Source organism: Castanea sativa, chromosome 11 (assembly GCF_040712315.1).
Source record: "Castanea sativa cultivar Marrone di Chiusa Pesio chromosome 11, ASM4071231v1".
NCBI lineage: Eukaryota > Viridiplantae > Streptophyta > Magnoliopsida > Fagales > Fagaceae > Castanea > Castanea sativa.
In genome coordinates, this window is record NC_134023.1 from 20,047,514 (window position 1) to 20,108,461 (window position 60,948).

A 60,948-nucleotide genomic window follows, 5' to 3' on the forward strand; every position below is an offset into this window, starting at 1 on the left:
TTTGAATTCTTCCACTGCAAAGAGCCCAAACGTTCCTTGCTAGGGGACATTCCCACAATAAGTGTCCAACTGATTTGGGTTTCTGATAGCACATACCACACATAGGGTCTACCTGCACTCTTCTCCTGTTTAAGTTCTCTCTGGTTGGCAATATATTTGAGCATGCCCTCTAGAGGAACATACGGACCTTTGGTGTCACGTTCAACCTCCACAACTTCCTCCAAAATGTTTCGTCTCTTCTAGCTGCTGAGTGCTCCACCCGAACCGTGTCCCTCATCCTTAAAGCTACCTTGAAAGCAGACTTCACCGAGAAAACTCCTGATTTTGTCTCCTTCCATATCAGGGTGTCTCGGCTCCCATCCTATGGCAGTGCAGTAGCCAGAATCTCCATCCTTGTCCTGTGTGCAAAGAGGTCGAAAATTTTGTTCCTATCTTGTGTGTCCATCTATCAGGTCCTTTACCATCATCCCCTGCTGTTGTTCACCGAGAAAAATCGGTTCATGAGAAAGCCAGTTATGTGTACTGACGCCAATAGTTCGACCATCTCCCACCTTCCATTTGGACCCTTCCCGTATGATGTTTCTTGCTGCAAGTAAGCTCCTCCATACGTAGGATGGATTATTTCCCAACCCAACATCGATAAAAGAGTAGTTAGGGAAATACCTTGATTTGTACAGGATAAGTTTATGAAATTTTACAACATAGTCCTCACAAGAAAACTAAAGCCAAAAAAAAAAAAAAAGATTTAGAAAAAACAAAAACAAAAACAAAAACAAAATAGAACCATGGTTGACAATAAAGCAAAGATGTAGCCAGCATAAAGCAATTCCAAATCCATTCCTTAGCATCCAAATAAAACAATTTTTCCTTAATTGAACAATGACCAAACGAGAGTGTTTATTTACTCAATTGGTATCCAAAGAAAGTTGTAAACACTCACAAATGCCTCTACCTTGGGATTGTTCACATAGATTTATGGCATTGTTGAAAACTCATTCTGAATCTAATTATATATGAACAACAGCTAGCAGCATCCTATGAAGTAGGGTATCCCATCTAAATAATTAGTATATAGCATATGCTTACGCACTAGAATGATGAATTATAGTGGTGCTATTCATATTAGCTTAGGTTATAAAACATATAGAATAATAGTTCGATTAGGACATTGGGAGGTACTAAATAGTTTTTTTTTACAATTTTCATAATATTAGCTAGTTTCTCATTACATTGGTATTATGTATATACTTTTGAAAATCACTATTGGATACTATGAGTCTGTTTGGATAGAACTTATTTTGCTGAAACTGAAAACTGAAAACTGAAAACACTGTAGCAAAATAATTTTTAAATGTGTGAATAGTATTGTGGGACCCATTTTTAATGAAAAAGTTGATGAAAAGTGAAATTTGTGGGACCCATGAACAGTAATTTTGTGTACTGTTCATAGCTAAAAGTCAATATGTGCGGCTGCTTTAAAAAAAAAAAAAAAAAGTCTCCAAAACGTGGACGTGGGCTGGACGTGAATCCAAACGCCCTCTATATATTCAATATCAATTCACAATCATTGTTCGTGAAATTCAACTAAATACAACACAAAAAGTCTCTACCAATGTACATCATAGACATTTGCATGAACAGAATGAACAATACTCTAATCATGCAAATATGTCTTTTTTCATTTTGTACTAGTACTAATAAAAGAGTGATCCTGATCCCTAACTGCCCTAACTATGTACAAAAGGATAAGCAGCACCTTATACAACACTTTTTATAATATTGTTGCAAATCACAATTTTGCATGTTCAAAAAATATAAAAAACATACATATTAATTATTATGTTTATTCTTTATTATTTTATTACCATTTTAATTTTTTCAAAATACACTGAGTTTTGCAAGTTTATATTTTTATGTTTATACTTAATCACCATTCTATTAATTCTCACCAAGTTCAGGTAGAATGGGTTTAACAATGAAAATAAACATTAAAAATGAAGTCTTTTTTAGCCACTTCGATTTTTGATAGATAATTTTCTTACTTTTGTAATCTCTAGGACCTATCTTGTAGTGTGTCTAGAAAGGGAAAGTGCATGGTTTAAGGTCATTAAAAAAACTGCAAAACATGTGGCAAATGTTGAGAGAGAGATAATAATAATATTAACAATAACAATAATATTATCAATAACAAGAGCAATAAAAGTACAATTTTTTTTTTTTTAAAAATTGTCCATCCGCTACAGTTTGGTTCTATATATCCATTGTTGCAAGATCACAAAATTACCTCCTCCGCCAGATTGGGAGAGACCTAATACCACCACCACATTTATGTTGATCGGTGCATGAAAGAGAGATGGAGAGAAAGGAGAAAGGTAGAAAAACTGAGAGTTAGGGTTAGCGAGAGAGAGAGAAGAGGGAGTTATATATTAGGGTTAGTAAGGAATAGTATCTCGTTGGATGTCGTGAGTTAGGATTGAATGTTAAATTTTGTGAGTGGCATGAGTTCTTTCAAATCTTTAGTTAAAATAGTTACACTGACATGAATATTCTCATCTGCAATTATTGGAGCTTTAATTTCAATCGAGGACGAGTTTAATCTGCTCGACCATGAAGCGGTCTTGGAACTCATGGAAAGCTTAATTATTGCAATTACAATACTAGAAGCACTGTCGGGTGACCTAATTTCTGCTGCATACAGACTCTTTGCGAAAAGTAGCCGAGGAGGCCATAGGAATGAGAGGTATGATATGGGCAAATATATATAGGAACGAGAGGTATGATATATAATTTTTTTTAAAACACCAAACTTAGGACAAAATACTTATAAAAGAGACACAAAAAAGTAGTCTATTAACATGATATATGTACAGAGATGTTACAATTTTATCTTTTCTTTTTTAACTTTTTTTTTTCTCTTCTTGGGTTACTGTGGGTATGATCATTCTATTAAAGATTTAAAATACTGCAAGTTTGAATGCTAATCTCTTTTTATATCAAGAGTTGCATTAAACCTAAGGGCTTTAGTTAAAATGTTAGCTAGTGAAGCATTGTTTAATCACTTGTTATTTTGATAGTAAATTTTCTTATAATAATAATAATAATAATTATTATTATTATTATTATTATTATTATTATTGTAAGTAAGAAAAACAGATAACTACAACAATAAATATAAACAATGTTTTATGTTTATTATAATTGATCTGTTGAAAACCTTCGCCTAACTAAATATGGTGAAAATAAACATAATATTTTTTATTTATAAACATATTAAATATTGTAAGACTCATTGGATTTTAAATAAAATAATGCATTTTTTGTAATTGTAATTTGCGACAGTATTGTATAGGATACGTGCTGCTTTCAAAAGTTAGGAATAATTTCTATCACTCAGTACATGCTGCTTTTTTGTAAGTACTGGCATAGGTGCAACACTCAGTAATCATTTCTATCACTTTTGGTGCTGTGAATATTTTATGTGTAGAGAAATATTATTTGATATAATCTACTTGAATATGATCTCTATCCTCATTGCAATAGTCATTTGTACAATAGTTTTCATGTCTCGTTCTGCTACACCATGAATAGGCAATCAAGATGCTAGGGAACTCGATTCTCAACCAAAAAAAAAAAAAATAGAGAGAAAGAGATTGCCCCCCATAATTTTTTTTTTTATAAAAATATTAGTATATTAATAGGTACTAATTTTAGCAAAATTTTCCAATAAAATTACACTTTGCCCCCCTTAACAATGTCACCAATTCTTTTAAGAGTAATATTATTGCCACAAACTTTTTTACGACATTTTTACTAACTATTGAGATAGCAAATTCTTATTGGTTCGTACACTTGCATCACTTTTTACTTACTAGTAACCACTCACCATACTAGCAATTTGTAAAAATTTTGTAGTTTTAGTATTTTCCACCTTTTAAAGGTCATAGAAAATTAATAGATTAAATTTAAAACAAAATATAAAAGCCCAAAAAATCTAGCTCAACAACAAAAATTACCAATAATAAAATTAAAAAAATTAAGTCCTATCAACTTATTTTATTCAAAACAAACAACATAGCCCCTTAAAAAGTTTAAACAAACATCTTTAGTGGTAAAGCAGTAGAGTCAAAGACCGAAGCCGCCGCACACAGAGAGCAGCAGAGCCGCCGCTCTAACTCTAAGTCCTAGCTTCATCCCTAGAGAGAGAAGATGTTAGGAATCTCATTTTTGTTGTAATAATATGTTAATAATTTATTTTTACATTAATGAACGTTTATTTATGTTGATATTTATTTGTGTGTGTGGGTATAAATTTATTGTTAGGAACCCCAAATTATGCTAGAGACATATAGATATTATTCTTGTAATCTTCTAACAATTGTTCTATCCTTTTAGTCCGTTAGTTAATTAGGAATTAAGCACATTTAACACATGACTAATTCTTAGAGCACATGATAACATAGTTATCCAACACTACAAAAAATATTGCTATTAGAAGTCGTCAGATTTATTATTCATTTGACAGTCGTCAGGAGAATAATAAATCTTACAACAATCCTGTTCAATATGTCTTAACTCTTAAAACACATCAACATACCAACTAGAAGTCTCACTTCCATAATTAAGACAAATCATCTTAGTTGATACGTTATAGTCTTTATAGATGAAATGCTCAATTTCAATCACCGACTACGGACTATAATTCTGAGTTTACAAAGAACTTGTGATTTATATCTTCTGTGACTTTTTACATAAATCACATACTATGCATCTCATGGACTATATAATAATATCCAATATTCATGTTACCATTATTTTAGATTATAACAAAACAATTTTATTAATTATAACATTAAGTGATACATAATGTCATACATAGCATTGTACAATAGGATTTAAGAGCACACATCCTAACAATCTCCCACTTGCCCTAAAGACTATTGTGCACTAATCTAACTCTCATTCCCTCCAAATGTGACTTAAAAGTCCTTTGGAGCAAGGTTTTGCTAAAGGGACCCGCTAGATTACTTGCACTATCAATCTTTGCTACTACTATATCTCCTCGACCAACAATGTCTCGAATAATGTGGTACTTTCTCTCAATGTGATTTCCTTTCTTATGATTCCTTGGATCTTTGGATTGTGCAATCACTCAACTATTGTCGCAAAACAATATGATGGGAACTTGCTTCATTCTCATAACACCAAGATTAGAAAGGAATTTCTTAAGCCAAACAGCTTCCTTTGCTACCGCACAAGTAGCAACATATTCAGCTTCCATGGTGGAGTCCGCAATACAAGATTGCTTAACACTCCTCCAACTTATGGCTCCACCTCCTAAGCTGAACACACAACCTGAAGTGGACTTTCTAAAATCAAGATTTGATTGAAAATCTAAATCTGTATAGCCAATGGGAATCAAATCCTCACTATGGTAAATAAGCATATAATTTCTCGTTCTCCGTAGATACTTGAGAATATGCTTTATAGCTTGCCAATGTTTTGGTACTGGATTTGATTGATATCGGTTGACCATGTCAACTGAATAACAAATATCTGGCCTAGTACATAGCATGGCATACATGAGACTTCCCACTATGAAAGCATAAGAACTTTGTCTCATCATATTTTCTTCCTTAAAAGTCTTAGGCCTTTGGTCATTAGATAGAGGAATTCCGTGTCCAAAAGGAAGTAATCCTTTTTTGGCGTTTTGCATGCTAAACCGTTCTAGAACCTTATCTATATATCCAGCTTGTGATAAACCTAACATCTTATTCTTGCGATCTCACCAAAGCTTGATCCCTAGAATAAAGTTAGCTTCACCAAAGTCCTTCGTATCAAATTGGCTTGACAACCAAACCTTTATTGATGACATTACCTTTACATCATTTCCAATGAGTAGAATATCATCAACATAAAGCACTAGGAACATTACTACTTCGGCTCAATGTCTTTTGTACACACATGGTTCACCAAGGTTTTCTTCAAAACCAAATGACTTGATTGCTTGATCAAATTTGAAGTTCCATGACCTAGATGCTTGCTTAAGTCCATAAATAGACCTTGTTAACTTGCAGACCATATGTTGTTGGTTCTTTGCTATGAAACCTTCCAATTGCATCATATAGATTTCTTTTTCAAGATTGCCATTAAGAAATGTAGTCTTGACATCCATTTGCCAAATATCATAATCATAATGAGCAACAATGGATAAGAGAATTTTGATAGATTTAAGTATGGCTACTGGTGAAAAAGTATCATCATAATCAATACCTTCTTTTTGTGTATACCCTTTTGCCACTAGTCTTACTTTAAAGGTTTCGACTTTTCCATCTATCCCTCTCTTCCTCTTGTAAACCCATTTGCAACCAATAGGTTTAATACCGTTAGGCGCTTTTACAATATCCCAAACTTGATTGGAATACATAGAATCTAATTCAGATTTCATAGCTTGGACCCAATGATGTGCATCTATATCATTCATTGCCTCCTCATAAGTGTAGGGATTTGATTTAGCCTCTTCTGAAATATCTCCATAAGTTTCTCCCAAACCTATAAATCTTATAAGAAGTCAAACAATTCTCCCGCTATGACGAGGCATCTGTGTACTAGTCATCTCATGAGTAATATCTTGTGGTGTATCTAATACAACCACATCATCCCTAGTTTCATCCATTGGTTGTTCAACTACATATTCATTCATTTCAGTCAAAACAACTCTACTTCTAGAAGTATAATCATTCATATAGTCATTTTTCAAGAATTTGACATTTGTGCTAACAAACATTTTATTATACTTATGATCATAGAATAAACTATTGGAAAATCTGGTTTTGTATCTCATACAAAACACACAGCGGAAGTAACAAACATGGATCTATTTCATTTATGATTGACAACATGCACTATGTAAATTTCAGAATTTAAGAACAAGATAGCATACCTTGGTGTGGTGAAATCCAAAACAAAAGATTAGAAGTACTTGGGAACACTTTTAATCTTCACTCCAATTCCACTTTACGCCCAACAAGTGTGGTCTCTCAATTAGTTTTCAAGGGAGAATAATTGAGTGGCTTCACTCACACACATACACACCATGTCACAATGATGTGTCTTTCTCTAATAAAAAATTTTGTATGTTTCTCCCTTTCTATTTAGCTAATTATCTAATTGGACTGGCTTATTGGGCCTTTCCAATTGAGTTTTAGTGTGTGGCTTAGAGTGTGACCAAAAGGGACCAATAAGACACTAGCTCTAATAAGCCTTGGGCTTTTCTATCAACTCTTGACAAGTCCAAAGTTACCATTAATTATATTTAATACCACTATATAAATATAATTGCACTCTAGGCCTTATTAATAAATTATATCCCAAGACTTTATTATACATGCAACCCCTTCATAAAATATTCGTAGTAATTCAAAGTCATGAATGTAGACTGCCGCTTTGAAGATTACTATATCTTAATCCTTGAGTACCCGGTTTAGTCCTTTAAGTTACTCATCATATATTTATGAAATCCAATTTCATAAATATATACTTTAGTATCTCCTTACTAAAGTGGTTAGGCTTAACACTCTGAATAACCAAACCCATCAAACTTATCTCAAGGGAATATTTTATATCTCTATTAAAAGATTATGAATTCCATCTTGAGAATATATGTTTCATCAATACTAAATGTAGCTGCCAAACATATTGAGGTTTTGATCATGACTTTAGATCTCACTCCTGATATATCAAAGCAACCTACACCTTATGACCAGGTCCATTATTCTTTCAGGATAAAGAGTTCATGCAAATAGAAGTTGTGAGATTTATTATTCATTTGGCAATTATTAGGAGAATAATAAATCTCACAGCGGTCCAGTTCAATATGTCTTAACTTTTAAAACAAATCAACATACCAGGGGATTCTAGCCTTTTACCCCTATTTTTAAAAATACTTGGCAATATGCCCTTGTTTCCAAACAATTTAGGTTCATGCCCATGTTTTGAAACTCGATTAGTTTAAAATCGAGTTATGCATGATCAAACTTAAAATAAAAAAATAAAAAAAAAATAAAAAATTTCATGGAACTCGAGTTCATGGAGCTTGAGTTTTATATAAAACGCTGCTATAGGTCTTATAAAATGCAGTTATAGGTATAGAACTCGAGCTCCATGAACTCGAGTTCCATGCATTTTTTTTTTTAAATTTTGATCACCCCATACTTGAATTTCTACCAATTGAGTTTTTTTTTATTGAAACTCGATTTTAATAAAATCGAGTTTTGAAACAGGGGCACGGACCTAAATAGTTTCAAAACAAGAGCATATTGCCAAATATTTTTAAAAATAGGGATAAAAGGCTAGAATCCCCCAACATACCAACTAGAAGTTTCCACTTCCATGATCAAGACAAATCATCTTAGTTGATATGTTATAGTCTTCGCAAATGAAATGCTCAATTTCATCACCGACTACGAACTTTAATTCTGAGTTTACAAAAAACTTGTGATTTATATCTTCTTTGACTTTTTACATAATCACATACAATGCATCTCATGGACTATATGATAATGTCCAAATATTCATTTTACTATTATTCTAGATAATAATAAAACAACTTTATTAATCATAACATTAAGTCATACATAGCATCATACAATAGGATTTAAGGGCACACATCCTAACAATCTCCTACTTGCCCTAACGACTATTGTGCACTAATCTAGCTCTCATTCCCTCCAAATGTGACTGAAAAGTCCTTTGGGGCAAGGTTTTGGTAAAGGGATCCGCTAGATTACTTGCACTATCAATCTTTGCTACTACTATATCTCCTCAACCAACAATGTCTCGAATAATGTGGTACTTTCTATCAATGTGATTTCCTTTCTTATGATTCCTTGGATCTTTGGATTGTGCAACCACTCCACTATTGTCTCAAAACAATGTGACGAAAACTTGCTCCATTCTCATAACACCAAGATCAAAAAGGAATTTCTTAAGCCAAATAGCTTCCTTTACCGCCTCACAAGTAGCAACATATTTAGCTTCTATGGTGGAGTCCGCAATACAAGATTGCTTAACACTCCTCCAACTTATGGCTCCACCTCCTAAGCTGAACACACAACCTGAAATGGACTTTCTGAAATCAAGATTTGATTGAAAATATGAATCTGTATAGCCAGTGGGAATCAAATCCTCACTATGGTAAATAAGCATATAATTTCTCGTTGTCCGGAGATACTTGAGAATATGTTTTATAGCTTGCCAATGTTTTGGTCCTAGATTTGATTGATATCGGTTGACCATGCCAATTGAATAACAGATATCTGGCCTAGTACATAGCATGGTATACATGAGACTTCCCACTATGGAAGCATAAGAAATTTGTCTCATCATATTTTCTTCCTCAAAAGTCTTAGGCCTTTGGTCATTAGACAGAGGAATTCCGTGTCCAAAAGGAAGTAATCCTTTCTTGGCATTTTGCATGCTAAACCGTTCTAGAACCTTATCTATATATCCGGCTTGTGATATACCGAACATCTTATTCTTGCGATATCGCCAAAGCTTGATCCCTAGAATAAAGTTAGCTGCACCAAAGTTCTTCATATCAAATTGGCTTGACAACTAAACCTTTATTGATGACATTACCTTTACATCATTTCCAATGAGTAGAATATCATCAACATAAAGCACTAGGAACATTACTACTTTGTCTCGATGTCTTTTGTACACACATGGTTCATCAAGGTTTGGTTTAAAACCAAATGACTTGATTGCTTGATCAAATTTGAAGTTCCATGACCTAGATACTTGCTTAAGTCCATAAATAGACCTTTTTAACTTGCAGACCATATGCTGTTGGTTCTTTGCTATGAAACCTTCCAATTGCATCATATAGATTTCTTCTTCAAGATTGACATTAAGAAATGCAGTCTTGACATCAATTTACCAAATATCATAATCATAATGAGCAGCAATGGATAAGAGAATTATGATAAATTTAAGCATGGCTACTGGGAAAAAAGTTACATCATAATCAATACCTTCTTTTTTGTGTATACCCTTTCGCCACTAGTCTTGCTTTAAAAGTTTCAACCTTTCCATCTATCCCTCTCTTCCTCTTGTAAACCTATTTGCAACCAACAAGTTTAATGCCGTTAGGTGCCTTTACAAGATCCCATACTTGATTGGAATACATAGAATCCAATTCAGATTTCATAGCTTGGACCCAATGATGTGCATCTATATCATTCATTGCCTCTTTATAAGTGTAGGGATCCGATTCAGTCTTTTCTGGGATAGCTTCATAAGTGTCTCTAAAACCTATAAATCTGATTGGAGGCCGAACAATTCTCCCACTATGACGAGGCGCCTGTGTACTAGTCATCTCATGAGTAATGTCTTGTGGTGTATCTAATACATCCACATCATCCCTAGTTTAATGCATTGGTTGCTCTATTACAAGTTCATTCATTTCAGCAAAAACAACTCTACTTCTAGGAGTATAATCATACATATAGTCAATTTCCAAGAATCCGGCATTTGTGCTAACAAACACTTTATTATCCTTATGATTATAGAATAAACCTCCAACAGTTCCTTTTGGATACCCTACAAAGAATACCACTTCTGTTTTAGACTGTAACTTGTCAGACTTTTCTTTCAACACAGCACGAGTCTTTGGCCATGAAGATGAAAAGGCACATGTCCTAGTATTTCTACTAAAGGACATAGAAGAATTAGAATTTTCCTGAAATTGGGTTAAAAAGCTCAAAACTTTTAATAACTCTCCAAACAAAGGTGTAATTCCTTGAGAGAAAACCTGTGACTATTTGGACACTTGTTTTAGAAGATACAACTTAAGGCAATTAGGATGAATGTGTCCAGAAACACCACAATGATAACAAACAGGAGGTCTAACAAAGGATTTAGAATTAGCCACATCAGTTTTGGATTTCATACCTTTATTACCTTCCTCCAATTGGAGCACAAAGACAGTCCTTGATCTAGAAGCCATGGAAGAGAAGGGGCTAGAGGAAACAGCATATCCTAAGCCAGTCTTATCAAAATTAGGCCTTTAAGCACTTAATACTTCATCAAGCTTTGCACTAGACATCCTTTTTATTTGAGTTCTAGCTTGACTAAGCTCAACCTCGAGATTCTTGACCTTCTCTTCTAATGATGTTCTCCATAATAAGAGTCTTAACTAACCTCGTAGTCTCATCTAGTTTGACTAACAGATTAGCATTTTCAATTTTTACCTCATTAAGCTCTTTTCTACAATGATGAGAAGTCTTCTCAGATTTTATAAATTCAATGCATAGCTTATCATAGGCTTCTTGAAGGGTCATCTTCTTTGTCCTTATCCGTTTTCCTAAATTGAAGAAGTTTGATAATCTCATCAGGTATGAAGGTTAAGTCCTCATCCTCATCCTCATCTTCATCTTCATCTTCAGAGTCATCACTCTCTTCCTCTATACCCTTAAGAGCTAAGTTTCTACTCTTTCCGCCTTTTCCCATTAAACCTAATCTCATCTCATAGGTTTGAAGGTTCCCTACAAGCTTAGTTAAAGGAATTTGATCAATGTCCTTCACTTCTTCAATGGCAGTGATCTTGGCATGGAATCTTTCAGGTAAGGACCTAAGGATTTTTCTAACAATTTTGGATTCTGCTATAGATTCTCTAAGGTTGAAGGCATAATTCACAATATCCTTGAGTTTAGCATAAAACTCATCAAATGTCTCATCCTTCTTCATCCTTATTTCTTCAAAACTACTAGTGAATCGTTGAAGCTTCGAAGTTTTTACCGTCTTGGTACCTTCATAGGTGCTTACTTAGGAACTTTCGTGGATGATATTTTCTTCAATTCCCCATTTGTCACCCCACAAAACAAAGCATTTAAGTCCATACTATTGAAATTTTCCGCTTTGATTTTTGCTTCTTTCCAATCCACCAGCACTTCCTTTGGCTTAATCTAGCCAACTTCAATAGCTTGTCATACTTGTTCACCTAGAGCCTTTAAAAAAACTTTCATATGAACTTTCTAGTACGCATAATTAGTGCCATCAAATAAAGGAGGAATTAAAAGAGATTTCCCACTATCCATGACAATGGGGGTCAAGGATCACTCTCAGGAAATTAATCCAATCAGAATATACCCGCTCTGATACCACTTGATGGGAAATTTAGACCCCGGTTGATAGAATTAACAAGTTTTAAACTCAAGTTGTTAATTAGATTGATTGTGAATAAACCTTGTTAAAATAAACTAACATCAATATCATGTCAATATCTTGCACAACGGAAAAGTAAATAAGACACGATATGATGACTCAGGAAAACTAATGAAAAAACCTAGTTTCACAGTAAAAAACCTAGGGGGAAACCTTCCCGAAAAGCAATTCACTATAGTAAAGAGAAGTTTCAGATCTAGTACAAAACCTTTGTCCCTAGACTCTACAATCCTCATAGATGAACTTATAGCAGAAACCTTCTACCGCTTCAGAACCTCTGAACTCTTTAATATATGAATACCACCATTTTGATGCATGAATCCCGGTACATGACTAACCAATGATGCACGGCTCCCAGTACGTGACTAACTCACCAACTTGAGAAAAATTGTTGGCTGCAAAGTTCTTCACTTCATCAACAATGATGATCAAGAAGCACTTGGTTACAAAACTCTAAGGCGCAAAGACACAGTAGCTTCTTTCAGAGAGAATAAGGCATCAATGACCTTTTGCATGTGTTCTCCTTGTATTCTCATATGTAACGGCCTTTAAAATAAGCGTTATATATGTCTAGGATTGTGAGAAAAGAAACCCTGCACATATATGTTAGCAATGGCCAAATATCAGATCTGGAAATCTGAATTTTGTAATTCTTGATAGATACAGCTTTCGAGCTATCTGTCGAGACCTCGATAGATATTATCTATCGAGCTATTTGTTGAGATTCATTGATCCTCGATAGATATTATCTTTTAGCAGCTATCGAGAATCTGTCTAACTTTAATAAACAGTTTTTCTTTGCTTGTTTCTTGGTCCAATCTTCATGGCTTTAATATTTGTCTTGAACAACATGTTTCTTGAAGTATTAAATCCAACCTAGATCTACCCAATTACAAGTAAAGTGTGTTTTGTCAAAGGATTAGTCAGTTACATAAAATATTTCCTTAACAAAATAGTAGCTCGAACCCAGGCATCATAGTTTTGGTCTCAAGATTAAATCTTGGTTCAAGAAATCCCCAATAGCGTTGACTATCTCCAGCTTTAACAAACTTTCTTTTCAATCTAAGAGTATAGGGCTTTAGGGGTTCTGGAGGACAAAGAAGTCCCTTTGCTTTGGCCATGGAATGGGCCATTCTTCTCACTTACATCTCTACCAAACCATCATTAGTGGGCTTATAGCCTAGCCCAAAAGGTGGTGTGGCAATAGGAATCATTGGGACTTGAACAATTAACTTCTTCACGATCTTCCCCAAGTTCATCCCTGGAAGATAATTCATTCTCCTCATCATTGCCACCACATTATTGTTGCTATAGGGAGTAAAGTCCATAAGGGATCTTCTCCACTTCCTCTTCCCTTCTTTCAAAGCCAGGCCTCTCAATCTTAAAGCCATCCAAGGTCAATGCCTCCTTCTCAGAGTCGATACAAAAGATAGGCTTGGGTGCTATTAAAGTTTCACCATATGTGAAAATAGTAAGTTCCCTACTTATGGACCTAATCATAGTATTCAGATCTTGAGCAGTTGTAGTTATAAGGACTTGGATTTGATCAAGAAGGTCAACCAAATTCTGGTGGTGCTTGTTTGAGGCCATGAGTAAACCCCATAAAGATATGTTGGCTTGTGTTTTCTATAGTTGCTTGAGAACCTCATCTTCTTCAACAGGTGTTTGTTGGGTAGATTTATTTAGGACTTCTATTGGGTTGTCTGTCTCAAAATGTGGGGGTTTGAAGTGTCTCCCCCCTTATGATGTTGACAATTTTTGTTGGGTCATTAAGATCAGTATCTTGGGGTTTGAAGTGTCTCCCCCCACTTGTGGATGTCGGGTTATTTGATTGTGGTTTGAAGTGTCTCCCCCTATATGTAGGTGCTTGATTATTTGATTGGGGTTTGAAGTGTCTCCCCCCGTTTTTGGATGTCGAGTTATTTGATTAGGGTTTGAAGTGTCTCCCCCCACTTGTGGATGTCGAGTTATTTGATTGTGGTTCGAAGTGTCTCCCCCCGTATGTAGGTGGTTGATTATTTGATTGGGGTTTGAAGTGTCTCCCCCCGTTTTTGGATGTTGGGTAATTTATTTAGGGTTTGAAGTGTCTCCTCCCATTAGTGGATGTTTGGTAATTTTTGGTTTCTAGGACATTATATCCTGTAGTGCACATCATACCCATCAACTCTTCGCATGTTATCATAAAGCACTCGGGCAAGTTATAGATTAGTTAAAATGGGTTCTAAAGGCGTACAAACGTAGTAGCTTCTCATAGAGAATATGAGTTCTAAGTCTTTGTTTTCATACTTGATGACCTCTTAAAATAAGCCTTATTTATGACTAGAGTTGTGAAGAGAGAAACCCTAGTAATTCAAGTTATCATGGGCCACAATTCAAATCTGAGAATTTTGAATTTGTAAATCTTGATAGATTGAGCTTCTGTCGAGCTTCTTCATTAAACCTCAATAGATACTAGTGTCAAGGCTCACTAAATCAGTTTTTCTTCACTTGTTTCTTGGACCAATTTTCATGCCTTTAATGATAGCACTTGATGTCTCTAAGTAACATACTTCTTGATACATTAAACCCAACTTAGATCTACTCAATTACAAGTAAAGAGTGTTTTGTCAAAGGATAAGCCAATACATGGAAAATATGACCCTAACAAGAATTGTTTTGAGAATTATTTTTCTCTACAAAGTATGCACATTTTGTAAAAAGAGTTTTTATTGACTTTTGAAAACTTTAACTTTTGAGAATAGAAAGTTTTGGGAAAAAAAACTTTTTTTTTTCTCTAAGAAAAGGTTTTTGACAAAAGAGAAAAAGTTTTCGAAAACTTTTTTTGAGGAAGATTTCTTTTGAATGAGCAAGATTCGGAAATAGGAAGAAAGAGTTTTTATTATTCATTTTTTTTAAAAAAATTATGAGAAGAGTTTATTTATGATGATGACGAAAAATCACCAGTTAGTCACACGGTCCTCACGCGCTTGAAACAATACCTACACAACACAAAAAGAGATGACCTAACAGAGAACACCGGTGTGATGACAGCCAAATACCCTCCAAAAGTCAAGTTAGAACTTTACACAACTCTAGAGTGCTAGAGCTGGGATGAATTATGCGTACCTTGTTTTTTGAGGGTCCTTGGGTTTTTATAGTGGTGTAGAATCAACTTCTGTTTCTTGTGCACGAAGATGTTTCCTTATAGGGAAGATATTCATTAATGGACGTATATTACATAATCCTCCTTAGTTAGGATTCTAGTCATATTGGGACTCTATGGGTTAAAGTTAATTGTGAAATGAAAGTTATTTCCATTTAGGAGTCCTTGGAGATCAATAAAACCAGATGAATGCCACGTGGCCCCTAGATCTATCCACCATTTGTCCGTGTACCTTGGATCCGTCCACTATCACCAAACCAATCTAGCATTGTCATGTTTATTTAAATGGATCTGTCATCCACATTTTCACCCTCTTCAGTTGTCCCCTTACTCCATGGGTCCGTGACTTCTAAGTGGACGGACCCGTGGAGTGACGATTCTATCTGTTTCTTAGGAACAAGACCTATCTTTCTTAGGAACCAAACCTATCTTGACAGGCTGGCCTTGGGTCATTAATAACGTATGACACTTGGCGTTCACTCAGTGGCTCATCACTTAAAACTGAAGTGTCCCTTCGTCTTTCGTTCCGTTTCCTCTATATAAGCCTGCCTCTCCACCCTCTATTCTCTATTTTTCATAAAAATCTTACGATCAAAGCGCTATCGTCACCCTTGTCAAACAATCATTCCGTTGGGCTAGTTTATCCGTCATCTACGCCCTTCTGTTGTTCATTTCAGCTAGTAAGTACTCTTCTCCTTTCATTAAAGAACATTTTTTCTTTTTAAATTTTGTACTACCGTCATCTATTTTATATCCATCAGTGTCTTAGGGTCCGTCACGTGTAGGTGATAGATGTCTAGTGCGTCAAGTAACCAATCGTTTGTCTGTGACGGGGCGAGCTACAATGAAGGATTCCCGTCAGGTCAGAAAGATCCTGGCACTTTAAGTGAAGACCAGAGGGTGACTCTAGTGACAGCCTGGATGGCACTGACCCCCCAATCCAATCCGTCATCGGTCCTGACGAATTTAAGGAGTTCATAATGCTACCCTTGTGGATGGTTAATGATTTTAGGTCCGTGGTCAAAGAATTGCACTTCAAAACACTTAGGGCCAAGTACCAAATACCTGACAACATTCCTCTTCATCTACCCCATAAGTCAGAGAAATGTTACTATAAGGGTGTTAAAGGCGTTGGGGTCTATGAGCAAATGCTAAAGGCAGGGCTCAGATTTTCCCTAAGTTCACTCAATCATCACCTCCTCCAATACCTAGGTTTGGCTGTCACCCAGATCTCCCCAAACACTTGGAGGGTCTTCCTTGGTATGGAGGTCTTGTATGGGGCTATGTCTGACGGAGCATGAACGTTGACGGTGGAAGAATTCTTTCACTGCTACCATCCTACTAAGATTACTCAGTCGAAGGGTCTGTATAGCTTCGTACCCACGAGCCCGTTGTTGAGGCTTATGCGTGATACCCCCGACTCCAATAGGAACTGGAAGAGTCGGCGTTTTTTCATGGAAAGGGATGAGTGGATGTGTCGTCTTGGCGACAACGAGTTTATGCCTGTCAACACAACTTGGGGCATAATGCCCCTGTTTGGTATGCACCCGTCTAGTTTTGCACCTGTCTACTCTTGCCTTGTCTTTGTCATGTTACTCCAAATGTCTTCCTTTGCAGCTCGGGACCGTCCATAAGTCTCTCTTGAGCAGTGGAGTTTCTTGGAGAAATTTTTTTAACAAGACCAAGCTAGAAGAAAGGACGAGGGCTAAGTTGGTCACCCTTGACACCCTCTTTTGGTATTGTGACGGTCCAGAATCCACTGTAGCCACCCGTCGCTACAACGCTCAAGTTCGCTAAAGTAAGTCCTTCGCCTAACATTTCTAATTTCTTTTCTTTGTTTTTACATTATGCAATGCTGTATATTCCTCCATTTTTGCAAAAATGGACGATGCCAAAAGAAGGGCCTTCATCAAACAGCAAGCTGTCAAAAAGAAGTAGGAGGGTGGTTAACCCTCCAAGGGGACGGGTTCAGCCAACCCATTTTCTAAAAGGAAGTAGCCAAAGAAATCTGACTGTCCTCCTAGAAGACCTAAAACCACCGCTGAGCCCGTCGTAGGGCTTGAAGCTAACACCAAGAGAACGGTCACCCTTCTCGAGCCAGGAAAGGGCAAACGTTTCATGAAGGGTCCAGCCACTCTCAATGACTAGCCACCCATCCTCCTTCGTGAGGATTCTAAGTACGCATTGGAGAAGCTCTCGTCCATCATTACAACCAATGACTATGAGGATCTTAGCAACCATGCTATCAAAGCGATAGGGGAGATAGGGCTTTTCAGCATTGCCCAGGTAATCCATGTTCTTTTTTTTTTACTTGACTTACTTCTTACTCCTTTGCTTCGAGGTGATGTTAATGATGAAGGGACTAATGAGTTGTTGCTTAAACCACGAGACGGCCCTAGGCTGTCTCAGGAAGAAGGCTAACGCGATGGAGGATGAGCTGAACGAACTGAAGGCCTGGAAGATGGGCATGGAGAAAACATTTTCCTACTCCGAGCAGGTCAGGGGAGAGCTTGAAAGGCAAACAGAGCAACTGAGGCAGGTCCTAGAAGATAAGGAAAAAGAAATCACAAACACCAAAGATCAGCCTCGTCAGGCTAAAGAGGAAGTGATACGTGAGTATTGTGACTCCGATGCCCTCCTGGCAGAGCTTGGTAGCTCATTTGCTGAAGGTTTTGAAGATGCCCTCCGTTAGGTTAAGACTTCATATCCAGATCTGGATGTGTTCCATGTCACTATTGACGTCTAGGCGCAGACCTTAGTTCAATCCATCCATTCTGAGCTCATGGAGACGAAGACCTAGCTCCCATTGAAAGCAAAACCAAGCCCGTTAAGGGTGGCGTCCGTCAACCTAATGATGAAGAGAAGATTGAAAGCACTCCTCCACAATAGTAGTTTTTTTTTTTTTTGGGCAAAACTATAAGGATTTGAAGAATAGTCTAAATTCTAGTTTGACCGTTGTTTTATTGTACGTAGACATCTCCCTTCGTGGGCCGTAAGTGATATTTAATTGCTTACTTTTTAATCTGTCTACTCTTATGTGTGGATAAATCCGTTTCAATCTTAGGCCATGTATAACCCTTAATTTAGGATGTATTGTTTTTGTCGAACCGTTCTATAGACTTGTAGTTTTAACATGCTGTTAAAACCCATCCACTTGTGGACTTGTAATTTATCCTATTGATGAATCCATCCATTTTGTGGATTTGTAGTTTCAATTTAACTATTTTAACCTGTCCACTTATGGAATTGGTCTTAATTTATGTTGTGGTTGAGCCCATCTTCCTTATGGACTCGTCACATAATTGTCATCCTATTGGATGAAACTGTCTACTATGTGGTTTTATCGTGTCATTGTTTCCATCCACTTTTTTGGACTTGCAGTTGTACTTCAACATTTCGACCATTTTCATGGACTTGTAGTTTTATAGCTCAACACATTGTTGAAGCCGTCCACGTTTTGTTCAAGATGTTGTTGAAGCCGTTCACCTTGTGAACTTCATAACCGTCATCCTCTTGGATGATCTTGTCCTTTTAGATTTTAGTGAAGGCATAAACATGTAGATATCACACATGATATTTCTGAATAATTCCTCTTATTGTGGTAAACACGCATTTAAAATTGTTCGATAAAAAAACCTGCCCTTTGGGCTTAATAGAGCTATACGTAAAAACTTCAACTAAAATAAAAGCTTTAACTAAAAATCAATAAACTGGGATTAAGGAGTTTGATATTATTGTTGTCTTTGTCGTCGTCTATTGGTAGTACTTCTTCAGGTGCTCTGTGTTCCATGGGTGATGCAACTTTCGCCCTTCCAATTTCTCCAAGTAATACGTTCCTTTACTATGCCATGATGTAATTCTGTACGGCCCTTCCCAATTCGGTCCTAGCTTTCCATGGGAGGCATCTTTTGTAGTGCTGGTTACCTTCCTTAAGACAAGATCTCCAACCTGGAAGTCCCTGTGCCTGACTTTGGAGTTGTAGTGCTTTGCCATGAGGTTTTGGTACTGTGCTAACCTTTTCTCTGCTGTTGCTCTAACTTCATCCACTAGATCAAGCTGCAAGTGCATAGCTTAATCATTCTTGCTCTCGTCGTGGTTCCCCACCCGGTAGCTTGTAAGCCCTACTTCTGCTGGGATGACTGCCTCACTACCATATGCCAGCCGAAACGGTGTTTCCCTTGTGGGTGTCCTTGCCGTCGTCTTGTATGCCCATAAAACACTTGGTAATTCTTCCGGCCATATGCCCTTTGCCCCATTGAGCAAGAGGTCACAAAGGAACTTAAGTACCACTTAGTAATCCCGAGTCTTGATGATTTTGAGTAAGGATTGGTTTCGTGACTTCAACCTATCCATTGGCTTGTGGGTGGGAGGGTGATGAGTAGTGGTTCCTGATCCCTAGTTGTGAACATAAGTCTATGAACGCATCATTGTCGAATTGCTTCCTGTTGTCTAAGACAATCACCCTAAGTATACCATACCCGCAAATGATGTTCTCCATACGAAACTTCATATATTCCTTTTTGTGATTGTGACCAAAGCTTTAGCTTCCACTCATTTGGTGAAGTAGTCAATGCCGACCACTAGGAACTTCAGTTGTCTAACTACTGTTAGGAAGGGACTCATGATATCTAACCCCTATTGAGCAAACGGCCATAGGGTCGTCATAGGGGTGAGCTCTTCTGTTGGTTGCCTTATGAGGTTGCCAAACCTCTGGCACTTGTCGCAAGCTTTGACATATGCATCGGCATCCTTTTGCATGGTTAGCTAGTAATATCCTGCCCGGATTAGCTTATGCACCAAAGACCGCGATCCAAAGTGATTCCCATAGATTCCTTCATGGACCTCCCTCATAACATAGTCTGCTTCTTTAGGGGCGAGGCACCTTAGGGAGTGTCGGGAGAAACTTCTCTTGTATAGGACGTCTTTAATCAAAGTGAAACAAGTTGCTTTTCAACTTCCTCGCAGCATCCTTGTCGTCTGGTAGCTCACCGTTCTTCAAGTAGGCAGCTATTGGAGTCATCCAACAGTGTTCATAGCTTATTTCCTGCATGTTGGTACTGTCTATTAGTGATAAGAGTTGAACGAAGGGCAATACCTAATCGGGGATGAGCATAGGTTCTGCACACTCGACCCTTAACTTCCTTGAGATAGTTCTTCCTCCGTTCATTCTTGCACTCATAGCTGTCATTAACTTGACTAGTTACGATTTGGGAATTGCAGTATACAACCACATTTTTAGCTCCTACTACTTTCGTGAGGTCTAGTCCTGCTATCAAGGCTTCAAATTCTGCTTCGTTATTGGTCGTAGAAAATTCTAGATGGATCATGCACTCGATCTTATCTCCCTCTGAGGTGTGGAGTAGCACGCTGGCCCCACCTACTTGTCTATTGGAAGATCCGTCTGTGTAGATGCTCCACTAGGAACTTCCTCTGCCCCCTAGCCTTCCATGAGAGTGAATTAAGTGATGAAGTCAACTACAACTTGTCCCTTTACAGTAGTGCGCGGTCGGTACTGTATGTCGAACTCACTTAACTCGATCGCCTATAATGCCATCTGTCCTGCAGCTTCAGGGCTACTCATAGCTCTTCACAAGGGCTTATTCGTCAGGACAATTATGGTATGTGCTTGGAAATACGGCTTGAGTTTTTGTGCTGCGGTTACTAATGTGAAGGTTAGCTATTCCATCTGGGGTACCTCTCTTCTGCTCCTTGGAGCGCTTGGCTTGTAAAGTATACAAGCCTTTGCACCCCTATCTTCTTCTCTAACAAGAGCCACGCTAATGGCGGTTGGGGAGATGGCCAGGTATAGAAATAGCTCTTCCCCTGTCTTGGACGGGCTGAGTAATGGCAGAGAAGAGAGATACGCCTTCAGATTTTCAAACGCCTACTGGCATTCGTCCGTCCATTCAAACGATCTTCTTAACATGCGAAAGAAAGAAAGGCATTTATCCATCGCCCTTGAGACGAACCTGTTCAATGCTGCTATTTTGCCGTTTAGGCTTTGTACTTCTTTGACCATCTTTGGCGGAGCTAATTCCATTATTGTCTTTACCTTCTCTAAATTGACCTCGATACCTCTTTGGGATACCATGAATCCCAAAAGCTTTCTTGTAGTTACTCCGAATACACACTTGTTCGGATTTAATTTCATGTTATAAGACTAAAGGGTGTTGAAGGTCTCTTGGAGGTCACTCAAGTGGTCGTATTCCTGTATGCTTTTCACCATTATGTCGTCTATGTAAACTTGAACATTCCTCCCAATCTGGTGTGTGAACATCCTATTCATCAATCTCTGGTACATGGCTCCTGCGTTCTTAAGTCCGAGGGGCATTACTTTGTAGCAGAAGAGCCCCTGGCTTGTAACAAACGAAGTCTTCTCCTGATTGGCTTTATCCAATTTGACCTGGTTGTAGCCAGAAAATGCATCCATGAAGCTTAACAGCTAGTGTCTTGCACTTGAGTCTACCAAGGTATCAATACCAGGGTAGTATACTTCCCGTATGAAGTCTGCTTCTTATAACTTCCGCACCTCCACAGCTATGGCTTTGTCTTGCTCCGAGGCGAACACTCACTTTTTCTGTCGGATGGGGGAGAATGAGGTTCTACATTCAACCTGTGGACTATGATTGACGGATTGATTCCAGGCATGTCCTCATGACTCGAAGCAAATATGCCCTGTTTTTTCCTTAGGAACGTTGCAAGTGCTTGATGTACTGATTAGCTGGCCAAAGTACCTATTCTCGTCATCCGTTCGGGCCTAGAATCATCGAGGGGTACTTCTTCCAATTCTTCCACCGGTTCTGCTACTGTTTGCTATTCTTCTATATTCATGGCTTGAAGGTGGTCGTCCATCTCCATCATAGCTACATAACATTCGTGTGCTGCCACCTGATTTCCATGCAGCTCTCCTATTCCATAATCGGTAGGGAACTTGATCATCAAATGGTAGGTTGAGGTTACAGCTTTCCATGAATTGAGGGTGGGTTGCCTGAGGATGGAATTGTAAGCAGATGAGCAATTGACCATGAGAAACATCACGTCTTTAGTGATTTATTAGGAGTAATCACCCATCGTCACGGATAATGTGATGGCACCAAGGGGAAACACCCTTGTTCCTCCAAAGCTGACGAGTGGGGCATTCGTCGGAACCAGTCGCTCTCTACCAATCCTCATCTGTTAGAATGCGAGGTAGTAGAGGATGTCAACTGAGCTGTCGTTGTCAACCAAAACCTGGTGCATGTTGTAATCTCCTGCTCGTACGCTGGCGACAAGTGCATCCTCATGCTGGTGGTGAAGACGTCGTGCATCCTCTTCTGAGAATCCGATGATGGGGTTGTCAATCCACGCCATCTTTGATAAGTTCTGAACCATCCTAAGGTAAGTCTTATGGGCCTTTTGGACAACCCAGCGATTGTAGTGCCCTTTACAATCATTCTTATGTCCCCTATAGGCAGTTTGGGGCACTCGTTCTCCCGTTGGGGAGCCTATTCCTGTGGTGGATTTGTCTTCTCCTTGCTGACAAACCTTTGCAGCTTTCCTTGTCGGATGAGATCTTCAATTTGTTGCTTCAAGTTGTAGCAATCAACCGTGTCATGGCCGCAATCATGGTGGAAGCGGCAATATTTGTCCCTTAGCCTCTTGCTAGGATCTCCCTTCAGCTTTTCGGGAAAGGTTAAGGCTCCTTTATCCTTAATTTGCGTCAACACTTGGTCGATCGGGGTAGTCAGCGGGGTGAAGCTTGTGAACTTCCCCGCGGGTGGCTTGGAGTGTCTATCCTCTCGCCGTTCTCCTATCCTAGCCATCTTTCGCTCTTTGTCCAGCCGTATGTCTTCCTGTCTTTCCCTTTTCTTATGCTTCTCTTCTTGGGCCAGTAGTGCATCATCCGTGTTCATGTACTTGGTCGCCCTGTAAAGCACCTTTGACATAGTCTTTGGGTCGTTCTTGTATAGAGAAAATAGGAACTTACCCTTTCGTAGCCCATTGGTGAATGCCGCCATAAGTATTTTGTCGTCTGCTTCATCGATTAAGAGAGCCTCCTTGTTAAAGCGAGTTATATAAGATCTTAGCATCTCGTCTTCCCACTGCCTAATGTTCATCAAGCATAAGATGGATTTCTTATACCTATAACCCCCGATAAAGTGCAAGACGAATTGGGCACTTAACTCCTTGAAAGTGCCAATGGAGTTGGGCGTTAGTCTATTGAACTAGATCCTTGTGGGTCCCTTAAGTGTGGTGGGGAAGGCTATACACATAATCTCATCCGATACCCCTTAAAGATGCATTAGGGTCTTGAAAGCCTCCAAGTGGTCTAAGGGGTCCTTGGACCCATCATAACTTTCCACCTGCTGCATGCGAAACTTCGATGGAAGGGGGAATGAAGTGACGAATGCTGTGAATGGCGAATCAGTTCGCTAGACCAGGTCATTGAGATCGCTAAACACCCGTCCTCTGAGGGCGTTCATCATAAAGTCCATCCGCTCCTTCATCATCTGCATCTCAACGACTATGTAAGGTGGGACAGTATCGGTGACAGATGGCCAACTCGTGTCCTGTCGTTCTGGTTTGCTTGGGGTGTTGCTACCTTCTGGCCCTTCCTGGTTCCTTCTCTTAGCACTTGTTCCTTCTTGGTGTTCCTTCTAAGTATCAAGGCTTGCATTCTTTTGCCGCAACTGTTCCTCCAGGTCATGATTCTGCTTGGTAAGGCGCTTTACCGCTGCCGCGAGGGCTTGAACTTGACTCTCCAAGGCCGTGGTGCGCGGTTTGTCTCCCTGATTATTGGTGGTTGTTGCCATCGAACGAGTGAGTACCATGCAACTTTTGTCCGGGAAGCGGTACGTATGACTTATTTCAAAGATCGATTTCTCACAAACGGCGCCAACTGATGATGACAAAAAATCACCAGTTAGTCACACGGTCCTCACGTACTCAAAACAATACTTGCACAACACAAAAAGAGATGACCTAATAGAAAGCACCGGTGTGGTGTTGGCCAAATACCCTCTGAAGGTCAAGTTAGAACTTTACACAACTCTAGAGTGCCAGAGTTGGGATGAATTATGCGTACCTTGTTTTCTGAGGGTCCTTGGGTTTCTATAGTGATGTAGAATCAACTTCCGTTTCTTGCGTACAAAGCCATTTCCTTATAGGGAAGATCTTTATTAATGGACGTATATTACAGAATCCTCCTTAGTTAGGATTCTATTCATATTGGGACTCTTGGGTTAAAGTTAATTGTGAAACACAAGTTATTTCCATTTAGGAGTCCTTGGAGATCAATAAAACCAGATGAATGCCACGTGGCCCCTAGATCCGTCCACTATCAGCAAACTAATCTAGCATCGTCATGTTTATTTAAATGGATCTGTCATCCACATTTTTACCCACTTCAATTTAGAAAAAAGAAATGGTATTTTTTTTTTTTTTTTTTTTTTTTTTTTTTTTTTTTAAGGAGAACCCAAAAATTTCATGGCATTTGAAATTTATTTTGAAAACCATTTTTCAAACAATACCTATTTTGAGAAAACAAAGGGGAAGGGATTTTTGGAAAAAGGAGTTGATAGAAAGACTTTATGGGTTTTTAAAGAAAGAGAGTTTGAATTCTTTTAAACGAATCCCATGATTTTTATGATAAGATTTCAAGGAAAGGAGTTTTATTTTGAAAATCCTTTCTTTCTTTTTTTTTTTCTTTTTTTTCTTTTGGTAACAAAAAGAGTTAAAAAGAGGATTTCTGTTTTTGAAAAGTTTCATGGGTTTTTATCTTTGAAAAGGGGAAGGATTAAAATGAAAATCCCATGGTTTTTTATTTATTTTAAGTAAAAGGGAAACTTTGTTGAAAACATTTTTATAAGGAAGACATTTTGTTTTTGAACAAAAGGGAATTTAAAAGAGAGTGTTCATGGGTTTAATTTTTAGAAAAAAAGTTGGGGTTCCAAAAATGCCATGATTTTTTTAGAAAAGAAATGCTCCTTTAGAAACTTTGCTCATTCAATTTTCTTTTTTGAAAATAAATTCCAAAGTGGTAAAAGAAAACATTCTTTTTTGGAAGAAGCAAGATAAATTATTTTTCCATTATAAAAAACTCTTATTTTAGGTTTTTTGAAGAGGGAAGATTTTTATTTTAAAGGAGAGAATTTTAAAAGAAGGGAAAAGGTTTTAAAAATTATTTTTAAGAACAAAGTTTTGTTTTTGAAAAAAACTTTTGAAATGGAATAAAGCTTTTTGAAAAATCATTTTCTTTTGGAAAAGCAAACTTTAGAGTTCATTTACCGAATCAATTGATTTATGACAACATTATTTATGAGAAATGTTAAAGAGCAACAATAGTAAATAAGCACTATAAACTAAGAGACAAGAAAATAAAGTGTAGTAAAATAAAGGCGAGTGAATAATATTTCTTGGAATTTAAATCACAAGGACAAGTAAATTTCTTGAATATAAGTGGGAAGAAAAGTAGAGATTCATTAAAAAAAAATGGTTACTTTTTTTTAGAGATTCATCCCTGAATAATTTTTAACCTTGTTCAGGCCCTATGAGTCATATGTCAAAAAAGAGATGGGAGTTCAAAGCCACAACCATCCTTTGAGACAACATACCCATATTGTGCTTTAATTAAGGTTTAAACCCCATTTTGGAAAAATAGATAGAAAATCTTTTTAGGTGATGAGATAGTAATAGATGTGTGTGTGTGTGTATATATATATATATATATATATATATATATGTATGTATGTATGTGTGTATGTATGTATAGCAATAGAAATGAAAGGTGCAATAAATAAAAGGAATGGGGATGAGCAAAATGTAAATGGGATGACAAGTAAAGGGGGATGGGAATGAACACAAATGAAAATAGGATGACAGATAAAGTAAATGGTGATGGGGATGAAATTATAACAAGATAGATAAATGAAAAAAAAAAAACGTAAATGGAACAACAAAAATGTTCCTAGTTGCCTAAAAGAGATGACACTTATCCCCCCTAAGCGTACTTCTCACATGAGGTCTTGGTTAAGGTTCAATACCCATCTAGGAAATCACTACAATATCACAATCACCAACAAATAAAGCAAGAGCAAGGAAATAAATGTACACAACCACATAAATAAAGGGCTAGGAATTTAGAGTAGAAAATTAAAAAGACAATTAGTAAAAATAGCAATTTCATAAATAGAATGTATGGTATTACAAAGGAAAAATGAGGAAAGGGATGGGTGTAGCTATATAGAAGCTACCCCATCCCTATACATCTTACCCACTTACCACAAAGATTACAATAAAAAGAAAGTGGCTAAAATTTTGGGAGGGGTTTCCTAAAGAGAGGAGAGAGAAATTGTTTATAGAAATTTTCTAGGGTTTTTCTTTACTCTAAAAATCTATTTCCTAGTCTCTAAAAACTTGTTTTTTTACAAAAAATTAAAAAACGAATAACAAAAGGGGGTTGAGGGTATGCGTTAGTATTCAAAATACGGTATCGATAGCGTGCAATGCATGGGAAAGTTCAATAAAAGATGATTTTATCTAAAAAAGTAAATTCTCTTTCCCTTTTATTTTGTACAGAAATACAAAATTTGATATTTATGGTAGTTATTAATAAGTATTTATTATTATTGTGTTTTTATAGATATTTAGTGTGCTTTTGGAACAAGCTGAAAATTTTAGCTTATTTGATATTTCAGCTTATTTTTGCTACTATTTATGGGTCCCATTGCACTCTTTTGGTACTATTCATGGGTCATACTATACTATTTAGCTAACTTTTACTTTTATTTACTGTACTTTTGAAATGTTAGCTTATTTGAAACTTCAGCTTATTTTTGTTACTATTCATGGGTTTCACTGCACTTTTTGGTACTATTCATGGGTTATAATGTACTATTTTACTAACTTTTACCTTTATTTACTGTACTTTTAGCAAAAAATTTTCAGTTTCAGCTAAATAGGTATTTATTACAATATTTATTCATATATAGCTATAAACTACTTGACATGTATAGCTATACATATTTATTCATATATAGTTTATGGCTTTTATTAACTAATTCCCTAAGGGCACACTTTAAAATATAATTAATGGTCTATTAATTAGTAGTTGGGTAAACTACTTATTAGTAGAGCATAAAGCATCAAACAAAGCATGAGTCAAGAGAGTTAAATTCTACTTGACATGCATAGCTATAAAAACAAAAGGAATGTACATTTTAAGTGCAACCCAATACTTGGGAAAAAAAAAGAATCAGAGAACAGTATCCCAATTTTCAATTTTCAATTTTTTTGGCTTGGCATAAGTAGTGCATTTACAGTGGTATCCAAGCTTTTTGGAAGGAAGTATGTACGAATTTTCAATGAGCTTGACAATGAATTGATTTTCTTCCATTGTAAATCTAAAGATGATGATCTCGGCCTTAGAAATCTTCAACCCGGCACATATTGGGAATTCTCTTTTCACCAAAGAGTTTTTGGCACAACGCTCTACTTCTGCAATTTTTGGTACACTAACTCCTCCAAAATTAGGCTTCTTGCAGTTTTTGATGTATATAGAGAATCTACAAAATTCTTGAACGGATGTGGTGCATATTTTTGTCTTTGGAGGGCAAAAGAGGATGGACTATACTTATTTAATTTTAAAAAGGGAACGGCTTTGAAGATGCATGATTGGGAAATAGGATTACAAAAACAAAGGTGATAAATGATGTATGAAGGAAAATCTTGTTGGCTGTGTGGACTCAAGCAGCCATGCTCAATTTCTTTCCATGCATAACAATTAATAAAAGCGAAATCATGTTTTTTCCTAGCCATTTTTTTGTTATTTTTTCTAAATTTTTTGAAACACTTACTAGATTGTTTAAATTTTATTGTAAATTATTATATGAATATCTATTCCATTTGTCTTATTGTACATGTTTGAATGTGATGTGTGTGTGCTTAAGCTTATCATGGTTGAATCAAAAAGATTTTTGATCATGTTATTTTCTTTTGAGAGTGATTTTTATCATTCATTGTTTTAAAGTTTTGTACTTACTTTTTTTTTTATAGTGTTTCAAGCTTGTTTTTGTGTTGAAAAACAGGGGTCAGAGTCTTTCGCAAGTTGTTCGCGACTTGGTTGCGAGTCGCAAAGCTGAAAAATGAATTTTTGGCAATTTAGTCATCAGGCAGTAGGTTTCGCGAGTAGCTCTCAAGTCACTCACGAAATGCCCATATTAGCTATTTCATGGGTATTTTGTGTTCTTTTGGTCCAAAACTCCTCATATGACTCTTTTATGAATCCATCTTCTCCAAACCCACTTTTTCAATGCTTCTAAATCAAAGTTCAACCAATTTTAATTGTTTTACATCCCATTAACATCTCTAAGGTAATATTTAATACTTTTCATTTTTTTTAGTCCTTAGATTATGTTTTTGGGGGTTTTGTGTTCATAATTGAGATTTTCTCAAATAGGGGTTGGAAATTTTGATTTTTGTCAAAATTTTTATATGGGTTATGTTTATTTTGTTGATTTGTAATAATAGTTTAATTTTGCATATTTATATTATTATTACAACGCATTATCATACTTATTTTGAGTTAATTCATGCATTTTATAGTTGGTTTTGAAATAATGCTAAATAATCAATTTTGTACTTAATTGAATTTTAATGCATGAATTTGTTTTTTTGTAGGATGAAGAAATTAAATAAGTGGATTTGTGCAAAAAAGAAACCTAATGAACTTTAATTTTACAAGGGCCATGATGAACTCAAAGAAGGCCAACCCAATTAAGTTCGAGTCCAATTAAAGCAAGGAATCAAAGGAAATTTGCACCAAATCCAAGTCCAATTCGGATTAGGATTCCGACCTGCACAGCAGTTAGTATTTGGAGCATAACGTTCGGTTCCGATGTCCAATCAAGATGTTTCAAGTTGGACTGGAACGCTAACTTAAAAGGCTACAACTTTGTAGTTTACCAAAAGTTCGAATTTTGAAGTTAATCGGCCAAAAATGTCAGTTAAGTGAAGCCTAAAAACCTGGGATTTTCTCCAAACGAGAATTCAACTTGTAATAGGATTCCTTGATTTATTTAAAGACTCTTTAGGGAAAAATTCAGAGAGGAGCTGTTGTAGGACATAGTTTATGTTTTCTTAATGTATCTTTATAGTTTTTAGAGTTTTATTTGTGTTATGGCTTGCTAGAAGCCTTGCTAAGGCAAGAGGTGAAATCCAATCATTTATTGATATGTTTTTAACAATTATTTATTGGTTTTAATGCTTATGTTATTATGTTTTCGATTGATTTACTCATCTAAAAAAGTGTTTAGTTCTATATAATCCTTTGATTTATCCTAGACTCCGGGCACGTTAAATGCTTAGTATTCCTTGCGAACTAATTCACTAGTTTTGTTTTGCCTAAAATCAATCAATTTCATGAAACCACCTTAGACAATTAATTCTTGAGTTTTTATTGTTTTCCGACTAAGATCATCCTTCGTATGAATTTTAGTTGAGTTTAAAATAAATATTGTTAAGACTACCAATAGATGTGTTGTGTGTGGATCCCTAAACCTTAGCATCTTAATATATTGTTATTGTCTCTCAATTTAAATTACCTCTACTAAACCATCAAAAATCTCTTCAATTAAACTTTATTATTTTAGTTTTATTCTCTTGTGGTTTGCTAATCAATTCTCTTTTCCCTATGGATTCAACCTCAAACTTACCGAGTTATTACTTCGCAACAAACTTGCACTTGAGAGCATTATTTAAGTTGCAACAATTTGCTTTGGATGTTGGCCCCTTGTGGCATTCTAATCATGTATTAAAGGTAGATTTGACCATGTTCATGTATTTCACCATATAAAGGGTGTTTTTGTGCTTGTAAGGTGTTTGATGAAATGCCTCTTAGGAATTTTCTCACCCATTTGGACTCCAATGACTACCAAACTTTGGTGTTTATCATGTTTACATATTAATAACATGTTTGCATTATTAGTTTTGTATTCTACACACTTTGCCCCCCACATGTGTTTGTTCATGCATTGCTCATATGTACCTTTTGCACAAACCTTGTCACCCTTATCATGCCATGCTCTATTACATGCTCTTGCATCATTTTGATCATCTAGCATCCTTAGCATGTTATGTTTACTATATGCTTTGTAGCATTGTGTTTTTAAGGTGTTTTTTCTTTTGTTTGAGCTTCATTTCTCATTCACCATGTACCCTTCATGCATCATTATCCTTGTTCTTATCTAATGGAAAATTACATGTTTGTATCGCATACAAAACATACGCAGTGGAAAATAAATGAGTCTACTTCAATCGTAATTGATAACATGCACTATGTAAATTTCAAAATATAGAATCAAGAGAGTGTACCTTGGTGCGTGAATTTCAAAACCAAAGATCATAAGTTCTTGAGAACACTTTTAATCTTCACTCCAATTCCACTAACGCCCAAGATATGTGGTCTCTCAATCAGTTTTTGTTCAAGGGAGAATGAGAGAGTGTCCAACACTCACATACACACCATCTCATAATGATGTCTCTTTTTTTCATACATAAAATTTGTATGCTTCTCTCCTTATAACTGATTATCTAATTGTACTAGCCTTTTGAGCCTTTCCAATTGGGCTTTAGTATGTGGCTTGGAGTGGGACCAAAAGGGACCAATAAGACACTAACTCCAATGGGCCTTAGACTTTTCTGTCAACTCTTGACAAGTCCAAAGTTACCATTAACTATATTCAATACCACTATATAAATATAGTTGCACTCTAGGCCTTATTTATAATTTATATCCCAAGACTTTATTACACATGCAACCCCTTCATAAAATATTCATAGTAATACAAAGTCATGAAAGTAGACTGCCACTTTGTAAATTACTACATCTTGAGACTATGAATTCCATATTGAGAATATATGTTTCATCAACATTAAATGTGGCTGTCCAACATATTGAGATTCTGACTGTTACCTTAGATCTCACTCCTAATATATCAAAGCAATCTATATTTTATGATCAGGTCCATTATTCTCTTAGGATTAAGAGTTCATGTGAATAGAAGTCGTGAGATTTATTATTCATTTGACAGTCATTAGGAGAATAATAAATCTCACAGCAGTCTAGTTCAATATGTCTTAACTCTTAAAACATATCAGCATATCAACTAGAAGTATACACTTCCATGATCAAGACAAATCATCTTAGTTGATATGTTATAGTCTTCACAGATGAAACGTCCAATTTCATCACCAACTACGAATTATAATTCTATGTTTACAAAGAACATGTAATTTATATCTTCTATGACTTTTCACATAAATCACATACTATGCATCTCATGAACTATATGATAATGTCCCATATTCATGTTACCATTATTTTAGATAATAATAAAACAACTTTATCAATCATAATATTAAGTCATACATCATGTCATACACAATGTCATACATAATATCATACATAGCATTAATCCTAACAATCTCCTACTTGCCCTAAAGACTATTGTTCATTAATCTAACTCCCATCTCCTCAAAATGTGACTCGAAAGTCCTTTGGGGCAAGGCTTTGGTAAAGGGATCCGCTAGATTCTTTCAATCTTTGCTACTATTACATCCCCACGAGCAACAATGTCTCGAATGATGTAGTACTTTCTCTCAATGTGCTTTCCTTTCTTGTGATTCCTTGGATCTTTGGATTGTGCAACCGCTCCACTATTGACACAAAACAATATGATGGGAACTTGCTCCATTTTTACAACACCAAGATCAGAAAGGAATTTCTTGAGCCAAACAGCTTCCTTTGCCGCCTCACAAGTAGCAACATATTCGGCTTCCATAGTAGAGTCCGCAATACAAGACTACTTAACACTCCTTCAACTTATGGCTCCACCTCCCAAGGTAAATACACAACCTGATGTGGACTTTCTGAAATCTCGATCTGATTGAAAATATGAATCCGTATAGCCAATAGGAATCAAATCCTCACACCGATAAACAAGCATATAGTCTCTCGTTCTCCTAAGATACTTAAGAATATGCCTTACAGCTTGTTAATGTTTTGGTCCTAGATTTGATTGATATCGGCTGACCATGCCAACTGAATAACAGATATCTGGTCTAGTACAAATCATAGCATATATGAGACTTCCTACCGCAGAGGCATAAGGAACTTGTCTCATCATATTTTTTTCCTCTTGAGTCTTAGGCCTTTGGTCATCAAATAGAAAAACTCCATGTCTAAAAGAAAGCAATCATTTCTTGGAGTTTTGCATGCTAAACCGTTCTAGAACCTTATCTATATATCTAGCTTGTGATAAGTCTAACATCTTATTCTTGCGATCTCGCCAAAGCTTGATCCCTAGAATAAAGTTAGCCTTACCCAAGTCCTTTATATCAAATTGGCTAAACAACTAAAGCTTTATTGATGACATTACCCCTACATCATTCCCAATTAGTAAAATATCAACATAAAGCACTAGGAACATTACTACTTTGTCTTGATTTCTTTTGTACACACATGGTTTATCAAGATTTTGTTCAAAACCAAATGATTTGATTGCTTGATCAAATCTGATGTTCCATGACCTAGATGCTTGCTTAAGTCCATAAATGGACATTTTCAACTTGCATACCATATGCTCTTGGTTCTTTGCTATGAAACCTTCTAGTTGCATCATATAGATTTCTTCTTCAAGATCACCATTAAGAAATGCAGTCTTAACATCTATTTGTCAAATCTCATAATCATAATGAGCAGCAATGGATAAGAGAATTCTGATAGATTTAAGCATTGCTACTAGTGAAAAGGCTTCTTTATAATCAATACCTTCTTTTTGTGTATACCCTTTCACCACTAGCCTTACTTTAAAGGTTTCAACATTTCCATCTATCCCTCTCTTCCTCTTGTGAACCCATTAGCAATCGACATGTTTAATTCCGTTAGGCGCTTCTACAAGATCCCAAGCTTTATTGCTTCATCATCTGAGATAGCTTCATAAGTTTCTCCCGAACCTATAAATCTTATAAGAGGCTGAACAATTCTCCCACTACGACGAGGCACCTGTGTACTAGATATCTCATGAGTAGTATCTTATGGTGTATCCAATACAACCACATCATCCTTAGTTTTATCCAATGGTTTTTGATTTACATATTCATTCATTTTAGCCAATACAACTCTACTTTTAGGAGTAAAATTATTCATATAGTCATTTTTCAAAAATTTAGCATTTGTACTAACAAAAACTTTGTTATCATTTTGACTATAGAATAAATAACCCCTAGTTTCTTTGGGATAACCCACAAGCAAACAGACTTCTGATTTTGGTTTCAACTTATCAGACTTCCTCTTTAGCACATGTGTTGGACAACCCCAAATGTGGAGATATCTCATACTAGGCTTACGCCCACTCCACAATTTTATGGGTGTTTTGGGAGCAGATTTTGATGGAACTAAATTCAAAAGATGTATTGTTATATCTAAGGCATACCCCCAAAAAGAAATTGGTAAAGTTGAGTAACTCAACATGGACTTAACCATTTCCAAAAGAGTCCTATTTCTTCTCTCCGCTACACCATTTTGTTGAGGAGTTTCAGGTGCAGTCAATTGAGATATAATCTCATTCTGAATTAAGTAATCCTTGAACTCCCTAATAAGGTATTTGCCACCTCAATCAGATCGAATGGCCTTTATGCGTTTACTCAATTGATTGTCAACTTTAGTCCTAAACTCTTTGAACTTTTCAAAGGTTTCGGACTTCCGTCTCATTAGATACACATAACCATATGTAAAAGTGATGAAGTACTCATAACCTCCTTTTGCTTGGGTTGACATAGGACCATATGCATCTGTATGAACTAATTCAAGCAATTCTTGGGCTCTTTTACCTTTTGCATTAAAAGGTCGTTTGGTCATTTTACCTTCCAAATAAGATTGACAAACAGGAAATTCATCGAAGTCCATGGGCTGTAAAAGTCCATCTTTGATTAGTCTTTGAATCCTATTTGAATTAATGTGACCCAAACGCAAGTGCCAAAGATATGCATCATTAGTAGAAGGAAACTTTCTCTCTTAATGATTTTACATGAGAGTCATTATCTAATTCAGAATTATGTACTTCATGCTTATCAGGATTTGAAATATGAAGATCATCCACAATATTGCCAAAATAGATAAACATTTTATTCTTCTTTATTACAACATTGTCCTTTAGGATAACACAATATCCATGTTTACCTAAATAAGTTGCAGAAATTAAATTCCTACGAACATTAGGTGCAAATAGATAGTCTACCAATAATAAAACCCTACACTCAAAACATAAATTAACAACACCAACAGCTACAACCAGAATCCTGCTCCCATCAGCCAAAGTAAGAAACAATTCCCCTTCATTCATCTTTCTAGTCTCTTGAAACCCCTACAAAGAATTGCAAATATGATTAGTACAACCTGAATCCACACATCATGAATCCGTGGGATTCTGTACCAAACATATTTCAAAAAGAAAGGAACCTTTCATACATTTATTCTTGACAGCTTTGAACTTTGGACAATTCCTCTTCCAATGTCCTTTCTCACCACAATGGAAACACTTTCATTTGGTTTTCTTTCCTTTGTCAGCAACCCCTAAGGCAATTTTTATACCCTCTTACTTAGTGAAGTCCTTCTTCTTCTTACCCTTGCCTTTCAACTTAGGTTGAGAAGTAGAAGCTTCACCCACATTGGCTTCAACACTAGAAGTACCAAGGATGCCTTCCACCGCCACTAACTCATTCATTAATTCAGACAAAGAATTAATCTTTTTGTTCATGTTATAATTAAGTCTAAATTCCTTGAATGATTCCGGTAGTGACTTGAGTATCATATCCACTTGGGATTCTCCATCAATGTCGGCACCTAAAACTTCCAATGTATTCAGATTAGAGATCATTGTAAGACAATGCTTTCTTACTGAACTACCTTCAGCCTTTTTGGTATTATAAATTTGCCTTATGGTTTCTTGCCTTGCTGAACCACCTTGCTCACCAAACATCTACTTCAGACTTAGCATAATGTCCGAAGCTAGTTTTATATCCTGCATTTGATGCTATAGAAAATTTGAGATGGATGCTAGGATGTAGAACTTGGCCATATCATTAAATTTCTGCCAACGATCATATCGCTGTTTTTCCTCAAGAGGAGCATCTAATGAAGGAAAGTTAGGACAAGGTTGAGTAAGCATATATTTGTGCTCTTCAGTTGTAAGAACAATGTCCAAATTTTTTTTCCAGTCAACATAGTTGGATCTAGTCAGTTTGTTTTGATTAAGAATAGTAACAAGTGGGCTAAATGATGTCATGTTCAAATCTGAAAATAATAAACATCAATATAATAAGTAAACTGGACATTATCAATTTAGCATATAAGCATATAATATGGAATCTTAATAAAACCATAAAATAATATATGCAACGACAACCCAATCTCATGTTTAAAATTCCTTGGAAGCAAGTAAATTATAAACACTATGATTGATTGAGAAATATTTTCATTATTAGTGCTATCATGATAACTCTTATCAAACACTAATAATATGCCGTTCTTCCTTTAGCCTCTAAGTAATAATGACATAGCTCCGAAGGGAGGTTAACATTAAACTTAGATTAGTGTACACCATTGACTGAATTCTATGTGAGTCATTAAGTAACTCCACGGTGTCGTGGTCGTTCTTAATGTAAAAACACATATTATCCATTATTAAGAAGTTTAATCTGTAGTCTCATGAATTAAACACCCTCTAAAGGGAGCAAGGCATATACGCCAAGGCAAGGTGCTTAATCACACTACTATAAACCGACAATAGAGGCCGTGAGATCCAATCCTTGTATCTCTCTCCCACTAGATGTTTTAAATTAAAGGTTTTTAAATATAAAACATGCATAATCTAATTACACATAGCCTTGCACTTTATATATTTGAAAACACTTAGAAAAAGTTCAAAATTCCCTTCAGTGACATTTTCGCGAGTATCTCATGACTAAGCTCTTCCCGCGAAAATGAATTATGGCAAAAAAAAGAAAACACAAAAATCAAACAGAGACTTTCGCGTCGTGAGTAAAGCTTATCCGCGAAAAACCCTTGTTTTTAGTTTTCTTAAGGGAACATCTGAACAGTTTTCAACAGTTTTCCATGAACAAACAACCACCATATGAACATAATAGACGGGATTTGATATCAAAACTAAATTCCATTGATCCTATAGCCATAAAGATCAATTTAACATACTTAAATTAAAATTTAAACAACATCATAACATCAATATCAGTTTTTATCAAATCATAGTTTCAACAACCATGCAGAAAATTAAATACATATATAATCTTCTAATATCTTGAAACTATCATCTCTAATTCCAAAACTCACAAAACATGTTATACAAATTCAAATTGAAAACCTAGCTCTGATATCATTTGATGGAAAATTACATGTTTGAATCGCATACAAAACATACGCAGCTGAAAATAAACGGATCTACTTCAATCATAATTGATAACATGCACTATGTAAATTTTAGAATATAGAATCAAGAGAGTGTACCTTGGTACAGTGAATTTCAAAACCAAAGATCATTAGTTCTTGAGAACACTTTTAATCTTTACTCCAATTCCACTAACGCCCAAGATGTGTGGTCTCTCAATTAGTTTTTGTTCAAGGGAGAATGAGAGAGTTTCCAACACTCACATACACACCATTTCACAATGATGTCTCTCTTTTTCATACATAAATTTTGTATGTTTCTCTCCTTATAACTGATTATCTAATTAGATTAGCCTTTTAGGTCTTTCTAATTGGGTTTTAGTATGTGGCTTGGAGTGGGACCAAAAGGGACCAATAAGACACTAGCTCCAACGGGCCTTGAGCTTTTCTATCAACTTTTGACAAGTCCAAAGTTACCATTAACTATATTTAATACTACTATATAAATATAGTTGCACTCTAGGCCTTATTTATAAATTATATCCCAAGACTTTATTATACATGCAACTCCTTCATAAAATATTCGTAGTAATACAAAGTAATGAAAGTAGACTGCCACTTTGTAAATTACTACATCTTATCCTTGAGTATCGGTTTAATCCTTTTAAAAGTTATTCAACATATATTTATGAAATCCAATTTCATAAATATATACTTTAGTAACTTCTTACCAAAGTGGTTAGGCCTAACTCTTTGAATAACTGAACCCATTAAACTTATCTGAAGGGAATATTTTATATCTCCGTTAAAAGACTATGAATTCCATATTGAAAATATATGTTTCATCAACATTAAATATGGCTGCCCAACATATTGAGGTTTTGACCGATACGTTAGATCTCACTCCCAATATATCAAAACAACCTACATTTCATGATCAGGTCCATTATCCTCTCAATATTAAGAGTTCATGTAAATAGAAGTCGTGAGATTTATTATTCATTTGACAGTCGTTAGGAGAATAATAAATCTCACAGCGGTCTAGTTCAATATGCCTTAACTCTTAAAACATATCAATATATCAATTAAAAGTCTACACTTCCATGATCAGGATAAATCATCTTAGTTGATATGTTATAGTCTTCGCATATGAAATACCCAATTTCATCACCGACTATGAACTATAATTCTGAGTTTACAAAGAACTTGTGATTTATATCTTCTGTGACTTTTCACATAAATCACATACTATGCATCTCATGGACTATATGATAATGTCTCATATTCATGTTACCATTATTTTAGATAATAATAAAACAAATTTATCAATCATAATATTAAGTATTACATCATGTCATACATAATATCATACATAGCATTATACAATAGGATTTAAGAGCACTAATCCTAACATTATCTTCATTTATTTTCCTCATTCTTCTTGGCCCCTTTGTGTATTTTTGTCAAAAAGGGGGAGAGTATACTTGAGAGTATACTAGAGTGTATTACTCTTATGCACATTCTTAGGGGGGAAAATTCTATAGGGGAGATGCATATACCAAAGGGGAGAAGACATCTTTTTATATGAGAAAACCTTGTTTTGTTTTGTCTTGTCTTACATTATGTTTGTTTTCTTGTTTTCTTTATGGTGCTTTAAGCTTCTATTAGTATTTATACTTTGTTGTTCTCGTTGTATCGTGTTTATATGTTGGACATGCATTCATTCTTTTGCTTTGTGCTTTAATGATTGCATGTACGGATGATCACTTGCTTTGCTATGTGATCATTATAGTCATTTCCTTATGACTGTCATGTGTTTGATCAAGTTGTGATTTAGGTTATTTTCATTTGATATCTACTTGATCATAAGTTACTTGCTATTTTATGCTTGTCCTTTATTACTTGCTTTACCATGAGGGTCTAATGTGTTTTGCGCAAGTATTTTAGGGTATAGGTATTTTGTTCCAAGTTCATCATAGGTTTTAGATTTAGGTGTGAGTGAGTTTTTTCATTATTCCTAAGCTCATGTTTAAGTCAAGAGTCTGTTATAGGGTGTTTTTGTCAAAGAATAGCCAAAGGATGAGATTGTTAAGTTATGGTTTTTCACATAACATTTATGTTGACTTTATTCCATAACAAAAAGTGTTGTAATTTCATTAATTTATTTCCTTGTATTTTGTGGGAATTAATTGTAATGGGTTTAATATTAATTTGTTGAAGATTGCTTAAGACAATTATAAAGTTGTGATTTACAACTATGTTTTTGTTGGCTTTTATTCGAGTCAAATTTGATTGTATTTTGTTCAATCATTTCCCTGTAAGTTTGTGGGACTTAATGTAAGGGTTAAGTGTGAGAGTTTGGTTAAGAATTGTGAAGACAGTGAAGTTCATGACTTGCTCGTGAGTGGACAACTTGCGAAAGGCCACGTGAGAAGCACATGCTAGAATTTGAACAATCTTTTGCTAGGCTGCATTTCGCGAGTCACTTCATAACTTGGCCTACTTGTGAGTGACTCACAAAACTCTCTGCCCAGATTATTTTAAAGAGTGCTTTCCTTATTTCTTTTACCACACTATATAAGCCCACATTACCCATGGAATTGTAAGGAGACTTGCAAAAAGAAAACCTTAGCAATACACTTGAGATTTAGTGATTGTAAACCCACAATCATCTACAGAATTTCTATTAGTTTTTCTCTACTCCTACCTCTCTAATAACAAATCATTGAGAGGTTTTTAGCCTAAACACTTACCTCACACAATCTGAGTGTTGAGAGAAGTTTTGGTGCGTGTGGGAAGTATTGGAAAAAGCCATTGATTGGCAGATGCAATAGTGGATCGACTTATTGGCTTGGAAGGTCGTGGAGAGGTTTTTCGACGAGTACTTTGGTTTCCTCTTCGATAACACATCTCAAATATTATCTTGTGTTTGCATCTCTTATCCTATACTCTTTATGATTTACCTTTATTGTTTATTGTATATGCATATGCTTTAGAGTAGTTCCGTCCTTATTGCGTTACACTTACTCTTAGTTTGCACTTAGTTAAGTTGAGTAAAAGCAATATAGCCGTTTGTTTAAAATTGGAGGTCAACCAAGCAATAGTATTTTACACTATTTGAGCTTTCAATAGTTGATCTTGTGACTTAGCTCATGACTGGCTCAGTTTCAGGACCTGCGAAAAGCCATGTGAATAGTACATGCGAAAGTTTAAGAGTCTACATATCTCACAAGTAACTCGCGACTTGGCTAACCTGCGAGATGACTCTTGAGATGCAGTGATAGCTGGGATTTTAAGTGTGCCTCTTATACCCCTTACTCATACTATATATACCCTAATTACTCATAAAATTGAAAAGATGCTATTTAGAAGAAAACCTAAAGAGAGGTTTCTACAACACCCACCATTTTACAGAGAGCTACTCATCCTTAAGTGAGAATTCCTTTGTAATCTCTTTTCCTTCCCCTTTCCCATTATCATATCTTAAGAGGAGATTTGTACCCAAATACAACCCACACCGATTTAGAGTGTAGATGGTGGTTTGGAGTTTAGGAACCATTGGGTATTTGCTAAAATAAGCTAGTGAGGATTGGTTGTGCGATCGGGTGGTATTGCAGGATGCGGAAAGCTAGTGAAGATAAGGCTCTAAGAAGTCCGTTGGTAGCTAGAGCTTGAGGACTCAAGTATTTTGGGTAGATTAGGCTTAGATGGTCTTTTTGGTATCCATGTACTCTAACTTATTCACTAATGGATCATTTCAGCTTGAAGGGCTGCAAAGAGGTTTTTACACCGAGTTTTTCGATTTACTTCTTCAATAACACATCGCTATGTTATCTTGGGATTGCTATTCTTTTTTCCACTACCCTTTCCATTTTATTATTGCACTTATTTCTTCATCCATGCAATTGTTGAATGCTTCGATTAATTTTTTTTGACTAAGAAGAATGCTTCGATTAATTTTTTTTGACTAAGAAGAATGCTTCGATTAATTAATTTGCTAATCATGTATATTCCACATTAAGTGTGTTAAGCATAAAATCAATCAACCCGCAATTAAGAATTGGGGGTCTAAAAAAGCTCTAGCATTAGAGATATCGAGCTTTTGGGGATCAAAAATTGCTAATCCTTGACGACATGTCATTGATAAGTAAAACAATTAACAAGTAAACTTTGGGGACTAATGGTGTATTTTAGTCATAAATACATTATTTAATTACTTTGTTGTTGTGCATTTGAAAGTTAACATGATAAAATTCGTAGCATTTTTAGCATCTATTAAGATAAATTTTCTTTCAAATTAAAATATACTAATTAGCAAGTTGTGCAATGCACACGGAAGTTCAATAATAGATGATTTTATCTAAAAATAAATTTTCTTTTCCTTTTATTTTGCATATAAATATGAAATTTAATAATTATAATAGTTATTAATAGGAATTTAATTTAGTTTGTGTTTTTATAGAAAATATGGAATATGAAAATTACAGTACTTATTAATAAAAATTTATTATTATTGTGTTTTTATAGATAATTCTTATGATAATTATTATTAATATGCACTTATCATAATAATTAATAGGTATGTACTACAATATTTATTAACATATAATTATGGTAACAATCAATGGATTTTGTTAACAAATGCTTAAAGCACAAGTTAAAGTGCAACTAATACTTTATTAAGTAATATTTTATACTTTTTTCAAATATAAGGTCAAACAATGCACAAATATTAAAGAAACATGCACAATCACGTGAATTTATTCTTGCATACCAGTAAACTATTGACATGTGTATTTATTTTCTTTGAAAATTTTGTATTACAGCTCAATATTTTAAAGGTTAAAGAATAATAAATGCGTAATTATGAACTTATAATAATAAAAAATTATTAATTCAGCTCATAATTAAAAATTTATTAAGAATTTATTATTCTTTAATGTGCAAACCAATGCTTACCGACATATGCAATTTATATGTCTACACCGACAGCTCAATTTATTATTCTTTAATGTGTAAACTAATAATTCATCAGTTTTTGGTTAGCATTATTATTGTGCAAACCAATGTGCAATTTTGCTTGTATTCTTTTTAATTTTCCTATAAAATACTTAAAGTTTAAACAGGAAAAAAATCTATACACATGACATATGATAATAGGTGGAATATAAAGTCCAAAACAAAAATGAGACAGAGGAGTTGTATTATACTTGACATTTGTATAATTGTATCAATAAAAACAAGATGAATGTAAGTACACTAACCCAATACCTTCTGGAAACATTGGAAAAATGAATCAAAGAACAATATCCCAATTATCTTTTTTTGGACTAGTCATCGTATTAGCTGTTGGCATAAGCAATGCATTTACGGTGATATCCAAACCTTTTAGAATGAACTATGTACGAATTGTCAACGACCTTGGCAACATTGAGCTTGTCTTCCATTGTAAATCTAAAGATGATGATCTCGGCCTGAGAGGTGTTAAGCCTGCAGCATATTGGGAATTCTCTTTTCGCCAAAATGTTTTTGTCTCAACGCTCTTCTTCTGCAATTTTTGGTACACTAACTTCGACAAAATTACGTTCCATGCAGTTTTCGTTGTATTTAAATCCGATCATGAATTCGTAAAGGAATGCGGTGGAGATTATTGCATGTGGATAGCGAAAGAGGATGGACTCTACAAATATAATTTACAAACGAAAATGGCTGTAAAGAAGTATGATTGGCAAAGGGCTGTGATGAATGATGTATGAGGAAAATCTTAATTTCTATTCATGCCTAATTAATAAAAGGGAAATCATTTTTCTTACCCTTTTTGATATTTTCTTAAAAATTTTCAATGTCTCCAATTTTTAAACTCTTACTATATTATATTTCCAGATTGTTTAAGTTTTATTGCAAATTATTTAAAACGAATGATGCCACCTAGGTGCTAGATGGAACGGTAGTCACATTGATATGAACTTGACTCGGCTATTTGTATAAAACTTTTTTTGGGTAAAATATGCGAATTTTCCTTCATGAAGGCTCAACTGATATTTAACCCATCCTCTGCTAAAAGTTGGAATAATCATGGATCTACTACGATGATGTACAAAAATCGTCAATGACTTGTTGGCCCCAAATCAGGCTAATTGGTACTTGTGGAACAAGAAAACAAGGACCAAACAGAAGACACCGTTGTAGTACTGGCCAAAAACCCTCCGAAGGTCAAGTTAGTGAATGAAAAATCTCTAAGAACTCTATAGTGAGAGAGCTAGGGATTTTCCGTGTACATAAGAAAAGAGGAGGTCTAGTATTTTTATAGTGGTGAGTAGCGAATTGAGGTCCCTTCAAAGCAAGGATTTTTCCTTATAGGGGAGATCTGATATTTAGGGTTTCTAAGATTTTAGGATATCTTTCCATATAATGGAGATATGGGTGAGTAGAGAGCTTCTGTACGTGATATGTAAGATGTTACCATGTATGGGTATTTGTGAGGATCACGCATAGCCACGTAGGGCCCGTCAGCCTTCCATCTCGTCAGCTCGTGGTCTTCTATTGCCTGAGGTCTTCCTGTTGGCTTAGGGGAGATGTGTATTTGTTGGGTTTATCCAAGGAAGTCAATACTGTACCAGAAGCTGTACCTGTTTGGCCATCGGTACGATATATTTCGAATACCGGTCAATACCGGTATACCGTTTCGGGTTTACCGCTATTTTATATATATACACACACACACACACACACACACGCACACACACACACCAAAATCTCTAGAACCATGCTTATAAACATATAATATTTCACTTATATTATAGTAAATATAAAAGTTTATCATAAAACATTACCTTAATTCAGAACAAATTATTCATAATTTTAGACTTTAGTATCAATTAAAAGAAAAAAAAAACACAATATAAAAAATAGAAAGCTTAGTTATTCATTGTATACTAAGAAAACAAATAATACTAATAAGTTAATGTAAATAAATTACCATTATGCCCTTACAAAAATTCAAAAATTACAAAAGTAAAAAAAAAAAAAACTTTTTTCTGTACCGGCCGGTACGCTTGGTATTGCCTGAAATTGGCCGGTATGGCCGGTACGGCCGGTATTTTTTCCGGTACAATATAGAAGTGTACCGGTACCGGTGCACTGGCCGGTACGGTATGTACCGGTCAGTATGGCCGGTACCGGTACGGTATTGACCACCCTAGGTTTATCGGCGGCATCGTCGCATTCATTGCTGTCGTCCTGGAGCCTCCGTTCGTTTCTGTATAACAGATGGGCTTGTAGGCACCATTTGCTTTTTTGGCGTGTTAATCTAGTAAAAAAATGCCCCCTATCATACTATATTTATGTAATAACTCAAAAATATTGACATAGTGGACTATTGTAGACAATTATTGTATTAGAGTTTGAATAATGGTTAAACAATTAAATTTACTACTCTTGAACAATTTGAACTTTTTGTAGAATTAGTAATTTTATCATTAGGTAGAACTTTGGCCCTCCATATCGAGCCTAACAAATAAATAGATGACTGACCACATGCACACCCTTCAAACAATCTCATAAACATCAAGTATAAGGGAAACATTTAGTATTCATAATATATATATATATATATATATATATATATATATATATATCAAGTATTCATTAAATTTTTGTTATTTGTTTGACAAAATTCGAGTGTATTATAATTCCAATTAAATACATGAATTTTATTTCACATTTCAGGTTGGAAATATTAAATCTCACAAATCTTGCATCCTGATAGGAAACGCTTACAAAAAGAAAAAGGCCCATTTTTGGGAAATAAATTTATAAAATATTGATCCATTTTCAATTTTTTAACAATTACGAAAATGAGACACACAAAAAAAAAAAAAAATTGATTGTTTAACTTGCACAAAAAAATTATTAATATTTCTTGTAATTTCAAATAATTATTTTAACAAAAACTTTTATTATTAAAAAAACAACTCCAAAAAGGGGAAAAAAGTTCCTATTTTTTGGGCCATTTAAAAGCCTCGTATTAAAAACATGATTCAAATTCAGTATCTAAGATGAAAATTCAAATGGAAGAAAGTTTTCGTGATAGGAGGTTTTGATAAATAAATAAAAAAATTTATAAAAAAAAAATCCCACACATTCTTTTGGATGAAGGGTTCATAGTACATTCATATCTTTGGGCTTTAAAATTTTTTTTTTTCTTTCAATACTTGATTGGGCCCAAGATATGCAATGGATTATAACTCTATTAACATTCAATTACTGAGAGGCCCATGGGCCTTGGGAAGAGATTTTTTTTTTTGAAAATATTTTTCTTTTCTCATGAAAAATTCTTTTCCGGTCAATTTTTTTTTTTTTTTTTTTTTTTAAATCATCTTTCCTTAAGCTTAGGTCGAGACACAACTTTGTAGGTCGTCCCTTACATTTCACTCTCATATTACCCATTGATTTTATCCACACCTTTTAAAAAATTAAGTTAATTGAAAGAAGAGCAAACACATGCATTAGGGTAACTATTCGAATTAGGTCTAAGATTACTCTAAGTGTGGGTATGATCCTTAATGTTAAGGGTACAATCTAGTAGGTCACTCACAACTACGAATAACATACTCCAACCAAATGCCTAAATAGCCTTAATGGATTGGTGGACAATCCTTTATTATACTCATAACCCATTATAAGCAATGACACAGATTGTTAGTTAGTGGGGGTGGACTTTATAAAGCTTCAACCCAAACAGAGCTTAATATTTCTCACTCACCTCTAACTAGGGTAACAAAGGTGAATCAACTATGAGTGTGCGAAACACATCATATTAAAGGAGTCATTATTAGATTAAGGGTATGGAACACATTGGAGCCTATCTCTTCATCTTGGGGGAGTTGTCACAGTGAGTGCTCAGCCCTGCAACCAATCCTTTTGAGAAGGTTTGGGTTTGTAACTTTCTCGTGTTTGCACTCTTTGTACTCTTGGGAAGTATGCCTTAGCCGAATGGATTGACGGCAGAGGATTTGGGAGTCACTGCCTATTATCAAGCCTAGGAACCAACCGGGTCCCTTGTAGAGGACCTTATATATCTAAATTCTAAGTTTGAATTCTAAAATTAAGGTACAAGATAGGAAGATATTAAACACCCAATCCCATCCGGTCTATACACCGGCCTCCAATCATTGAGTTCCATAACCTAAACAAGCATGTGCGCACACACACACTAATCCTAATCAATCAAACATTTTTTCTCATCCTAACATTCATCACATAGCACATAATCACATAGCATATCATCACATTAATATGTTACTGATCAATCATTGCATCAAATTATAGGCAGCAAGCGTATATCACATAAACATACTTCCTATTTATCATCAAGTTCATCATTCAATCCACATTCATCTCATTTTTTCATGTTCATCCATTACGCAAGCATCTTCATGTTGGAATGCATGTTCTTACCTCATGTATAACCATGGCACCGAATAATCAGATGCATGACATGTGATATAAAAATTCGCATTCATCATTCAATTGCACATAAATTGGTGTTAAGCATAAATAAAAAAAGTAAACACACTTCGAAAGCAATAAATCCAAAAAAGAAATGAAGAACTAAAAGCTCAGATTTGTGTAAAAACACACGAGCTTGTTCAGATCTCAAATTAAAAATTATGGCTAGATTGCTTTTACTCTAATTTAACAAAGTGTGAAACAAGAGTAAATGTGTGCAATAAACTGATAACACTACTCTAAGCCATATCCAACCACAATGAACAATAAAAGTAGAGCTTAAAGAGTAGGGAAGAGAGATGCAAACACAAGATGACACCAAGACGTGTTATCAAAGAGGAAACTAAGGAACTTGGCAAAAAACCTCTTCGTGACCCTCTAAGTCGAAATCGATCCCTAGAGAATAAAGTTGGAGTACACGAATAACAGAAGACCTTCCAAACCTAGTCTACCCCATGTACTTGAGCCCTCCAAGCTCTTACTACCAATGGAATTCTTGGAGTCTTGTCTTCTCTAGCTTTCTAAATCCCGCAATTCAGCCCGATTGCATTCACCACTAAATGGCTCCTTCTAATGTTTTCCAACAACACCAAAACCTCACTTAACACTCAAATTGGTTGTGGTAAGCGTTTGGGCTAAGAACCACTCAATGATTTAGAGATGGAGAGGTAGGAGCAAATGAAAATCACAAGAAAATTTGTAGATAATTGTGGATATAACAATCTCTAACTTTCAAGTGTATTTGCTAGGGTTTTTTTTTCTCTAAAGAGCACACCTTACAATTCGTGGGTAATAAGGGTGTAAGGTTGAATTTATTCAATCATGTATTGGCTTTATTCTGTGCCAAATTATCTTGAAATTTAGCAATTAGATACCCTGTATTTAGGTGGGAATTATGTAAGGGTAGTGTGTGAGAGAGCGTGAAGAAAACTCAAGATGTGTGCACTCAAGAAGAGCCTCGAGACTAGATCTCAAGACTGGCAAGTCACCAAAGGTGACACACGTGTGAAGCATGCAAGGGAGCTGAAGGGTGACGACAGCTGGAGCATTAAAGGACAAAACTTCTAGTCTGCCCAAGCAATTAGCTCGCGACTTAAACTCGCAACTCGTTCCAGTCGCGAGGTCGAGTCGCCAGAATGCCCTGTTTGGATAAAAACTGACCTTTCGCATTCCTCATGCACACTACTATAAATACCCTTTATACCCATGAAATATAGAGAGCTTCTAGAGATTTTGAGAGAGAAACCCTAGAGAAAAACAAGATTGACTCATTCACAATCTTCATCTTTTGATTTTCCAAATTCCTCTACTCTCACCCTCTCTATTGACATATCCTTGAGATGTACATTTAACCAAATCCTATCTCACCATACCCATATCAATGAGGAGATATTTTGGTGCTTGGGAAGCAGTTCAGAAGGGACCAATTCATTTGGTTGATACAATGAGTGATTGCGGGATCCAGTAAGCTAGAGAAAACAAGGTTTGGCGTAACCTTGTTGGAGCAAGAAGCTTAGAGGGCTTAGGTGCACTGGGTAGATTAAGCTTGGAGGGTCTTTTGCTATTCATGTATCCTACTTTATTCTCTAGTAGATTATTGACCGCTTAGAGGGCGGTAGAGAGGTTTTTCACTGAGTTCTTCGGTTTCCTCTTCGATAATACGTTGCCGTGTTATCCTCGTGTTTGCATCTCTCTTCCCTTACTGTTTACCTTTTAATTGCTGCTGTGTTTGTGATTAACTATGGTTTAGAGTGTTTTACCAATTTGGATATAGCTTATATTTCATATTTTGCACATATATTGTTTGATTATAAGCTTGTGTTTGTATTTTTGTATTTGGGGGTCTAAACATTCATAGGTGTTTTACACACTATTTGAACTTTCAATTGGTATCTGAGCAAGTTTACTTGTGTGGTTTCATTACCTTAGTGAGATCCTAGACCCCTTTTTGTAATGGATCGATCTCAATCGCTTAATTCTCCTTCATACTTTGATGGGAGCAATTATGCATTTTTGAAAGTTTGTATGAGGGCATTTCTATGTTCCAGTGATGAGAATGTTTGGGATGCTGTAGAGATAAGATGGACTGGGCCGGAGGCTGCCAAATCCTCATGGGATAAGGCAGCTCTTGCGGCAACTAATGCTAATAGCAAGGCTTTAAATGCTATTTTTTGTGGTGTTTCTTCTGATGAGTTTCACAAGATTTCTTATGTTACAATTGCCAAGGAGGCGTGGCAAATTTTGGAAACGACATATGAGGGAACCATAAAGGTGAATAACACCAAGCTCCAAATGCTTACCACATGTTTTGAAGAGCTAAAGAAGAGCGAAGACGAGTCATTTGACTCATTTTATGGAAAGCTCAATGAGGTGGTAATTGGGAAATTTAACTTGGGGGAAAAACAGATGACTCCAAGATTGTGAGAAAAATCCTAAAATCATTACTAGAGAGCTTCCGTGCAAAGGTTACTACCATTGAAGAAAGCAAAGACCTTGATGAGATCAAAGTTCAAGAACTTATTGGTTCAGTTCAAACCTATGAGCTATCTCTACCATCACAATGAAAGAGCAAATCTCTTGCTCTAAAGACAATCAATGAGAGAGTGGAAGCTCAAGACTCATCGGATGAGGATGAGGCCAAAAAGATGTGGCATATCTTGTTAAGAACTTCTAAAAGTTCTTGAAGTTCAAAAAGAATGGAAAGTTTGCTGAGAAGGGAAAATTCCCAAATTCTTAGAAGGAGAAAAAAGGATTTCAAAAAGAAAGATAGGAATTATTCTTAATCCTCTCAAGGAATTACATGCTATGAATGCAATGGTCATGGATATCTCAAGAAGGAGTGTCCCAACTATTTGAGAGGAAAGGCTAAAGTGTATGCAACTACCCTTAGTGACACAGACTCCTCTAATTCAGACTCGGAAGAAAGTTGTGACGGAGAAGGAAATGCTATAGGTGATTCAAGCAAATGCTAAAGTAGAGCGGGTCTCCTCCAAAAAGCTTGATGAAGTGTGTTAGGACATATGTGATTGGATGTTAGGAACATATGTCAACATGTTATGTATTGGCTAATCTTTTGACAAAACACACTTTACTTGTAATTGGGTAGATCTAGGATGTGTTTAATGCTTCAAGAAACAAGGTTTCAAGTTCAAGTGTTAAAGCCATGCAAGTCTGTCGAAGAAACAAGTGAAAAAGTGTTGTTCATTAAAGCTCGATAGCTAGCATCTATCAAGATTTAAAAGAGCTATTTAAGCCCGAGGCTCAACAGCTGCTTGACAGCTAAGGTATCTGTCAAGGTTTATGAAACATTGTTTTTCTGGACTGATTTTCATCCAATTCGTGATTATGTGTTTTGGGCTTTCTTTTTTCACAATCCTAAACATATATAAGAATTATTTTAAGGGCCATATTAGATTGCACAGCCAATAGCACAATTGCATAAGAGCATAATTCCTTAAGTGTGATCTGAAACCTAGTTTGCCCTAGTTCTTGGAGAAGCTGCTGTGTTTGTACATTGTAGGGTTTTGTGACCAAGCAATTTCGTGATTTTCATGTGTTGAAGAATAGAAGAACTTCGTAGCTAACATCCTTCTCAAGTTGGAGATCAAGTCGCGTACTAGGATCCGCGCATCTATTGGTTAGTCACATACTGGAGCCGTGCATTGAAAAGGAGAGATTGTCATTACAGAACAAGTCCAATTGGGTATTAGGGTAAGGGTTCAACTGTAGGTTAGTATAAGTTACTGAGATTCCTTTACTTGTAACCGCTTGTTTTGATAATAGTGGATTCTCGGGAGTGGTGACCTTAAAATCACCTGGTGGGGTTTTTGCTATGTAGGTTTCCCCCATTTGTAAACAAATCACCATGTCATATAATTTTCCCTACATATTTAGTTAATTGGTAATTTGTTTGTGCTACCACATTCATTGCATGTAATTGAACCTAATTAATTCACTTGGCTAATTAATTGGTTAATTCATCACAAGGGGTCAATACATTCTTGGCCTATCAAAGTGCTTGCACAACAAAAGCCCTTTTCTGACAAGAGCGGCTCAAGATACACCGGAGAGGCTAGTTCAAGCAGCAATGTGTCCAAGGAGATGAAACTTGTAAAAGCAAAGGAACCAGTGGTAACAGCATCAGCTATTGAGAAAGTGAAGTCTGAGAAGACGTCAAATTGATTGCTCAACGGGTTTCAACAAAGCCTCCAAACCCAGCAGTAGTCAAACCTAAGGCTAAAGGAAATCACTTCCAAAGTCACAAAGAGGTTTGAGAACTTAACATTTCTACCATCACTGTGGAATTCAAGGACACACTAGACCTAATTGTCATAAGCTTTAAGCATTAAAGAATGCAAGTACTCAAAGGTCAAGAGGACCAAGAAATGGCAAAGGGAATTGGACTGCTGAGCAATCAAAAGGTAAGGTCAAAAATGTGATCCTGGAGTGAGGGATGTGATGAAGATGATTGATACATTTACCACCTGCTTAACAGGCTTCACTAGAAGGTTTGAAAGCCAAAACAATTGTACCCAACCCTCTAGGGATATCACCCCAAATGCACGTGTTGTGTGGGTGAAGAAGGGTACACATGCATAAACATTAGAACATGTCCATGCATCAATTCTTCCTATATGTTGTGGATTTGCTTGGCTGTTTATTTTGTTATCATTCTAGCATGTTTTGACAAAAAGAATTTCTTGCTTTGAATGTTTTATTTTTTATCAATCTTTACTAGTTTTTGTGTCAAAAATCCAAAAAACACATAAAAAGTATAAAATCCAAAAGGTTTGATCGGTGTTAGTGTGTTATGTCACATGCATATTTTGCCTTGTACCTTTGTACAAATGGCTTTGTGCATTTACGAGCGTAGCTTGTTCTTTTTGCACTCATATCATTATGGGAAAAATCTTGACATCTATGTGATTGTTGTAAATAAATCTTCAAACTTTTCATGAATGATTAGTCAATGGTTTTGTTGATCTTGAAACTTGCATAGACTTGTGCCTATATATCGTCCCACCCTTTTTTTTTTTCCTTAAATAGCTCAACCAATGTAAATCTCAAAATGAAAAGACATAATGAGCTGCAAAAGCCATCGCATATATTAGTATTTGACTAGGAAAAGGGGAAAGGGACTTTTATGAAAATGTATGGTTCCTAAAAGCCAAAGGCTTGTTCATCAAATTAAAATATTAAAAATTTCAGGCATCGATCTCACAAAGAGATGTAAAGATAAATAATGATCAAATGTTATGAATTGTAAAGAAGCCAAATGAAAAGTTTCAAAGTTACGTAATCAAGTTGTGTGGGAGGTCATATATGCATATTTCTATAATGGAGATTGGTTACTCTTCCTAGTGCTAATTGTGTATGTCTTGATTGAATTGATCATTGAAGCTTCTGAAGGAAAAATTCTGGTTTTGCATCTCATGCAAAACCCACAGCGGAAGCGACGAACAAGGGTCTATTTCATTCATGATTGATAACGTGCACAATGTAAATTTCAGAATTTAAGAACAAGATAGCGTACCTTGGTGTGGGGAAATTCAAAACAAAGATTAGAAGCACTTGGGAACTCTTTTAATCTTCACTCCAATTCCACTTTACGCCCAAGATGTGTTGTCTCTCAATCAGTTTTTCAAAGGGAGAATGAAAGTGTGTCTCACACTCTCTCATACACCGTTTCTTTTTCTTTTCTAAACTCTTCTAATAAAAATTCTGTATGTTTCTCCCTTTATAACTAACTGATTATCTAATTGGGTTGGCCTATTGGGCCTTTCCAATTGGGCTTTAGTGTGTGGCTTGAAGTGGGACCAAAAGGGACCAATAAGACACTAGCTCCAATGGGCCTTGGGCTTTTCCGTCAACTCTTGACAAGTCCAAAGTTACCATTAATTATATTTAATACCACTATATAAATATAATTGCACTCTAGGCCTTATTAATTAATTATATCCCAAGACTTTATTATACACGTAACCCCTTCATAAAATATTCGTAGTAACACAAAGTCATAAACGTAGACTGCCACTTTGTAAATTAATACATCTTATCCTTGAGTACCCGGTTTAATTCTTTAAAGTTATTCATTATATATTTATGAAATCCAATTTCACAAATATATACTTTAGTAATTTCTTACTAAAGTGGTTAGGCCTAACTCTCTGAATAACTGAAACCATTAAACTTATCTCAAGGGAATATTTTATATCTCCATCAAGAGACTATGAATTCCATATTAAGAATATATGTTCCATCAACACTAAATGTGGCTGCCCAACATACTGAGGTTTTGACCGTTATTTCAGATCTCACTCCTGATATATCAAAGCAACCTACACTTCATGATCAGGTCCATTATTCTCTCAGGATTAAGAGTTCATGCAAATAGAAGTCGTGAGATTTATTATTCATTTGACAGTCATTAGGAGAATAACAAATCTCACAGCGGTCCTGTTCAATATGTTTTAACTCTTAAAACATATCAACATATCAACTAGAAGCTTCCACTTCCATGATCAAGACAAATCATCTTAGTTGACACGTTATAGTCTTCGCAGATGAAATGCCCAATTTCATCACCGACTACGAACTATTAATTCTGAGTTTACAAAGAACTTGTGATTTACATCTTCTGTGACTTTTCACATAAATCACATACAATGCATCTCATGGACTATATGATAATGTCCCATATTCAAGTTACCATTATTTTAGATAATAATAAAATAACTTTATCAATCATAATATTAAGTCATACATCATGTCATACATAATGTCATACATAATATCATACATAGCATCATACAATAGGATTTAAGGGCACTAATCCTAACAGCTTCACATTAGACTAAGGACTATCCCATATTTGATATCCACACACATTACACATGTCTATGTTCAATGAATGTCTTATTCATTTGTGTGATTGTACTTGATTAAATGTGTTGCACATGCTCAATCATATGTTGATCAAACATAAACATATTTTTGAGTGTTTTAATTTTTTTTTTTTGGAAAGTGTTTTTTGTTTTAAAAAATTTCAAAAAATTTTAAAAACTGTGCAACTCTGTTTTGGTGACTCTATCTTGCAGGTAAAGCCAGTCGCGAGCCCCCAATCACGAGCTTACTCAAAAGCTTTCGCGACTCCCTGGCGGGTCAAGCCCCCAGTCGCGAAAAATACTTTGAAAATTTCAAAATTTCTAGGATTTTGTCATCTTCGCGACTCACTTTGGCGACCGGTTCATGAGTGGAAGCTCCAGTCATGAGTTTACTCAAAATGATTCACGACTTACTTGCGAGTGGACCACCTCGATCAGATCGAATGACCTATATGCGTTTACCCAATTGATTCTCAACTTCAGCCCTAAACTCTTTGAACTTTTCAAAGGCTTCAGATTTCCGTCTCATTAGGCACACATAACCATATCTTGAATAATCATTCGTAAAAGTGATGAAGTACTCATAACCTCCTTTTGTTTGGGTTGACATAGGACCACATACATCTGTATGAACTAACTCAAGCAATTTAACATACTTAAATTCAAATTTAAACAACATCATAACATCAATATCAGTTTTTATCAAATTATAGTTTCAACAACCATGCAGAAAACTAAATACATATATAATCTTCTAACATCATGAAACTATTATTTCTAATTCCAAAACTCACAAAACATGTTATACAGATTCAAATTGAAGACCACTCTGATACCATTTGATGGAAAATACATGTTTGTATCACATACAAAACATACGCAACAGAAAATTAACGGAGCTACTTCATTCGCAATTGATAACATGTACTATGTAAATTTTAGAATTCTAGAACAAGAGAGCGTACCTTGATACGGTCAAATTCAAAACAAGAATCAAAATTACTCAGGAATACTTTTAATCTTCACTCCAATTCCGTTCTACGCCCAAGATGTGTGGTCTCTCAATCAGTTTCAAAAGGGAGAATGATAGAGTGTTTCTCTCTCACATACACACCATTTTACAATGATGTCTCTCCTTTTCATACTTTAAAATTCTGTATGTTTCTCTCCTTATAATTCATTATCTAATTGGGCTAGCCTTTTGGGCATTTCTAATTGGGTTTTAGTATGTGGCTTGGAGTGGGACCAAAAAGGACCAATAAGACACTAGCTCCAATGGGTCTTGGGCTTTTTAATACCACTATATAAATATAGATGCACTCTAGGCCTTATTTATAAATTATATCCCAAGACGTTATTATACATGCAACCCATTCATAAAATATTCGTAGTAATATAAAGTCATGAATGTAGACTACCACTTTGTAAATTACTACATCTTATCCTTGAGTACTTGATTTAGTCCTTTAAAGTTATTCAACATATATATATGAAATCCAATTTCATAAATATTTAGTAACTTCTTACCAAAGCGGTTAGGCCTAACTCTCTGAATAACTGATCCATTAAACTTATCTCAAGGGAATATTTTATATCTTCGTTAAGAAACTATGAATTCTATCTTGAGAATATGTGTTCCATTAACACTAAATGTGGCTACCCAACATACTAAGATTTTAAACATTACTTTAGATCTCACTCCTGATATATCAAAGTAATCTACACTTCATGATCAGGTTCATTATCCTCTCAGGATTGAGAGTTCATGTAAATAAAAGTCGTGAAGATTATTATTCAAGTGACAGTCATTAGGAGAATAATAAATCTCATAGTGGCCCAGTTCAATATGTCTTAACTCTTAAAACATATCAACATATCAACTAGAAATCTCCATTTCCATGATCAAGACAAATCATCTTAGTTAATATGTTATAGTCTTCGTAGATGAAATGCCCAATTTCATCACCGGCTACGAACTACAATTTTGAGTTTACAAAAAAATTGTGATTTATATCTTCTGTGACTTTTCGCATAAATCACATACTATACATCTCATGGACTATATGATAATGTCCCATATTCATGTTACATTTATTTTTAGATAATAATAAAACAACTTTATTAATCACAATATTAAGTCATACATAATATCATACATAGCATCATACAATAGGATTTAAGGGCACTAATCCTAACAAACACAAACTTGATTAGACCTAAGTCAGTCCATGAAATAAGCACATAATGATAGACAAGGAGAAATATCACTCAACCATGTTAAATGAACCACTTAGAGAACAAAGGTGCATGAGGTGCGCATATGTGATGCATGTGCAGGTAGGGCTAAGCACATTGTATTCCATGAAGTCCTTAGAATGGGATTGTATCCCAATTGACTGCACCTGAAACTCTTCAACAAAATGGTGTAGCGGAGAGAAGGAATAAGACTCTTTTGGAAATGACTAGGTCCATGATGAGTTACTCAACTTTACCAATTTCTTTTTGGGGGTATGCCTTAGATACAGCAATACATCTTTTGAATTTAGTTCCATCAAAATCTGTTCCTAAAACACCCATGGAATTGTGGAGTGGGCGTAAGCCTAGTATGAGATATCTCCACATTTGGGGTTGTCCACCACATGTGCTAAAGGGGAAGCCTGATAAGTTGGAACCAGAATTAGAAGTATGTTTGCTTGTGGGTTATCCAAAAGAAACTAGGAGTTATTTATTCTATAGTCGTAAGGATAACAAAGTTTTTGTTAGTACAAATGCTAAATTTTTGGAAAATGACTATATGAATAATTTTACTCCTAGAAGTAGAGTTGTATTGGCTGAAATGAATGAATCTGTAAGTCACTAACCGTTGGATAAAACTAGGGATGATATTGCTATATTAGATACACCACAAGATACTACTCATGAGATGTCTAGTACTCAGGTGCCTCGTCGTAGTGGGAGAATTGTTCAGCCTCCTATAAGATTTATAGGTTTGAGAGAAACTTATGAAGCTATCTAAGAAGAGACTGAATCGGATCCTTACACTTATGATGAAGCAATAAATGATATAGATGCACATCATTGGGTTAATGCTATGAAATCTGAATTAGATTCCATGTATTCCAATCAAGTTTGGGATCTTGTAGAGGCGCCTAACGGCATTAAACCTGTTGGTTGCAAATGGGTCTACAAGAGAAAGAGAGGGATAGATGAAAAGGTTGAAACCTTTAAAGCAAGGCTAGTGGCGAAAGGGTATACACAAAAAGAAGGTATTAATTATGAAGAAACTTTTTCACCAGTAGCAATGCTTAAATCTATTAGAATTCTCTTATCCATTGCTGCTCATTATGATTATGAGATTTGGTAAATGGATGTCAAGACTGCATTTCTTAATGGCAATCTTGAAGAAGAAATCTATATGTTGCAACCGGAAGGTTTCATAGCAAAGAACCAAGAGCATATGATATGCAAGTTGAAAAGGTCCATTTATGGACTCAAGAAAGCATCTAGGTCATGGAACATCGGATTTGATCAAGCAATCAAATCATTTGGTTTTGAACAAAATCTTGATGAACCATGTGTGTACAAAAGACATCAAGACAAAGTAGTAATGTTCCTAGTGCTTTATGTTGATGACATTTTACTCATTGGGAATGATGTAGAGGTAATGTCATCGGTAAAGGTTTGGTTGTCAAGCCAATTTGATATGAAGGACTTGAGTGAGGCTAACTTTATTTTAGGGATTAAGCTTTGGCAAGATTACAAGAATACGATGTTAGGCTTATCACAAGCTGGGTATATAGATAAGGTTCTAAAACGGTTTAGCATGCAAAACTTCAAGAAAAGATTGCTTCCTTTTAGACATGGAGTTCCTCTGTCTAATGATCAAAGGCCTAAGACTCAAGAGGAACAAAATATGATGAGATAAGTTCCGTATGCTTCTGCAGTGGGAAGTCTCATGTATGCCATGCTTTGTACTAGACCATATATTTGTTATTCAGTTGGCATGATCAGCCGATATCAATCAAATCCAGGATTAAAACATTGGCAAGCTGTAAAGCATATTCTCAAGTATCTTAGGAGAATGAGAGATTATATGCTTGTTTACCGGTGTGAAGATTTGATTTTTGTTGGTTATACAGATTCAGATTTTTAATTAGATCTAGATTTCAGAAAATCCACTTTAGGATGTGTTTTCACCTTGGGAGGTGGAGCCATAAGTTGGAGGAGTGTTAAGCAATCTTATATTGTGGACTCCACCATGGAAGCTGAATATGTTGCTGCTTGTGAGGCGGCAAAGGAAGCTGTTTGGCTCAAGAAATTCCTTTCTAATCTTGGTGTTGTGAGAATGGAGCAAGTTCCCATCACATTGTTTTGCGACAATAGTGGAGCGGTTGCACAATCTAAAGATCCAAGGAATCATAAGAAATGAGAGCACATTAAGAGGAAGTACCACATCATTCGAGACATTGTTGCTTGTGGAGATGTAATGGTAGCAAAGATTAAAAGTGCAAATAATCTAGCAGATCCATTTACTAAAGCATTGCCTCAAAGGACTTTCGAGTCACATTTGGAGGGAATAAGAGTTAAATTGGTGCACAATAGTCTTTAGGAAAAGTGGGAGATTGTTTGGATTAGTACCTTTAAATCCTATTGTATGATGCTATGTATAATATTATATATGACATTATGTATGACATGATGTATGACTTAATATTGTGATTAATAAATTTTTTTTACTATTATCTAAAAATAAAGGTAACATGAATATGAGACATTATCATATAGTCCATCAGATGCATAGTATGTGATTTATGTGAAAAGTCACAGAAGATATAAATCACAAATTCTTTGTAAACTCAGAATTGTAATTCGTAGTGTGATGAAATTGGGCATTTCATCTATGAAGACTATAACATATCAACTAAGATGATTTGTCTTGATCATGGAAATAGAGATTTCTAGTTGATATGTTTTAAGAGTTAAGACATATTAAAATGGGCCGCTGTGAGATTTATTATTCTCCTAATGACTGTCAATTGAATAATAAATCTCACGACTTCTATTTACATGAACTCTTAACCCTGAAAGGACAATGGACCAGATCATTAAGTGTAGGTTGCTTTGATATACCAGGAGTGAGATCTAATGTAATGGTCAAAACCTCAATATGTTGGGCAGCCACATTTAGTGTTGATGGAACATATATTCTCAAGATGGAATTTATAGTCTCTTAACGGAAATATAAAATATTCCCTTGAAGTTTAATGGATCAGTTATTTAGAGAGTTAGGCCTAACCACTTTGGTAAGATGTTACTAAAGTATATATTTATGAAATTGGATTTCATAAATATATGTTGAATAACTTTAAAGGATTAAACCGGATACTTAAGGATAAGATAGTCTACATTTATGACTTTGTATTACTACAAATATTTTATGAAGAGGTTGCATGTATAATAACGTCTTGGGATATAATTTATAAATAAGGCCTAGAGTGCAACTATATTTATGTAGTGATATTAAATATAGTTAATGGTAACTTTGGACTTGTCAAGAGTTAATAGAAAAGCCCAAGACTCATTGAAGCTAGTGTCTTATTGGTCCCTTTTGGTCCCACTCCAAGCCACATACTAAAGCCCAATTAGAAAGGCCCAAAAGGCTAGCCCAATTAGATAATCAGTTATAAGGAGAGAAATATACAGAATTTTAATGTATGAAAAGAAAAGACATCATTGTGAAATGGTGTGTATGTGAGAGAGAAACACTCTATCATTCTCCCTTTTGAAACTGATTGAGAGACCACACATCTTGGGCGTAAAGTGGAATTGGAGTGAAGATTAAAAGTATTCCCGAGTACTTCTGATTCTTGTTTTGAATTTCACCGCATCAAGGTACACTCTCTTGTTCTAGAATTCTATAATTTACATAGTACATGTTATCAATTGCGAATGAAGTAAATCCGTTAATTTTCTGCTGCATATGTTTTGTAGTGATACAACATGTATTTTCCATTAGTGTTTGTGTCTTGTGGCTTTGCACTTGGTTCTCTGCTGTGTGTCTATTCTTTTGCAGATGTCTCACCGTTCCTCTCGTGGAAAAGAACCAGTGATCCCCTGTTTCAAAACGGACCCGTCATTCATCCCATGACTCAAACAATGAGAGATTCAAGACTCCCCTCAATTCTTAGACCTTCTCTAGCATTTTTGAAAAAACACCTACTATGGTGGAACGGATTGTAAGATTTGATACCCTGGGAACAACTTTTATTCCTAGGATTTTCGAAGAAAAAGATTGGGCTGATCTATTCAGAAACTTCGAGGATCCAATTGATGAATTAGTTAGGGAGTTCTACTCAAATGCTAGATTCACTGGAGTTGAACTAAAGTGTTAGGTACGAGGAAAGGAGTTCATCCTCACTCCAGATTACATTGCAAAGGTCCTTTAGATCACTCGACTAGTAAATGCAGACCTCACTCCATATGATGATAGACTTCCTCAAGTGCAAGATATTCTTCAAATTCTTGGACCAGATAATGAGATTTCATCCAAATGCACGTCCATTGGAACTGCAAAGTTTGCACCTGAACTAAAAACTCCCACTTTGATCATGTTCTTTAACCTTTATCCATTGCCTAACACGGGATTCATCGATCTTGGAAGAGCTCAGTTCTTATGTGATCTCATCACTGGGGTTCCGATTGATATTTGTGCTCACATTTTTCAGACAATAGGGAAAACAGCAGCACGAATGGCAGCTCGAACATGTCTTCATTTTTGTAGTCTTCTCATGAAAATCATGGTTCTTAAAGGCGTTTGTCCACCAAACGATAGAAAAATACTGGTTCGTCTTCGCCCAATATCCATGGTGTCTCTTCAAGTGAGCAAAAGTCACTCTTCCAAAGTGCCTAAGAGTGAATCTTTCCCTCATGCCACTCCTTCCAGTCATGGCTCAGCTATTCACACTTCGCCTGGGCATATAAAGATTGCATCTCCTCACACTCCTAAGTTACAAAAGACTAGCACTCAGCATGTACAATCTAGCTTTTAAGCTGATAGGTTGCATCGACGTATTTCAGGATTTGAAAAAGTCATCTACTCCACCAACAACCAAGTTTATATGCGTCTCACAACCATTGAATCACAATTAGATGCTATTCAACGCAAACTAGAGGAGAGTCTTTAGCTATTCATGCCAAAAAGGGGGAGAGCAACACAAGAAGGGAAGTGTGCATATTGAAAGGATGAGAGAAACACAAGAAGGGAAGTGTGCATATTGAAAGGGGGAGTCATGTGAGCTCAAAAGGAGATAGCTGATACATACACACATACTTTTGGATAGTCTAACCATTGTTTGGCTAGCCTTGTTTACAACATATTTGTTTACAGTTTTTATACATCGTGGATGTTTATGTTGCTTTTGTTTAAAGTTTTTAGTGCATTGGTTTAAATCTTTCAGTTCATGATTTGTACCTTTGCTTTGTAGCATAGTATTTTTAGTTAATGATATGCATTTTCGTTAGTACTTCACTCTTATGCCCTTGTTGGATTTTATATTCTTGATGCAACTACTTTGGGTTTTTGTATCAGTTGAGTGTTGGACATGCAAATGATACTTTGCATTGAGCTTATTAGCTTGCATGTTCGGATGTTCATTCATTGTAATCACTATTTATAGTGATTGTTCATGTTTGGTTAAGTCATGCTTTACTGCTTTAATATTTACTACTTGATCGCTTTGTGCTTGCTCCAT

General features: G+C 35.6%; 1 protein-coding gene across 1 annotated transcript; it reads left to right on the forward strand.

The window, feature by feature from the left end:
- The first annotated feature begins 42,094 nt into the window (after positions 1 to 42,094).
- On the forward strand, positions 42,095 to 42,559 carry LOC142616195 (S-protein homolog 2-like). The gene has a single exon (XM_075789079.1). The coding sequence runs from the start codon at positions 42,095 to 42,097 to the stop codon at positions 42,557 to 42,559; it is 465 nt and encodes a 154-aa protein (XP_075645194.1).
- The last annotated feature ends 18,389 nt before the right edge of the window (positions 42,560 to 60,948 follow it).

Coding starts and splice junctions, on each gene's coding strand:
- LOC142616195 (XM_075789079.1), top strand. CDS start 42,095: ATGAATCAAAGAACAATATCCCAATTATCTTTTTTTGGACTAGTCATC.